The sequence below is a fragment of the Pangasianodon hypophthalmus genome, chromosome 11 (assembly GCF_027358585.1).
Source record: "Pangasianodon hypophthalmus isolate fPanHyp1 chromosome 11, fPanHyp1.pri, whole genome shotgun sequence".
NCBI lineage: Eukaryota > Metazoa > Chordata > Actinopteri > Siluriformes > Pangasiidae > Pangasianodon > Pangasianodon hypophthalmus.
Genome location: NC_069720.1, coordinates 23,072,644 through 23,144,732, shown reverse-complemented (window position 1 = coordinate 23,144,732; position 72,089 = coordinate 23,072,644). Strand labels below are relative to the sequence as shown.

Sequence of the window (72,089 nt, the reverse complement as noted above, 5' to 3'; positions counted from 1 at the left end):
ACGTGGTCCTGGACTACCCCCTGTCCATTTTAGTGTTTTTTCAGCTCCCAATACACCTGATTCAGCTAAATCAGTGGTTCCCAACCTTGTTTGTCAGTTGAACCCCTTCAGCTTAACTTATTTGCTCCCTGAGATTTCATGCAGGCTAAATTTAAGTGAAGCCTTTGCTTGTTGAAACCTTTCTTACTCATCAGCTTTTGCTGCTATTTAAAGCTACACATCCTTAGCTTGAAACATTTGACTAGTTTTGTAACAAGATTTTAATGTTTTGTTTAAAAAAAAAAAAAAAAAAAAAAAAAAAAGCTGGCTTCATGTTCTCACTAGAAAGTTTCTCCAAACAGTTCACACACTCTGGGAAAGGGTTTGACCTTGTTACTCTCTGTTGACATAAATCCAGATTTTAAATACTCCTCGCTGTACTTATACAATCTTTCCCGCTGTGGAACTATTGTTAACGGATTTGACCATGGATGTTCCTCCTCTTGTGATTTTCTTTTACCAACAACATATCCATACATAGAGGACTATGTATTCCAGCACCACGTCGGTTGTGCCTTTATCAGTGGATGTTCCTCCTCTTGTGATTTTCTTTTACCAACAACATATCTGTCCCTGTTAAGAGATTTTTAAGGAGTTGTAAAGATGACATTTTTAGCCACAAAGAATGAAATAGTTGGCTCACGTGTTAAGTTTAACTCTCACAAGTTTAACTGGTATCACTACAGGGTGTTCCAAAAGTCTCCATACATAGAGGACTATGTATTCCAGCACCACGTTGGTTGTGCCTTTGTCAGTGGATGTTCGTGGACGTCCTCTTCTCAGTTGGTCCGCAACACTTCCAGTCTTTTTGAATTTGATCATAAGTTTGACAACAGTATTGTGTGTGATGTGCTTGCTATGTTTCCTGTATGAAGTATGAAAAATGTTGAAAGATATTTTGCTAAAAAGTGTTAATTTGCCCTGTGTGTGGAGACTTTTGGACACCCTGTATTATCACATGACATGAGGTCAGGCACTGATGTTGGTGAGGAGGTCTGGGGTGCAGTCGGTGTTCCAGTTCATCCCAAAGGTGTTCAGTGGGGTTGAGGTCAGGGCTCTGTGCAGGACACTCGAGTTCTTCCACTCCAACCTTCACACACCATGTCTTCATGGAGCTCGCTTTGTGCACAGGGGCATTGTCATGCTGGAACAGGTTTGGGTCTGTAATTCTAATATTACAGCATACAAAGACATTCTATACAATTGTGTGTAATGGTCAGGTGTCCACATAGATTTAGCCATACACTAGTATATCAAATACCAAATGCTGTATTATAAAATAATTCCACCTGTGGTGAATTCTGAAGGTATACAGTGCATTATATCGAGCATAGAGGTAGTTATGCAGGGAATACAAGAAGCCATTTAGGTCCATCTAGACACAGCCCAAGTTAAAATAAGGCAAAGTACCGTACTACATGTCTGCATATCAGTACAGTATGAGAAGAGCCACATGGCTTCTTCTCAGACAGGGTGTAGAAGCATGATGTCCTGTGAGAAGAGAGAAAACAGAAGACGAAATGAAAACCACACACAGTTATTCATGTCAGTAGTGAAGGCAGAGGCCACGTCCATGTCCAAACTCAGACACTTAGCACTAAGCAGGCATGTCATAGGAGCACACTGTCTGGAGTTTTAAACAGTGTTTAAACAGAGTATGTAGCCTACATGAACACTTTCATGCATAGTGTCCACATTTACGTCTATTTTTAGGATAATATAAAATCACCTCCAACTTACTGGAGACCATTACTGTAATTTAACATAATGCATTATTCTGATTTCTGGTGCTGTCTGGGCTATTTGACATTCTCCTACAGCATGTCTCTGATACATCTGTCCAATCTTTCTACACAAAATCCTAAATTAAGGATTTGAAAAATGCTGTAGTTTTTTTAATCAGCTGCATGATGGAACAGGCCCAAACCTGCATCTAATTTTTTACCTGATGTCTTTGATGCATTGTATTCCTACACAGAGACAGTCCATTTAATATTTATTTAATATTTATTTATAGATTATAATATAAAAAAAAGTCAAAATTTATATTACATGCAATTTTGAGTTATAAAAATCTGGATGTTTTTTTTTTTTTATTTTAATTATGCATGAAAGGGTTAATGTTGTAAAATGTAAAATGTTGATCAGCATGTACATTCCGACTTGCTCGAGCCTCGTGTGATAAACTGCAGGGAAGTTAGTCTCACCTGAGAGCAGCTACACATCATTACACCTTATACAGGTAGCAGGTGTCCTGCACACACTGCACTGAGCAAGCCGGAGTGTGTGTGTGTGTGTGCGCGCGCGTGTGTGGGTATGCCACTGTGTGTGTGTGTGTGTGTGTGTGCGCGCGCGTGTGTGGGTATGCCACTGTGTGTGTGTGGGTATGCCTGTGTGTGTGTGTGTGTGTGTGTGCGCGCGCGTGTGTGGGTATACCACTGTGTGTGTGTGGGTATGCCTGTGTGTGTGTGTGTGTGTGCGCGCTTGTGTGTCTGTGCTTGTGTGTGTGTGTATGTGTGTGTGTGTGCGTGCGTGCGCGCGTGTGTGTGTGTGTGTGTGTGCGCGCGCGTGTGTGGGTATACCAGTGTGTGTGTGTGTGTGTGTGTGTGTGTGTGCGCGCTTGTGTGTCTGTGCTTGTGTGTGTGTGTATGCGTGTGTGTGTGTGCGTGCGTGCGCGCGTGTGTGTGTGGGTGTGTGTGCGCGCGCGCGCGCGTGCTTGTGTGTGTGTGTGTCTGGGTGGGTGTGTGTGTGTGTGTGTGGGTGTGTGCGCGCGCGCGCGTGCTTGTGTGTGCGTGTGTGTCTGGGTGGGTGTGTGTGTGTGCTGCTGTCAGTTGTGTAGTCGGTGCTTGACACCCCACACATCCCTAACCCACCTTACAGTGGTGCTGTTGTGGAAGAGAAGAGGATTGAAACAGATTTGTCCATGGCTTTTTCTCACTGGTGGAATGAACTTATGAGGTATTTTAACTCTGAGGTGAAAACCGCTGGCATTTCGGCTGCTGTCGGCTTCACGTCCGCGTTATTTCTAGTCATTTCCTATTTAATGTAAGTAATGGCTCTCTGATTTCCTGCTGTTAAGAAGGTGTGTATCCTGGTGTGAAGTTCTGGGGCCTTGCTTTGCAGGCTCACGTGCAGCAGGTCTCAGTTGAGAGATGCTGCTGCCTGTGTGTTGTACTCTCTGATTGGAGACCTGTGTCACCTTGCTGGAGCTTTTCTCTCTAATCAGACAGTTTTTCAGGTGAATCCAAACAAAACAAGCTTATTTAACTTTATTCATCTCCAAACCTGAATTCCTCTTGACTAACTTGAATTTCTCTTGTAGCGTATTATGGCTTCGATAATGGCAACCTTGGATGTTGTGCAGTTCATTTCAGTCACTTTGCCTCTTTGTTGGTGGTACCATTCCACCACTGGTAAGATGGATTCACTGCGTTCGTGTCATGTTCCTTTACTAATATGTGATGAATGAAAATAGCAGACTATATGCTATATGGCCAAAAGTATGTGGACACCTGAACATTGAATATCCCATTCTAAAACCAGGCATTAATATTGACTTGGTCCCCCAGACTTTGCTGTTATAGTAACCTCCACTCTTCTGCACAGGCTTTCCACTAGATTTTGGAGCGTGGCTGTGGGGATTTGTGTTCATTCAGCCACAAAAGTACAAGAGTTTGGGCAAGGTGACTGGTGCAATGTTGGTGTTCCAGTTCATTCCAAAGGTGTTCAGTGGGGTTGAGGTCAGGGCTCTGTGCAGGACACTCGAGTTCTTCTAACACAACACAATGTCTTCATGGAGCTCGCTTTGTGCTGGAACATATTCGGGCCTCTTAGTTCCATTGAAAGAAAATCTTAATGCCACAGCATACAAAGACATTCTAGGCAAAAATTTGCGTGCTTCCAGATTTGTGTCAGCAGTTTGGCAGAAGGTCCACATATGGTTGTGATGGTCAGGTGTCCACATACTTTTGGTCATATAGTGTTAGTCAGTCCTGCATTTGTGCTTCCTTCAAGGAAGGAGAGTGAGAATGTTAAGCAGAAGAAGGAGGCAGAACGTTCTTGTGGTTTGTCTGCTGTTTGGAACGGGAGGATGTGTTTACGCTGATATACATGTACGCTACATGCAAGCTGTCGCCTATGGCTCTCCGAATAGCAGGAAGCTTCTGAATGTCATTGTACATGTGAGTGACCTAATCCTCTCTTACCTGCACAACACCACATGTGGTTTCTAATAAAGCATGCCTTGGAGCAATATGTGCTCCGTAAGTATGTATGAATAAACATTTGAATGGATTTGCAAAACACTTAACGTTGTGACACAAGATTGTATTCAAGAAGTTGTGGTTTTTGTTGATTTCTGAGAATAGGATCAGACTGAACTGCTTGGTTATGCTCTCGGTCTTCTGTCCTTCGCCATTAGCTGGACCTCCAGGATTCCCTTCTTTCTGAAAGCTGTGAGTAACCTCCATGAGCACCTCCAGTCAATTTGGATTTGTTTGTTGAGAAAGTTTTAACAAATTAACACCACCTTTTGTTCAAATATCTTTTTGTCTTGTAATTTGCATCCTGCAGAACAGAGGAGAGATGAGTAATTCAACGCATGTTTTCTCAAGAGCTTTTAGTGCTTTGGCTGGAGCGCTTTATGCCTCTGCTATTCTGCTCTATGACCCGCGACTGGAGTCTGTTGTTAAAGCACTGCCGTGGATTCTCTCAGGAGCGTGCTGTGCAATTCTGGATTTCTGTGTATCCTTTTCCTACAGCACCTATAGGCACAGATCGTCCTTCTAACTCCTCCTGGTGTCATTTTAGTTCTTTAACTATCTGAACTTTCAGATTTTGCTCCTCTCATGTTATAGACTCTGCTATAAGTGGCAGTCTGTTGGAACGCTGGATTCGGATACAGAGTCCCTTTTGGGCAGATTCCACAGGGTTACGTCTGATCTGTATCACACCCCCAAAGACATAAATGCCAGAAAGCATATTTCATCCTGGAAGAGCAGCTCATCAAAAAAGCCTGAGATAAGACCTTATAGAAACACTAATGTTCAGCCTATTCGAAAGGTATGTATTTTTTTCTTTTGTAGGCTGTGATGATGATGATGATGATGATGAAATCTATGCTTTCCTCTAATGCTGTCGTGTCTAGTTCTTGTATCTTAAAGTACAATGATCATAGGTGTATAATTGAACAGGATGGATAGTGGCAGTGCTTTTGGAAAACACTATGATGCTTCTTACATTACCAGTCAAATGTTTTTTTGTTTTTTTTTGTTTTTTAACACCCTAGACCCTACTAGCATTATGAAAGCTCAATGAGCTCATTTCAAATAGTCTGAAATGGAAAAAAAAAAAAAAAAACTAAGACAGTAAGGAATGGCTATAGGTATTAGGTAGGTGAATTGAGAAATGTTTCTTTTTTTACTTAGATCTTGATCACTCTAATTACATGCTTGAAACACACATTAAAAAATACACAGAATGGCAATTAAATTCGAACAAACAATTAACAAGATTTTTTTTTTAAACCAAGGATAAAACTAGACCAAGCTAGCATCAAATACTGTATATTTTTCATACTTAGTGTTTGATGCTAGCTTGGTCTAGTTTTATCCTTGGTTAAAAAAAAAATCTTTATGTAATATCTGAGAAAATCCAGGGATTCCAAACCCTTTGACTGGCAGCGTATACTGATATACACTTAAACTATTTGATTATATAGTTCCTTGTTTTCTAGGTGTGTTTGAAGGAAGTTACCATCACTCAGGAGGACTCAGCAGAGAGCCAGCCTCTGAAGGGATCTGTGAAGGTGGTCAGGGTCGATGAGTGTTATTCCTCAGGCAGTGCTACAGATTCGTCTTCTCTCAGCTCTGAGCTAGAGGTTAGCAACCCCTTTTTCAATCAACAACACTCTGATCAATGCAGGAAATAGTGCTAATGAAAGTGTTTATATGTAGGGCAGGAGGACCATATGCAAGCTAGCAATTAAACATGATTTTAGGTTGTGTGTGACTTGGTTAATCTCTTATAAGGAAACTTCCCGCTAGTTACCTAGAAGTTTTAACAAACAATGTTATCCTCTTTAGGAAGAGTTAACGTTAGCTTTCTGAAGAGCAAGCTTAACATGTTTAGTATCTACAGTAATGTTTTTGCTACCTTCTCAGCTACCTTCAGTACTGCTGACCCACAAAGTTGGAAGTAAAATCCACAATATGTACAATGGACTATATATGATTTCTGAATTAGATTACAATAAAAATATAATCTTTTGGACCAGCTGTTACAGGAGCAGGTGAAGCTGAGGCAGATGGAGGGTAATAAGGGGCAGCTTTTGGAAGGGAATAATGCTGAAATCGTAACAGGCGCATCTGGATGACAGATAGAGCCACAGAGCCATTCAGTACAACAAAGGTTAAAAGTAAAAAAAAAAAAAAAAAAAAAAATCCAAATTGTAATATTTCCTATATTTGTGTGTCATTATAAGATCTAGATGCATTTTTTTTTGCATTTCTGGTTGAATTAGCAAACTGTATTTTGATGAATAGATGAATAACTTAGCTAATGCACCGTTTCCTATGGTATGATAGGTAGGTGCAGTAAAACAAATTCCTCTTTTTTTAAAAAAAAAAAAAAAATCATCTCTGGATGAAGGTGTTTTACTTTTTTTTTTTTTTTTTTTTTTTTTTGCTGTGAGCCAGTAGGTGGCAGTAAAGTGTTGTACAGGTGAGCGAAAGGTGTACCCTGTCTGTTCTGCTGTCCAGTGGTTTAATCATGGAAAGGAATTTCCCCATATTGAAAGCTGATTTCAACCTTTCCTGAATGATTCATAACACTTAACTACATTTTAAAAATATTCTCAAACACTAAACTTGTAGAACCCATGAGCAGTTCAAGACTTTGCAGTTCTTACTTTCATAACTTTCATAATAATAGTTATTAATAATATTCTTTAATACTCTGAATGCCTGAATAATAAGCCTGGAGTTTAAAGGTTAATTAATAAGTGTTTCCAAGTGTTGCCTCAAAAAGGAAGAGTCTGCTTATTTAGGCGTTAAAGCTGAAGGCTAATTATTTTTTCTTTCTGTCCTAGATGTTGTTCACATACGTGTTATTACTGATCTTGTAGCTTGATGCTCACCATGCTTTCTAAAGTGTAGACCTAACAAAAATGATTGCATCTCGTTATTAGGCAGGTCTGTGGTAAAACCGGCCACATTATGACCAATCAAATTTGCATGAAGGTAAATGATGACTATGCACCTTCATGGAAGATGATGGCTGTTCATGATTTCTGATACTGTTTGGCACTATAAAGTCACAAATCTACCACATAGGTGAGCCGTTTATTATAATGCTGCCCTGCGGTCAACAAATCTCAGTTGCAACAATGTACTACAGTAATGAAATATTCCTCCTCCATGGTTGTTTGCAGGAGGAACCTACTGAAAGTTTAGTCCAAATCCTACCCAGTGAACACTGGTGTTGCAAATGGGCTTAGCAAGGTTCTTGTCTCCAAATGTGTGCATTCAGAACTGACCACAGAACTGCTGTCCACTGCATGTGGACACCTACATAAAATTTGTATTGGAAATCTGCCTGTTGTAAGTGCTGTGCATGGGAAGGTTTATGATTAATATCTGTGTATCCATGTATGACTAACATGGGTACAAAAAGTAACCTGACAACAGTGCCACCCAAACAAAATGACCAAGAAGTTCTGAATACATTTTGCAGAATTTTCCATCTAACTATTTATCTGTTAATCTGAATCATAAGTGTAGTTTAGTAATTACCAGTTAAAACCAGGTTTTAATGAGTGAATACAAGGTCATTTTACATTCTCCTTGTTCAGTTGGTAAGTTGGTAATGATGATGAAACCCGTTCATTATGAGCTCTAAATTTTTCTCTGTAACCTTTGTTTAAAAAAAAAAAAAAAAATCCACAAAAATTTCTATTCTCTAGCTTATTGATTGGGTCCTGCCTGATGTGCATCTGAATTAGAGTACCGTGAAGATTCAGGCTGAGAGGATCCAGGCTGTGAAGAGAGCACTAGAGTGAATGCAGATGGAAACTCAGACATTAATACACAGATATTACTTCCTTTTCTTGTCCCAAGACACACAGCCAGACCCAGTATTGCTACAGCTATCTTTTGTCCTGTAGCACAAGATTGGGGATTTGACTCTCTCCCTCTTTCTCCTCCACCTCAATTTCAGGTGGAAATTTTTTTTTTTTAACAGTCATTGTTGTCTATTCAACTCATGCCTCATTTCTTATGGTGTGTATAGTCATCCGACCATTTCCTTTTTGGGGGTGGTGGAATTTTAAGCATCATACATGTGGTATGCACTATGAAGTTCTTTTACCAGAGAATATGGATTGATTTCCTAAGGAATAGCAGTAAACAGTCATTCCATCCATATCTCCTTTTCTTGCTCTCTCTTAAAAAAAAAATGCAGCTTATCACTTTGCTGAAAAACTGCAAAAATTGCTACTCTCCTGCTCCGAAAGGTATCGCTCCATCCTGAAGACTTTCCTGTGACTGTGACTGTTACAAAGTACTGACACCCGCGACTCCATTCATAAATGTTAAGTGTATACTTCCAAAAACTTCACCACATCAACAATTATGCATTTTACTTTGTTAAACATGTTTTTTTTTTAATTCGTTTATTAGTCTTAGATTTTGTGGAGATGTCTGTGCTTTGTAAAAGTCTATTTATATTTTCCGATATGAAGGTTGTTGCTTGTTATTCATTCAGCTTGTCATGTTGCTGACAAACCAGTAAGAATAAACTCCTGTGTCCCGAAGACTCGAATCTCGCAGACGTCCCATAACATTAAACAGTTAAAAATGTGTTGTTCATTGCTAAATTAAGAATTGTAATTGATGACAAATCCCTGTCGTATAAGAAAAATAGCATCTCTGAAATTTAAAAACTACTCAAAATAGTCCAATTTAAAGTTTTCTTTCATTATCATTATTATTATTATTTGCATTTGCAGTTAAAGGAGTCCTGAAAGTGATCTCAATATAAACACACCTGTTACTGGAAGGCCTCGATGTTAGTTAGAGAACATACCTTAAAAAAAAAAAAAAAAAAACAGCATCATGAAGACCAAGGAGTTATCAGAACAAGTCAGAAGTGACAAAGGGCTTTGAAAGGTATAGCTCAGAGTTTGGTTAGAATTAAAATTATCCCAGACTTTGAACATCCCATGGAGCACCATTAAATCCATTATTACACAATGGACCATTTTTCACCTCCTACAGTCTCAGAAGCACTTTGCTTGCACAATTGATGAAGGAAATTTTCCGAAAATTCTGTTTCTCTGGAATCTTTGTGTACTACACTTGACTTTTACTACATCCACTATACAGTATATACATACTGTATAACCTGTACCTTGTGCATGTATGTGTGATGCAGTTCAGTGAAAGCAATGGCTCATAACCCTGCATTTTAGTGCAACAGGAAATCCTTCTTGTGTGCCATGTTTTCTGGCACAGCCAAGCCGTTTCTTGGCCCTCACTGTTGCTCTTAAGAATGCCTGATTATTGAGGATGTCAAACAAAAGTGAATTGCTCAAGGTGAAAACAATCGAACTTTGTTTTATTCACTAAACAGGAAAACAGTAAACTATGTGAAACTTCTGAGAAGCACATGGACTATGGAGTAGGTTATAGTCCAGTGTTCGGCGCTCCTGCTGTATCTTTTGCAGCAGAGTTCTCAGTGTCTCCTCCTATAACAATAAACTCGAGGTTGACCTGATTGTCTTTTTGTTTTCCTATCAGACACAGCACTTGGGGAGAGCGTTGCCCCGTCCACTTTTTGTTCTCTGCTCTTTCATAACTCTGTTTGTCTGACATGTTTTATATGTTTTACATTTGTTAGATCACAGAAGGAGTCACTGTTAAATATTATCTTGGTCATTTGTACACAGTGTCTAAGTCACATGGTACTGTGAGAGAAATGGACTTTCCTTTAATTCTAGGTGTGATTTATTTATTTATTTTTTTTTACTCGTTCTTTGGACATCAAACCACAAAATAAAGTATAGAGTTTTTGCTAAAGTGCATCAGAAAGCAATCTCCATGCAACCCTTGATTTGTGAGTGATATAAACTCCCTGTATCATTAACTTATCTGTTGATGTTCTACTTGGTTATGTGAATCCTGGCCCAAAGCCATGCTTCCATGACCACCACACAGCATGAATCTCTCAAAATTCCCCACCATTGTGTCTGGATAACATTTGCACTAAGCACTCAGACAGGCTGGATTTGGAAGCTGTGAGAAACGGCTGTGAGGTCTATAGGGATTTGGCTCTCTTCTCAGCGATTTTGTGAGTGGCAGAGGTGCCAATATCATTTACATTCACATTTACATTTACTTCCTTTGGCTGAGGCCTTTATCCAAAGTGGCTTACAGCTGAAACAGGATACAACTGAGCAGTAGAGAGAGTTAAGGACCTTGCTCAAGGACCTAACAGTGGCAGCTTGGCAGTTGTGGGATTTAAACTCACAAGCTAACAATCAGTAGCACAGTAGCATTGTGGCTTAACCACTGAGTTACCACTGCACATCAGTGGTTTAGCCTTACCATTTACAATTTTACCACTGCCCCTGCCAGAAAAGGCAATTTACTGAAAGGGAAAGTTTGTAGACACCTGACCATCACACACAAACTGTATGTGGTTCTTCCCAAACTGTTGCCACAAAAAAAACAGAAGCACACAATTGTATAAAATGTCTTTGTATGCTGTAGCATTACAGTTTTCCTTCACTGGAACTAAGAGGCTCAAACCTGTTCCAGCATGACAATGCCCCTGTGCACAAAGTGAGCTCCATGAAGACATGGTGTGTGAAGGTTGGAGTGGAAGAACTCGAGTGTCCTGCACAGAGCCCTGACCTCAACCCCACTGAACACCTTTGGGATGAACTGGAACACCGACTGAACCCCAGACCTCCTCACCAACATCAGCGCCTGACCTCACTAATGCTCTTGTAGCTGAATGAACACAAATCCCCACAGCCACGCTCCAAACTCTAGTGGAAAGCCTTCGCAGAAGAGTGGAGCTTATTATAACAGCAAATCTGGAATGCGTATGTGTGTGATGATCAGGTGTCCACAAACTTTTAGCCATATAGTGTACTTTTGCTTCACACCATCTTTATCTACATAAACTTTGACTTGTGAACTGGTAAACCTCAGCCTTTATGAGCTTTCAGTTTTGCAGCATCTGACATGGATTGGATTGCAGACTGGACATGAGAGACTGAACTGATTTGCTTTGTGGGAACTACAAAATATTTCCATGCAAGTTAAGTCTTAACACTTATACTGTATGTATGACCAAAAAAAACAGGCCCAGGCCTTTGTTGTAGTTAGAGCTGCTGCTTCAGTGTCCTGGTGTGCCCACACAGCTCTATGTCCTTGGGAAAATGCCTTATATGCTGAACTTGATATGCCATTCCAGTAATGCCTCTTACCCTCCAGTGTTTTCTTCTCATTCATGAATTTATGCAGTGGGACTTTGAGGAGACTCCTCCACAATGGAGTTCACAGAATGGAGACAGGCAAAAGATGGATGCGTTCCCACTGCAGGAGTGGACGGTAGACCAGAGGTCAAAGTCGAACATGAGATCAAGCTCTACTGTCTGTTTCTGTAATGCTGCTGATCTGGGAGAGAGGATGGTTTCTGGATCACCTGGCACTAACTTTCAGAGCCTTTCAGATTCTGTGAAATGATTCTGGATTCACAGCAGATGCCTCACTGATTCAACATTGTGAATTTTCAGTACATTCATATTTAATGAGATATAAGCTATAATAAATGAGAGTAAACATAAAGCTGCTGATTTAATATTGTTTTTGAACATTTACAGTCATGTGTAGTGATATAAGATTTCCATATTTCCATATAGGACTTGTAAAGAGTCATGCCTTTGTCAGGTTAAAGAGACAATATATCTGCTGGCATGCATATTCTTTCCTCAGGGAACCATTTCATTTTTTCTGTTTGTCACACATGCCATCCTCCTACATGCCACAGCACTGATTAATGAGATGACACTAAAAGCTGAAACATAAGAAGACAGAGCCAAAACAGATAAATGTAGGGAGGTGTCTAATAAACAGCCATAATAAAAAACAACATTGCCCTTTCACAGGCCTAATAGTTCAGTGGGTTGTTTCCTGTATTTTGATAGTTGGACAGTTTTATCTAAGCTGGACTGCAAAAAGGTCCAGCAGCCGCTGATAAGACCCAGACCAGACGGCCAGGGATTTTAAGCTTTCTCTCTGGTCATCCGCCTTGGCCATTCTTGTTCTGTGACTTGGTGGCTTGGTTGTATTGTGCCCATGTCAGTCTTGTCTAACAGATGAGTACCAAGGAGACTTCCCAGAAAGTCTGATAATGGGACAATGTAGTGATTAGAGGTTGTTGAACACATTGTGGAAGTGGATCGGGGACGTATCAAATGACCGATAAGGTTCCAAGGTGCTGTAATTCAAACGCAGCAGATCCGTAAATCTTTTTACTTCCACTATTGTCCGTTTGGCTGAATATTTTTCATCATATGACATATTCAAGATATCTAACTTTTTTTCTTTTTTTGGCTCCTTCCGATCCCTTTTTGAAATGGAGTTATGGATGGTCTGTGGGGCCAAATCACAGGCTTTAGATCCCATTGATGTATATAATAAAGGAGTGCTGATCTGTCAGTCATTCAAAACTACTGAACCAAACACTCTGATATTAAAAGTCTGTCTATACTTGATGTTGTACTGAATATCGGGTGTGATTCGGCCATAGGCCAGGTGCTGCAGGTAATCGTCCCCGCTGAAGAAGGAAAAAAAAAAAAAAACAATAGAAACCATCACAGAATTTCTAATGGTTTCCACTACAAATACCATTACAATCCTTCAGCTAACCATTAAAACCAGTATTATTATCATTATTGGTCCTTAATGGTATCCACTAGACATAACATGCCACCAATAGAAGGCAACAAGTTACCAGTAGAGACCCACAGGACCATTACAGTTTCCATTAAAACCAATACAATTCCCATTATAGCCATTAAAACCATTACAAATTCTATGAGGGTTTCTATTGTTATTTTTTTTCAGCAGGGATTTCAATATCGCTGATATTCATTACAACAGCGCAACTGCGAGTGTGATATTGCTTTTACATGACAGTTCTATAAACAATACTGAGTAACTGAGATTTCAGACCCAGTATGAGCAAATATTTAGTTTATTTTCACTCTTTTCAACAAAAATAGTGCCCAAAGAAGCCACAGCTGGATAGTGTTGTGTGTTGCCATGGTAACGCACAGAATGATTGACAGCTCATAGTAAGTGTAGTAACGGTTTCAGTGTAACAAACTATTGCTAGAAGTGGAATTTCGTGTAGTGAACACAGACAAGTGCAGTGATACACACAGTGAAATGCCCCAGTGCAGTTAGTGTAAATATCAGCACACTTGGAACGCCGCTTGTCCTTTCAAATTAGACTGGAGCTAACTGTGGACTATAGGAATCTAATACAGACCCTTGTATGACCTTACTGACCACTGCCTGGGCTTTCCTTGACAACGTGATGTTAGGGCCAGAGCAACAGGTCTATTTATTTTCCCTTTAGAAACTTGGGGAAATAAAGCCACAGTCCGGTCCAAAGAAATAAGTGGAATTCAAACTGCAGCTGTGAATGGAGTTCTTGTTTTTCTTTTGGCAGAAGCCTCCAAGCTCAAACACTGGAGTCATTAATAGCTTTCAGTTCAGTTCTGTTTTGATATTTAATAACTGACACGGCATTACTGTAGCTTGTAGCATTAGTAGCAGTATTTCAGTTTCCATTCGACCAGATGATCTACACTATATGGCCAAAAGTTTGTGGACACCTGATCATCACATGCTTATGTGGTTCTTCCCCAAACTTTCGTCATAAAGTTGGAAGTACACAATTATATAGAATGTCTTTGTGTGCTGTAGCATTACAATTTCCCTTCACTGGAACTAAGAGGCTGAAACCTGTTCCAGCATGACAATGCCCCTGTGCACAAAGCGAGCTCCATGACGCTCCAAATGTTGATGTTGGCTTGACAAAGCCAGTCTGAAGGTTCAAAATAGTCGTCAGTTTGAAATCTGAAGGTAATGTGCAGTTTTAAGAAAGAAAGAAAGAGAAAAGAGAGATAGATAAATAGAGTGCCAATATTTGTAGAGTTGATTAGATAGATGGGGTGCCAATACTTATTAGATCAGATATCAGGTTCAGCATGGGAGATACAAATATTTAAACATCTTTACATATGTTGCTGTAGCATTACAATTTCCCTTCACTGGAACTAAGAGGCTGAAACCTGTTCCAGCATGACAATGCCCCTGTGCACAAAGCGAGCTCCATGAAGACATGGTGTGTGAAGGTTGGAGTGGAAGAACTCGAGTGTCCTGCACAGAGCCCTGACCTCAACCCCACTGAACACCTTTGGGATGAACTGGAACTGGAGACTCCTTACCCAACATCAGTGCCTGACCTCACTAATGCTCTTGTAGCTGAATGATCACAAATCCCCACAGCCACGCTCCAAACTCTAGTGGACAACCTTCCCAGAAGAAGAGTTATTATAATACGAAAGGGGGACTAAATCTGGAATGAGACGTTCATCAAATACTTGAGTGTGATGGTCAGGTGTCCACATACTTTTGACCTTATAGTGCAGTAGTGAATGAGAAGATGGCAAGCACTGAAATAAACATCTAATAGGAGTGAATTTCTCATAATTTAAATTAAACTTGGTCTGTCCAAGGTCAGAATTACATGTAACTGAGACACACACAAGAAGAAGAAGCAGCACATGTGGGTGTGATGGTCAGGTGTCCACATACTTTTGGCCCTGTAGCAGGAGATACACACACGTACAGAAATGTAAAAACGATGGACATTTATGAATGTTTTCAATAATCTTTTTCAATAACATGATCCGCCGTCTGATTACTACACTCCTTCATCACGACAGCAGACTGGCCTTACACACGACGCTCTCATTCCATGCGGTTGAGAATGAGCTCATTTCCTGTGCGTCACTTCCTGCACAGCGCTCGCGAAGCCAGTTTAGGGCAGTCAAAGCCACACGACTTGGTATCGCGTGCGCTGTCAACATCCAGCTACACACCGTTTACCGGACAATCCCGGCGAACCACGACTCGGTGTGAGCGCGCGCGCGCTGTGTGTGTGTGAGTGTGTGTGTGAGTGTGAGCGCGCGCGGTGTGTGTGAGAGTGTGTGTGTGAGCGCGCGGTGTTCTCTCCTGGAACAACAACTCGCTTCATCATGGCTTTAAGGTGATCTTCAGTCCAGGTGGTGCTGGGTATGTGTTTGACTGCTTCACACACACACACACACACTCACTCACTCACTCATACACACACAATCATATACACTCACACACGCGCACAGTGTCAGGAACGTGTGTGTGTGTGTGTGTGTGTGTGTGTGTGTGTGTGTGTGTGTGAGAGAGAGAGAGAGAGAGAGAGAGAGAGCGTGTGTTTGGCTGCTTTACTCACACACACACACACAGTCATATTCACAATCACACAGTCATACACTCATACACACTCTCTCACACTGTCAGGAACGTGTGTGTGTGTGTGTGTGTGTGAGTGAGTGAGTGTATGAGTGTGTTTGGCTGCTTTACTCTCTCTCTCTCTCTCTCTCTCTCTCTCTCTCTCTCTCTCACACACACACACACACACGCAGTCACACTCACTCATACTCACAAACTCATACACACTCTCTCTCAGTGTCAGGGACGTGTGTGTGTATGAGTGTGTGTATGAGTGTGTGTATGAGTGTGTGTATGAGTGTGTGTATGAGTGTGTGTATGAGTGTGTGTATGAGTGTGTGTGAGTTGCAGTATTACTGGGCTAAAGCGGCTTCCTGCATCTTTCTCGCTGGTGTCTGTAGTTCAGCTCAAGCTGGTTATAAACACCGACACACTCGCGCCTTGGGGCGTTTATTATCCTGCCGTGTGTGTGTGTGTGTGTGTGTGTGTGCGCGCGCGCGCTGATTTATCCTGCCGTGTGTGTTAGCAGTGTAAGCTAGCCTGTGTGTGTGTGTTAGCAGTGTAAGCTAGCCTGTCTATCTGTGTGTGTGTGTGTGTGTGTGTGTGTGTGTGTGTTAGCAGTGTAAGCTAGCCTGTCTATCTGTGTGTGTGTGTGTGTGTGTTAGCAGTGTAAGCTAGCCTGTCTATCTGTGTGTGTGTGTGTGTGTGTGTGTGTGTGTTAGCAGTGTAAGCTAGCCTGTCTATCTGTGTGTGTGTGTGTGTGTGTTAGCAGTGTAAGCTAGCCTGTCTCTGTGTGTGTGTGTGTTAGCACTGTAAGCTAGCCTGTCTATCTGTGTGTGTGTGTGTTTACATTTACATTTATGGCATTTGTAATTGTAAACACACACACACACACACACAACTTGTGTGTGTTAGCAGTGTAAGCTAGCCTGTCTGTGTGTGTGTGTGTGTGTGTGTGTGTGTGTTAGCAGTGTAAGCTAGCCTGTCTCTGTGTTTGTGTGTGTGTGTGTGTGTGTGTGTGTGTGTGTGTGAGCAGCTAATTCTTAGCCAGCTGTCTGATTTAGCTGGAGCAGGATTAAACCCTTAAACCCTCAGACCTGCCAGTGCGGATTCAGACTGCAGCTTTCCTCACTGTTATAAACACATTTATCTGTCTAGAGCCAGAAGACTGTTAACGAACAGGACTGTTGTAGTGGTGTGTTGTAGTGGTGTGTTGGTGTTGTAGTGGCATGTTGTATTGGTGTAGTGGTATGTTGGTAGTGGTGTGGTGTTGGTGTTGTAGTGGTGTGTTGGTGTTGTAGTGGCGTGTTGGTTTTGTAATGGTGTGTTGTAGTGGTATGTTGGTGTTGTAGTGGCGTGTTGGTTTTGTAATGGTGTGTTGTAGTGGTATGTTGGTGTTGTAGTGGCGTGTTGGCGTTGTAGTGGTGTGTTGGTTTTGTAATGGTGTGTTGTGGCGTTTTGGTGTTGTAATGGTGAGTTGTAGTGGTATGTTGTAGTGATGTGGTGTTGTTGTGGTGTTGGCGGTGTAGTGATGTGTTGTAGTGGTGTGTTGGTGTTGTAGTGGTGTGTTGGTGTTGTAATGGTGTGGTGTTGGTGTTGTAATGGTATGTTGTAGTGGTGTGTTGTGTTGGTGTTCTATTGGGGTGGTGTATTGGTGTTGTGCTGTTGGTTTTGTTGTGGTATGTTGGTAGTGTAGTGGTGTTGTAGTGGCGTGCTGGTGTTGTAGTGGCGTGCTGGCATTGTATGTTGGTAGTGTAGTGGTGATGTAGTGGTGTGGTGTTGGTGTTGTAGTGGCGTGCTGGTGTTGTAGTGGCGTGTTGTAGTGGCGTGTTGGTGTTGTGGTGGCGTGCTGGCGTTGTAGTGGTGTGTTGTATTGGTGTAGTGGTGTGTTGTAGTGGTATGTTGGTGTTGTAGTGGTGTGTTGGTTTTGTAATGGTGTGTTGTGGCGTTTTGGTGTTGTAGTGGTGTTATTGTGTTGGTGGTGTAGTGGTGTGGTGTTGGCGTTGTAGTGGTGTGTTGGTGTTGTAATGGTGTGGTGTTGGTGTTGTAGTGGCTTGTTGTAGTGGTGTGTTGGTGTTGTAATGGTGTGTTGGTGTTCTATTGGGGTGGTGTGTTGGTGTTGTGCTGTTGGTTTTGTTGTGGTGTTGGTGTTGATGCAGTGGTATGGTGTGGTGTTGGTGTTGTAGTGGTATCTTGTTGTATTGGTGTGTTGGTGTTGTATTGGTGTTGTACTGGTGTGTTGTGGTATTGATGTTGTAGTGGTGTGTTGGTGTTGTAGTGTTGGTGTTGATGTAGTGGTATGGTGTGGTGTTGGGGTTGTAATGGTGTGTTGGTGTTGTAATGGTGTGTTGTGGTGTTGGTGTTGTGGTATTGATGTTGTAATGGTGTGTTGGTGTTGTAATGGTGTGTTGTGGTGTTGGTGTTGATGTTGTGGTGTTGGTGTTGTAGTGGTGTGTTGTGGTGTTGGTGTTGTGGTATTGATGTTGTAGTGGTGTGTTGGTGTTGATGTAGTGGTGTGTTGTGGTGTTGGTGTTGTAATGGTGTGTTGGTGTTGTAATGGTGTGTTGGTGTTGTGGTATTGATGTTGTAATGGTGTGTTGGTGTTGTAGTGTTGATGTTGTGGTGTTGTGTGCTGTTGTGTCGTGTCATGTGGTGGTGTGATGTCGTTGTTGTGTCAGCGCTTTAGCTTAGTCACTTTAATGAACTTTACTCGAGTGCAGTGTTTCCTCAGTGCTCCCTCAGGACTCATTAAAAGAGGCTTGGAGACACTTTCTATCAGCAGCCTCCTGCAGCGATCGATGAGAAGCTCGTACACGTTATTACTGTTTGTGTTGTTTATTATTACAGCTTATGAAAGCTGCTGTACCTCGATACCCACCTTGACTTCTAACTGTAATTTCAGCCACACACTGCCAACCCTGAACAGCTGATAGGTTATAAAATTTGCCACGTGTGATACGCAACACCTGCTGGCTCTGAGCTGGCGGATCCAAAGTCCAAAACTTTATTGTGGCAGTAATTCAGCACGAATTAGCACCTTGGAGCCCAAAACCTGTCAGTGACTATCACCTGCTGTATAGAGTTTATATCTAGCCACAGAACGTTTGGTGTGTTAGAGTTTCACATACTCTGGACACCTGATCATCACACACACATATGCTTTCCAGATTTGCTGTTATAATAAGCTCCACTCTTCCACAAAGCCTTTCCACTAGATGTTGGAGCGTGGCTGTGGGGATTTGTGATCATTCAGCTACAAGAGCATTAGTGAGATCAGGCACTGATGTTGGTGAGGAGGTCTGGGGTTCAGTCGGTGTTCCAGTTCATCCCAAAGGTGTTCAGTGGGGTTGAGGTCAGGGCTCTGTTCAGGACACTCGAGTTCTTCCGCTCCAACCTTCACACACCATGTCTTCATGGAGCTCGCTTTGTGCACAGGGGCATCGTCATGCTGGAACAGGTTTCAGCCTCTTAGTTCCAGTGAAGGGAAATTGTAAAGCTACAGCAACATATGTAAAGATGTTTAAATATTTGTATCTCCCATGCTGAACCTGATATCTGATCTAATAAGTATTGGCACTCTATTTATCTGTTTCTCTTTCTTTCTTTCTTTCTTAGAACTGCATATTACCTTCAGATTTCAAACTGACAACTATTTTAAACCTTCAGACTGGCTTTGTCAAGCCAACATCAACGTTTGTATAGGTGTATTCCTCCCATTTTCTCTATCGTTTTATCTAGGCAGCTGTTCAGACTGTGTCAGATAGATAGATAGGTAGCTATAGGTATGTAATACTCCTTCTTTATATGGCATTTCATTTTTTTTAAAGTAATTTTTCTGCTGATTTTTGCATGAAGTTTGTATTCTTGTCTTGTCCTGACATACAACCACTTTTCATTACGTTCAGATTCATACATACAGCGACTGTTCATATACATTTTCAGCTCTTGAGATTGACTGGCTTTAGTCTTTTGCTCATTAAAACCGAAGCACCAGAGGGTAATATAAATATGTAAATTGTTTATACGAAGATAATAAAGATAAGGTAATAAGAAGATAATAAATAAATTTATAACATGTACCAGTGCAAGTTAGATAATGTTAAACAAGTCTACTGTATATTTACCATCAGTTAACTGTATTTATTAGGGTTATTCGAGGAAAGGACGAAGATTTTGAACCAAAAGGATTAAATAGGGCTACAATGAAATGTCAGATGTAACATTTTAAAAATACTGTTAATGTTGGTGAAAATTAGAACGTGAAAAATGAATAACACACAAGCCTAGCCTATATGCCAGTGTCACCTGAATGTGTGATTAGGAAGCTGACCATGATGGTAGAGTTTTTTTTTTTTCAACTTCCTGATATTTCTGGTGGCAGTTTGTTTAGATTAAAAGGATTATCAGTACTTCCATCTTATACTGATGTTCTACTGACTCATCTTTCCTTGGTAATCTCATGTCATGTCCTGTTGGACGAGGTGTCAGTCTCTGAGCTCTGCCTTTTCAAGTATTCTCTCCATTCACTCACCTGGTAAAAAAAAGTTTAATATTTTACAAACTACTTTTCTCTACTGTGGAACTGAGGAACCAGACATTAACCCTCGTTTATCAATGTTTTATTAAAGTCGTGTGTAAATGATAAACAAAACTGAACTAAAAATTTCTGCCAGATTTACCAAAGTTTTGGACAGGCTGATTTTCCTTGTACTCGCGTACGCATGTTACTCACCCGTTCCTGAAAAAAGCTCATTTGCATTTGGTGACTCCCACAAAACTCCATAAAAGGTAAAGTGCACAGACAGCTGAGGCACGAAATGAACAATCAAGATAAAGTCTGAAATACAGTAGCGGACGTTGTTTTGACTCACTTCTATGGCAGTTTAAAAAAAAAAGATGATGGTAATAAAAAGCAAGCATTAAATCTTTTGTCACCTGAGGCGTTCGTTTACGGTTTATGGCTGTGTGCAGACAGAACGGCCTGTCCTCTGTTTATAGAGCACCATTTCTTTTGTCATGATTAAATTATTAGTTTTATTTGTCTTTTATGGGTTGGTGTTGGCATGCTTTTTTTATTTTTCATACTCCAATAATATAAAAAGTCTGGTTTTTGTGAAATATTCTCGATGGTACTGTTAGTCCCTGACCTAGTGAACTAGCATGAGAAGGTGTTTTTGAGAGAAACTCCAAAGCTCTTGTATAAATCGCTCTGGATATGGGCGTCTGCTAAATGTTGTCAACATAATAAAATAAGCGATTTAAACTAGAGAGTATAATCCAGATATAAAAGTGCAGTAATCCATCAAATTATGATTTGAAGTTGATCAAGTCGAGGTTTACTTGGAGTTAGTCTTCTTATGTGTAAATTTACACACACTCAGAAGCATGAGAAGGATACGAATGTTTTTTTTTTTTCCTCAAAATTACAGGAGTTTTATAAATACCAGCTTGATAAATGATTGAGGCCCAATGTTTGCACAGCTTGCATATTAACTTCTTTTGCTTTTTTAATTCCAAACCACATCCCCACTGCCAAGGTAGATATAAGTAGTGATAAATACGACTATAAGAGAGTCAGCTAGAGCGTCATGAAATCTATAAAGGTCAAATGGAGCCAAGTACGCAAACGATCAGGTTAAAGTTCATCCTCCCGTCTGTCTGCCGTGAGACTTTATGATGTCTAGTTCTCTATGTGCGTGTCTATCTGCCTGCTCACTCAGTTCCACGATATGAAAAGTCATTTGTTCAAGTTTAAATCTGTTAAAGTTTGAAATCAGCCTTCCATATTAAACTACCAAGTTTCAAGTCCCACTCTCTCGTGCACTTAGTTCTGCCAAGCCTATTCAAAATCCTACCATTACTCTACAATACAAACAGATTTATACTGTTTCTACTTTAAATAACTTCTGTGACCAAATTCTCCAAACTTCTCCAATTCTGTTCAGTTTGATTATGTTTTGGACTCGTGGAAGAATCCATTACCGGACTTTGCCGTGCAGCCGCGTGTTCCTGTAAAATATTTCGACGTATTTGTAGACATGCTATCGTTCCTACCTTCCGTTTCGGTTACCTTGGATGAACATGGCTATACAATAATTTGAAAAAGTTATGGAGATATTTACGGACATAACGAATTCATTAGCAGGGTGTAGGAGAGCAAATAGTGTGCAGCCATCTTGTTCGACACTCCCTCGCGACTTCTCATTTAAAATAAATAGTAAACAGTCAATATTAAGCACACATGCTCCTCTTAAGCTCCTGTTAATCATCAAGTCATTGTGAGGGAAGAAATTTTTATTTTTTTAATAGACTTTAATGGCCAACCTGTTAACCACAGCTGCTTTAATAGAATACAAGTCTCCTGTAATTATTGAGGTTTATTTAATTAACTAAATAATCGACAAAAATAACGTCAGAGACACCTCGTTTCTCAAATGGAATATTTAGAGGTATATGATGTCTCAGTATTTTGTATTATTTTATGTATGTAATCATAAGATCATTGAATTTTTTTTTTTTGTTTTTTTTTCCTCAAGTATCTTGATTAAATAACTTCTCTTATACTAATAAGCATTATTGGTGTTATCCGAGTTATTTTTCGTAAAGTAACCTTCGTAAAGTAATGTAAAGCAGATTTGGTCTATTCATATTGATACCAAGTGTGCATTGGAAATTCCTTCATATTTTTTCAATAAGGAAGTTTAATATGTAACAAAAAACTGTAGGCCTACGTTTACAGGAATCGGTAACAATATACCTGAAGAGAGGTATACTGCCCCATCCTTAGGCTTGGCTTTATGAAGAATAATTATAGAAATGAATGTGTTTCATCGGCACAAACACCCCAGTTCAGTGCAGCTCACTGTTTGAAAGTGTGTGTGAGCACCTGCAATTTTCTCACAAAGCTCTGCGAGCATTCGGGCAGAAGGCATCTCTGATTCATCAACAAGCTCCAAACACTGTTCCCATAAATTCCTATAAGTTATTAGATTGTTTATGTGAGAATTAGAGCAAGAAGCTTAACTGTGATGTTGTGATTTACTGAACAGGATGCAATATTTTTGTAAATTAGTCTATATTTTAGTGTGACTGTTTTTTAAATTTACAATATTAGATGCACATTGGATTACACTATGATTGATTACAGTAACACAGACTGGATCAGTTTATCAGGAGGACGTCTGTAATAAATTTTTTCCACGTCTCTTCAGTGATAAAACTCTCGCATCTGGACAGCAATAAAATGACCACAAGAGAAGCGAGTTTCTCGTGGATTGCATTTTCTACGAACCGGGGTATTTGCGTCACATGGTCATACGATCACGCTCCAGTCAAGCGGTCGAAGAGGCTCTGGAGTAGAGACGAGATGAGCTTTTAGCACCCAGACCAAGTATACGGTAGAGCGCCTCTTCTAAAGCATCCGATTTTAATTTTGTGATTCGGGAAGTGTTTAATATCTGGGGGAGGGTCACTGATACGTGTGCTACAAGACTAAATATGGCACGTAGCAGCAGTCAGACATCTTTTTTTTGATTTTGGTGAAAAATGGTCAGTAATTCAGCCTGGAATTTTCTCAGAGGAGGACGGAGAAACACACCGACATGGCCGAGCCGGTCTAAAATAAAATCACAGAGTAGCACCTGCAAAATAGGAAATTACTCCAGGACCCTGTGTAGATTTAATCTCAGCCGAATAGGGCTGAAGATGGCAAAATCAAGAAACCTAGAGTGCTTTTGGGATACATTTGTCTAGACAAATTATGTTTCAACTGGAAAGGAATATTTAAATGCTCCTGGCTGAGGCTTCAAAAAAAATTCATTACAACACACAGATTGTTGTTAAACGATAGATCGTATTCAGGACTTTCTCTGTAAGATCAGATGATCTTCACAAGACTTAGAGAAACTAGGCACTACTTCTTTTCTTTTTCTCCGATCCTGACAGCTGAATGCTTCCCATGTTTGCTCTGTAATTTACACCGAACTTTCCGCACTCTTCTCTCAGAGTTTGGGTAACATGAGCAGCTTAAAGGAATCTTAAAGCTTTCCAGAGAAGCGCGCTTTGAGGTGATGCCGAGGTTACTTTTCACAGACCGGGTCTAAGACGTTAGCGTATGACAGAAAGTCTGCCAATGTTGACTCTTGACCGGGATGTGAAATGTCCTGACTTGGTGCAAGTCTCTCAAGCCACATCGGGAGTATTTGCCTGGAACAGCCAAGGTGGGAGTGCAAAAAAAAAAAAAGTGCCGTCTTTCTAGCCATCCGTACAGGGTTTACCTCCAACAAGTCCAAGATAAACCTGGGATCGTGCTGTGAAGTGCTTTGGATTAAAAATAGCAACAAATGTGAAATTTGGGATTGAAGTGAGAAGAGAAACTTCAGATTAAATCCTGACTCTGAACCGTTGAGTTCTTTAAGAAAGATGTCAGAAGATTTTATTAGAGTTGGATGATATAATGATATATCGGTATTTTGATAAATTATGTCACAAGATATCATGGTGTCTTTTTATTAAGTTTTAATAATTTTTTTTTAATTAAACGTACTAGAAGCAGGTGATTTGATGTTAATTTTATATTTAATTTGTAAATTTCATTTACATTTTTACAGAATTTATTATTATTATTATTATTTTTTTTTACATTTTTTCCCCATTTTCGATGAAAATTTTTTTAAATTAAATGTTTTTTTAAACAAACATTATTGTTTAAATGTAGACATTAAATAAAGTATCATCACACAGGGTTTTTTTTTTTTTTTTTTTTTTTGCTTTGGAGTCTCTATCAAAAACACATCCTCATGCTAGTTCACTGGGTCAGAGACTAAGAGCACCATCAAGAACAGCTTCATATTATTGGCATTTCTAAAGAATATTTAAAAAAAAAAAATATGTAGAAGCACAAACTCATAAATTAAGACAAATAAACAGAATCATTTAATCATGACAAAAGAAATGGCGCCGTGTAAACTGAGGACGAATCGATCTGTCTGCGAATAGCCATAAACTGTAAACCAACACCTCAGCTGATGGAAGATTTAGCGCCCACTTTTACTTATTGATATTATGTATTATACATTTTTATTGGCATAGAAGTGAGTCAAAATAACTTCCACCTCTGCTGTTCAAGCTTTACCCTGATGGTTCATTTCATGCTCCCACTGCCTGTGAGCTTTACCTTATATGGCGTTTTCTGGGTGTCACGAAATACAAAATCAACATTTTCTGAAACTTTTGTAAATCCAGCTGAAAATTTTAGTTTGGTTTGGCTTACACAAACATTTACACACAACTTTACTAAAAGATTGATAAATAACGCTCATTGTTTGTAGCTCATTGTTTACTGATATGGACCAGACTGCAGACTGGACGTGAACTTGCATAATTTCCAAACATTTCTGCAGATTGCAGTTAAATGTCAGTTCAGTCAATCCCAGTTTCTGCTGTTACCATGCAGCCGACTCGTCCACCAACACACACTAGGATTTTTCTGGTAAAGTTCTGTTTTTTTCTCCCTGCCTCCTAGGATTTTCTTGTTAGCAGTGCTGGCACCTCTGTGTTTATAGCACCTTAATTCGTTTTATTAAGCCATGTACTTTCCTGTTGTGGGGGTTTTTTTTTTCCCCCCCAGTAAATCAGCTTTTTTATAGCTGTGAAGAAAAACACCTTTGTAAACAGTCTTTTTGTTCTCAGTATATCGAGCAGAGAAAATCTTGAAACATGTTAGGGTTAAAAACCATCTCTTAGTGATTGATCGGCAGTGCTTTTTTTTCCCCTCTGTTGGCTTTAGCTTTCTTGCAGCTAGTCATCCAAGATCATGTGGCATGACTCAGGGCTAAATTTTGTTTTCGAACTTCCTGCTTTTCTTCACAACAGCTCACTCTCTCTGTAGCTTCGCTTCAGATCCCTTCAGATTCATGTGCCACCATCAAGCCCATCAGATATAAACTGTAACGTAAGCTGTTGTGAGTAAGTGGAAGATTTGGTCAGAGAAGGATAGGGGCTAAATACTTTGTAAGAAACCGAACACTCTGTTTAATGCTAGTTTCTTTTTTTTTCTTTTTACTGGTCTGAAAAAAGTCCTGTGGAATTTAATGCTATTTGGCTTAAACATAGATGTGTGAATAATTAGACTGTCCTGTAGTAATAAATCTAGTTGGATGGATATACAGTATAAGGCCAAAAGTTTGTGGACACCTGACCATCACACTCGTATGTGCTTGTTGAACATCTCATTCCAGATTTAGTCCCTTTTTGCTGTTATAATAAGCTCCACGCTTCTGGGAAGGCTTTAGATTTTGGAGCGTGGCTGTGGGGATTTGTGATCATTCAGCTACAAGAGCATTAGTGAGATCAGGCGCTGATGTTGGTGAGGAGGTCTGGGGTTCAGTCGGTGTTCCAGTTCATCTCAAAGGTGTTCAGTGGGGTTGAGGTCAGGGCTCTGTGCAGGACACTCGAGTTCTTCCACTCTAACAACAGTTTGTGGAAGGCGTCCACATGCTTTTGGCCAGGTTGTGTATAACACGAGTGTCCAGTCCTATCCACAAAGGGCCAGAGTGGCTGCTGGTTTTCTTTCCAACCGAGCACCTGATAGTCAGTTGAAGGTTAAGATCTACTGATTAAACAGGTGAATCCAGGTATAGCTCCGGATGAAAAGCTGCAGCCACACCGGCCCTGTGCAGGTCAGATTGGACACGCCTGACCTACAAGTACTAGTAATGCTTCTTGGCTAAGTGGCGAAATATCTTTAAGGTTGTAAAGCAAGTCCATTTGCCCAGAACTGCTGCAAAAAATACAAAATGCATATTGTCAGAGATTAATTCCATGAATATGCGTCACCCAAGCAGTAATGGAAGCACCTGAACTTGATATCAAGGGATTTTTTTTCCCCCAGAGTTTTCAGTAGTGAGTCTGTTACTTTGTGTCATAAAACAAAGTGGGGAAAATATTGACTGCAACCAACCAGCCACAGATTTTATCTGGAGTCTTTAAAAGATGCAACGCTGTGAAATTTCCAATCCAGTGACAATGCTGCGTAGAACTATACATCATAACTCGTAATTTCCCGTCCTAGGACCGGGAAAAACCAAAGAAAACACACCCTCAAGTCTTTATCAGTTTCGAGTCACTGTGGTCAAAAGTTTTTGTTTTTTGTAAACTGATTCTGAAGCTTGTGGTCAGAAGAGTGCACAATAAGTGTCGGAGTACTGCGGGTCAGTGGCGGAGTGAAAAGATGACTCTTTGATTTTCTTTTTAACCTGTTAGTGAGTACAATCTCATTTAAGAAGCGTTGTGTTTGTTGTGCTGCACCGCAGGAATGAGATAAACGAAAAAATGTAATAAACCTGCATCCATTTGTCACATCACAGAAAAAAAAAGATATGATCTTTATAAAGTTTAGAAGTTTTTGGCTTGATCAAAGTGACTGTTTTATCAGAATAATTCCACAGCCTTTTATTTGTATGTGTCAGTTTTGTAATATCTTTTGACCTCGCGGCTTTCTGACGTTGTGCCAATCTGTAAATGAGTGCACAGCTTTTAGTTATTTTCCGCAATTGTTATATGAGGCTGAGTCAAACGAAAACCTTAAAATTAGAGAAACAATCTGTACGCAGTTGTAAATTACGTGAGTCATCAGCAATCACACACAACAGACCACTAAAGGGGTCATTGGGTGGAAAGATCCTGGATCAGATTGTGTATCAGTGGCTGCACACGCAGCTGTAAGAATTTTATTTCTAGAAGAATCCGAACACTCGTTCAGCACTGAATGAAATGGAGATTATGTATAAAAAGCGCTAAATAACGTTAAGGGTTTTATTTTATTATTTATTTATTCTTTTGACTTACCCTCATACAAAAGACTGAATTCTCCCTGTTACATGTAATTGATTAAAATTGCCTCTTACAATTTTTCTCTTTTTGCCTGCATGTGAAAATCCAACAAGAAATCATGGGACACCGCATTCAACATTAAATAAACATTGATAATAGAATTATTGTTTAAATACGTGCATGTAAATAATAGTAGTGCTAAGTTCATTGAATTCTTAACATGAAAATATGGTTAGTTCTAAAATTTGATTATCTCAATTTATGAAAGCTATATGATCTTAGTGTACTTTTTTCAGGGTATCTGGTATATATTAGGTGCTGCAAAAAGTGAATTTTTAATAGGTAATTACAAATAATCAGCTTAAATGTAGCTTATAAATGAGAACGGCTGTAACAACAAATATTTGGCATTGTAGTTTATTGTTGTTGTTTTTTTTTTCCAATAATATAATGTAAATCACAACTGTGACGAATAACTTTCCACGTCTTGTAGCTCCACTGTTAACAAGGCAGAATTAAACAGGCAAAACATAACCGGCCTTATTAAACCGTGAGACTTGTACTCATTTTACTACTACGTCGAAAAAATATGAAATGTCATATGTCAGTAATAATGCACGCTTGGGGGTGGTGTAATGCAGCATGACGCGCAAGAAGAGTGAATATTACGTATTAGAGTGCATAAATATTAACGTATCGTTCATGTTACAGTTGGAACTACTGTCTGAGCCGTGCTGTTATACAAAAATAACGCATTCTGACCAATCAGATTCAAGAATTCAAGCATGCTGTGGCTGTACTATACACCGTTTCAATATATTTCACTCGTTAAGCAGGAGTTCTCAGGTGTTTTTTTTTTTTTTTTGATTTTTTGTTTGTGCATTGATGCGCTGTTATGAAAGCCATCTCTGCTTTGTGCAGACTGCATTGTATGATGCTTTAACTTTTCGTGTTTTAGATTTTATGTTTTTTTTACTTCCCTTTCGTTATCGCCGTCATTCAAATTTCTGTGAGAGAGAGAGAGGGACAGAAGCAGAGAGAGGGACAGACGCAGAGAGAGGGACAGACGCAGAGAGAGGGACAGACGCAGAGAGAGGGACAGACGCAGAGAGAGAGAGAGAGAGGGACATACACAGAGAGAGAGAGAGAGAGAGAGAGAGAGGGACAGACGCAGAGAGAGGGACAGACGCAGAGAGAGGGACAGACGCAGAGAGAGAGAGTGAGAGGGACATACACAGAGAGAGAGAGAGAGAGAGAGAGAGAGGGACAGACGCAGAGAGAGGGACAGACGCAGAGAGAGGGACAGACGCAGAGAGAGGGACAGACGCAGAGAGAGAGAGAGAGAGAGAGAGGGACATACGCAGAGAGAGAGAGAGAGAGAGAGGGACATACGCAGAGAGAGAGAGAGAGGGACATACGCAGAGAGAGAGATGGAGAGGGACGTACGCAGAGAGAGAGAGGGACGTACGCAGAGAGAGAGAGGGACATACGCAGAGAGAGAGAGAGAGAGCGAGAGAGAGGGACAGACGCAGAGAGAGAGAGAGGGACAGATGCAGAGAGAGAGAGTGTGTCTTGCCCTCATGTTTTCTGTCAGTTACGTTCACATGAACTAGGTGTGAAATCACAATAAACCTTTTTTCCTGGCTCTGTTCGGCTGCTTGTTATCTCGGCAGAAGCATGTATGTTGCAAGTGAAGTCCATATATCTGTGTTTTGTTTTGTATTGTTTTGTTTTTTGTTGTATTAAAACTGCCTCAACAGTGTTAAGCCTAATTATCTTACACTTACTGTACCTATCCAACATAGTAGAACCCTGAACAGAACTTGGAGAAAGAGCTAGCTTGTTCCGACAGGCTGAAGTGTTAGTCATGTTCCTAATAAACTGATTACGCTGAAAGGCAAAAAGTAGAGCCGAGTGCCATTTCTTATTCCTAACGCGCGCAGAAATGCGTGATAATAGAGAAGAACAGCCTGGAATGGTAGGTCATGTCCAGCAGTGAGGTCCAGTGTGAAACCCAGCTCCGTGTCACTGCTGCCATAAACAAAAGGCCTTGTTCTAATGTGCTCTGATTAGCAAAGGAAGTGATAAAGAAAGCTCATTGAGCTTAGAGCAGCCCTGCAACAAAACCCTCGCTCCTCCAAAAGCTTCCATGAATTATTACCGCCCGTCATTAGGTCATTGCTTATTATTAACAATGTGGTGCCGCTGTCTGCGGTGAGAGGTGGGGTGTCCTTTTACTGGAGCATGGAGCCTACTGCTTTCTGCTTAGATCTGCAGAACACACGTGTAGCCTGGGATCAAACAACCTCTTCAGCCTAGTACATTCTTTCTGCTGGATGTAGTTTCCTGAACTGATTAAGGCGTATTTTAAGCCTCTAATTTTTCTTTTTCTCTGGAAACTGAAAACAAGGCTGTCAAACTTGCCGAACGTCCTGGTGTTTAAACGTGCAGATGGACGTCGTATAGATGTGTAAGCGGTTTTGAAACTGCCTTGCGCAAGAGCTCTTGGACCGATGTCTTAACTTCCTAAACTGACCAAAATTTTACTGACACAGTCGCAGAGCCTTAAAAAAAGAACCGATTTTGCTCTAGGATTATGTGGTTTCACACAATAAAGTCCTATTATTACCAAAAAAGTACCAAAATTCCCCTCAGGATTAGGCATAATCACACACAATCGTATAATGTGGCAGTCACAGAATCTTATTTAATCCACAGGCCTAGTGGTTAGACTTGAACAGAGAGCATTCTCTTCGTGATGAGGAGTTTGGCTTGTTGTTGTTTACTTCAAGCCTCATGCCTTCGACACAAATGAATGGGGACAAATTTAGCTTTGGGTCACTGCCTGGCCAAACCCAGACGGCTAATAAGTTGAAGTCATACAATGTAGCGTCTCATGAAGGTGCTAGCATGTACTAGGAAGCATAGTGGCTTTTCATAACACACATTTACATCTTGCAAGTGAGTAACGCTTATTCATTTTTTCTGCAAGTTTCCTCGAAAATTTCATATTGTACCTCTGGTCTATTCCCAGTATTGTGATTTTGTTTATTATCACAGTGTTCTGGACGTTTGTTTTTTGTTTTATGTACAGCCGGTTCCCTCCCAGCTACTCCTTGGGGAGGGTGAAGGCTAACACGTGCTTAATTGCTTAATCTGAGACGTGTGAAGTCAGCCAAGTTCATCTTCTTTCGAGCTGCTGCTCATACACAAGGGCAGTGTAACACCCTCAGTAAGAGCTATCTGCCCTCTTCCTCATACATAGGCTTATCGACGAAGAGCTGGGGTCTCTGTGATTGACAGAGGAGTGAGAGTAATGCCTTTCCTTCGCACCCAGAGAGCACGGGCATTTTTTGCTCAAGGCCACGCACGGCTGTGTCATCATCGTGATTCGAGCTTGTGATCGCCTGACATTTGGGCCGGCGCTTTTCATTTTTGCGCCTCTCGAGAGCCATCTTCTAGTTTTTCTAAGTTTACTTCATTTGCTTAGTCACACAAACAAACGTCTCCCAAAAATGTGTCCAGTTAATCACCAGTCACTGCAACTTCACCTTTAATTCACTCTTCTCTGCTGAACACACAAATCTGTAAACCTCTTCACGGGTTACGCAAGAGCCCTGAAAGTGAGGGTGGATGTTTTCTAAGGCTTTAGAGCTTGTGATTTGTGGTTCCTAATTAAAGCATTGTTTTGTCTTGGTGATTTTGCAGGGTCCAGGTCTGCATCGTGAGAGAGACAGAGAGTGAGTGTGAGAGCAAGCTGTTCCAGAGGAACGGGCTGCCTTGGGCCCTGGTGCCCCACGTTTTAAGGTAAGACCAACTCTCACTCTTTATATATAAACCTGTAACCTACTACAATAATGATTAACCCTTACGACCTGAGAAACACAGGTTTTCTCATGCTTTTCTAGCACTAGCGCTGTTTGAAAGTTGTATATTGCCAGAGAGGCATGACTGTTGATCAGTATGTGATCTTTTGTATTATGATCTTATGCTTTCTGATGTAATTCGTAGTTAGGAATATACAGTTCTTGAATATTCCATTGGTAAATGTTTATTAAATGGCACGTCATAAGTCACAAAGATTTTTTTTCTTTTCTTCTTTTTTAAAACGTGTTGCCAGAGGCTTTAATAGCATGTGAAAAGATTGATCAGACAATTCAGTCTTTCGTTGCATATAACATTGGGCTCAGATGCAGATGCTTGAAAGTCTTACAGATGTCTTCTGCAAGTATCAGATGCTCACCTGCTTACACCTTTACGCCCATCTGCCAGTTCTGCTTAAACTGGCTTAGTTAGGACCAAACACATGTTTATGTGCGAATAAACTGATTGAATGTTTTTCAGGAAAGGATTTGGCAACTTGTGCCAAATACCATACAAAGGTATTATAACAGCTTGAGTATTGTAGTAAGATTGTGTACATCTGACACTTACTAGACAGTAACGAGCTAAGCATTATTTCATGCTAATAGCTACGGCTGGAATGACTTGTCAACAAATCAATTATGTCTATTGTGAAAATTCACCAATGTGGATTTGTACGGTTGATGTGTCGTTTACTTAATGTGCTATAATGTAAGACTGCACAGGCGTCTATTTCTGTATACACTGAATGCGCGAGACTGAGTAGTATGCTTGGGATGGTTGATGATAGTATCGGGAATTGCCGATAGATTCCGAGTGGCTGGCAAGTCGGACGATTTAAATGTTTGTCGGAAAACATGGTGTCTACAGCTTAAAGAGCAGCAAAAATAAATTGGGCTGTTTCTCATAATGTGTGTTTCCTTTTGGTCTATTTTGTATCCTGTACGAACCTTAATAACCTGCTGTCTGACTTGAGAGCAGTGCAACAAGACGTCTTTCTTTGATGCACCTTAGCTTCCCTTGGCAATGCTTGTGGAAAGCCGTGAATCTCTTTGCTCGCAGAACATGAAAATGTAACAGCGTGTTGTTTATCAGGGCGACTTCACTATACAGGAGTTAAATAAGTATCTCCGCTGCTGTTCAGCACAGAGCATGTGCACGTGTAGTTTATACAATGTCGAACCCTGGCGTGTGAGGGTGTGGAGGAAGACTCGAGAGACAGGCGGAGTCTTAACTGAGCTCCGGGCTCAAGTTTATCCAGACCGCACTTTTCAGCACACATTCAAAACTCAGCAGAAAACATTCACAGCTTTCGCTCTGTCAGGTTCACGTTCATGCTTCTTTGTGTGTGTGTGTGTGTGTGTGTGTGTGTGTGTGTGTCTCGCAAGCTCTGCCTAGCAGTCTCGCACTCTGTCTCTCTCTCTCGCTCATGGGTAACAGGAGTCACTGAAAGCACAGACAGACACAAATAAGTAGACTGCTGGTAATCAGACACAGGTGAGAATCATCACACGTTACCTGCTGGTTCGACCCGCCTCCTCTCCGTCCACAGCTGACGCTAAACCACGCCTCTTCTCCGTCCACAGCTGACGCTAAACCACGCCCCCCCGCCGACACGATATAATTTTATTTCAATTGTATAATGAACTTAGTGACAGGTAATAACTCGTTATGTTGATTTACAGTTCTGACTTTCTCAAGGTCAAGCATTCTTGACCTTGTTAATGACTAATTAATTAATTAAAAAAAAAAAAAGACTATATGCTAACACTAGCGACTAGAAGTTGCAGCCAACTCTTAACCAGCTTCCTGTGTTGTTTTTTTGCATAACATACACATAACACTGGGTACGTATATCTGGCCACGCCCCCTTCTTTTACTGTCTCAGAGCAACAGGCGATACTGTTGTCCATCTGCAATAGTTACTGCATTTCGTTGGCTCTGTACTCGTACTCTGCACAAAGACAGTAAAGTTGAATCTAATCTAATCTAATCTAGTTAAGGGGACATGTTACACACCATCTCGGAAGAGTACTGAAAAGCATTCGACCTGAGAGATGGCACATTCGCATCCGGACAATGCCATAGCCATCTCTGGCCAGGAGTCTATGTCAGGATGCATTAAAGCTGTTCTGGTGGCCCAGTGCCTGAATAAACCTTTTGGTTTTTCTTTCCATTTATCACCCGCCATAATGATCATGGAAAAGTGATCGGATTTTACAAAGAAAGGCTATTTGACTCCTTAATATTCTTCTCTTTCCAGTGCACTAAAGGTAAGATACTAGTAAGTAGTATCTGAGCATCATAAGCACTATTTGGATGATATTAGTTTTATATGGGGACCTGGAGTCATTTCAGCATTTGCAGGTGCTACTCTCTGATTTTATTTCCATCAAAATTGGCAGTTTTGGTGTTTTTTCTCTCTCTTCTCCTAGAAAATTGTCATAGCAGTCAGTTTATCTGCTGTCTTTACTGAATTTACCATGGCAGCTACAGCCAGTATAGCGTCTCAGTTTATAATAAAATATGGCACATTATCAAATGGATGTTTTTTTTTTTATCAGTAAATTCATGGCATAATAATGTGAATATTTTATAATCCCCTCAGGATAGGACTCTAGATGTCCAGCACTCTTTATAACTCAGTTTGAATCATTCAGCCTTTATTTCTTCATATTGGTTTGTTCAGCATTTCAGTCAGAGCTGCTGATGTGAAAACACTACACATTTTTCAGAAAAGTAGGAATTAAAATTATATTTCCAGTTGCTTAGACGTCAGTGTACTTTTAGTTACAATAAGTTCTAAAACTGTATTGCCAATAGCCGTTGTCGTTTTGGATTTGAGCTTGCATACTGAGCGTTGCGGTTAAGAGACAGACTGTCTTTTAAAATATCGATGTTATTTTTGTGCATTCACATGAACATGACCCATTTAGAGATGATTGTAGGTTTTATACGTCATCGTGTTATGCTTGGGGCACTGTAAGTTTGTGCAGAGTTGGTTTTATACCCAGTGTAAAATAGTCAGGTGTGTTATTTATGTAAAGGTTCAATAGTCAATATTTTCAAGTTCCTACTAGTAGAAATAATGTGGAAAATTATGTAGAAATTATTAAAAAATATATATATATATTAAGATATGGTCTCAGGTCAAGTGTATTACGTTCCAAAACACTTTGGAAACTTGCTTTCTGGTCTGGAATGTTGTTGTATTTGGATTGGCCTCTTGTCAATCATTCACAGACACTCCCCCAACGCCCATTCACATCCTCATTAATCATTATGACAGAAGTTGCATGTTTATAGAGCTGTAACTCGGCATTCAATCAGCTTAACGTCCCAGTGCACTTGAAAATGATGTCATGACAGTCTCTGTTCGTGCTAACTCTAGTTGAACCACCATAAGTTTTAGGGGCGGAGCTTTGTGTACATGGGTGGAAGTGGGGGTGGGCTCAATGAGTAAAAAAAAAAACATATATATAAAAAAATCCTTCAAATCTTATTAAGCTCCACCCATTTAACTATTAGAGACCTATTTTTCCACAAATCGTCCCTAATGCACCTTTAATAGTAATGTTTGTAGTAGTAGTAGTGGTTAGTGTTGGCACATGCATAAGTGCAGGTCTGAGATTAAGTATAGGCTCTGCTTTACCACTTTTAAATCCATTCTTGGTCGAGAAATCTGCTGTTTAATTATTAAGAAGGAAAATGACTACACTAATAGCAGATTACCTGATGGCTCTGGTATAGCGCATGAGGTCAGCGTTGACTTTGAGAAAATCCTTTAATAATGGCGTAACTGTAGATGAGTATATTTTCTTCAGTGTATGTAGAAAGAATTGTGGCCAAGAATTTAAGGACAAATGTGCTTGAGGTACACCACACAGTGCAAACCACTGATTCACCAGAACAGTACTGGGAGACGTCACTACTGAAAGTAAGTATAATGTCGCGGGAGTGGACGAGACGGCTTGTGTACCAGAGAAATGAAAAATAAACTGCATGAAAACTGCTTGCGATTTAAAAGTGCATTGGGTAAGATTAGGTCTCTATCAGTTAGATTTGACATTTGAAATGTTTTTAATTACTTTTTTAACACCTTGAAAACCACATATCCCTCTTATGTTTATGAAGCTCCGCCCCCAGGATCTATAGTGGCATGTAGCCCAGTGTTTCTGTGAAATGACTGACAGGAGGCACATCCAAACCCAAACCAGCATTCTGGACTGGAAATCAGTTTTCCGAACGGTTTTCTCAGCCACTTATCACTTGTGCTGAGGCCATGGCTTAAATCTTTATATTTTATCATGTTTTGCATATCTTCCAGGTCATTTTTTTGCAAGTAAGAAATTTTTAAAAATTGCCTATTGTACCTTTAAAGCAGACCACTTCACTAGTGAAACATGGAGGAGTTGTGTATGTACCACAGGAATTCAGCTCATTCATCTTTATCGATGATGCAGCTGAAGATGGTCATTTTGAGATCTACAGGACATCCTTATCTGTTTCGATTCAGCCAGATGTCTCAAAAGATTGCAGCACCGTCTAATGAAAAGCACCGGCTAATGAATCTTTTCATTAGACGGTGCTTTTCATTAGACGGTGCTGGACTATGAAGCAGGCCAGTGACCTGCAACACAGTGGCCTTGCAGCAGAGTTTTTTTTTGATCACAGCCAAAAAAATAAGTCCGGTCAGTCACCTGATTTAAATCCAGTACCCGAAATGACTGTATTGCAGAGCAAACCTGGGTATTACCATGGTAGATTCCCGGCATGTCTTTGAGCACAGACTTCACACAGTTATTAACTGAAGAGATATTTGAAGGTGCAAGGCTGTACTTCATCTCTATTAATCAGTCTTATGTTTTTCTAATGCGCTGGAGCACAAGAACAAAACACTAACCATTCTCTACTACTCTTTACTTTGGATGTGTTTGCATGTCACTGTTTATCCCTAGTTAGTAGACAACGTCTTTACAAATGTTGAATTTTATTCACTTGGGTTCATCTAGTGCTGTGTTAAACAGAAGGTTTAAAAAAAAAAAAAAAGATTAGTGCATGCTGGTCATCTCTTCTCTTCAATATTCACGTGAACAACACAACACAAACAAGTTCTTGTGCTTTTGGAAATCCGTGCTGTTCCTAGTTATCAGGCATGATCATGGAACTTCGTACCGAGTGGGGGGAAAAAAAAATAGATTTAGAGGGGTTCACATACACATAAGGAATGGTGGTGAGAACAAGTAGATAGAAGGCGTGCCTGTACTTTAGTCGAGAGAATTACGAAATAAAGCAGTGCAAGGAATGTGATCTGAATGCTTCTTTCAAATCTTCCTTACTGTCTCCTGCAGTTACGGTGTACAGAGTTTTTGATTAAGCTAATAAAATGATTTTCATAGCTGTTTCTTGTATATTTAATGATTTTTCTTCACGTTTAAAGGAGTAAAAGTTTGCATGGCAGATTACAGAAAAAGTCACAAATGGCTTGAGAATGCTGATCAGCTCTTCTCAGTACTTGGACATGGCTATGCAGTGCCTGGGCGGCTGGTGTAAAATAGTAGGAAGGGCAAGGTCCTAAGCTAAATTTCCCCTTTGTGTGACATGTCGGGCGGGTGCAGGGGCCCAGATAAGATCAGGCTCAGTGGCAGGGTCCAGGGAGCAGCACCGCCATGCTGCCTCCCTGCTGCTGTATTGTTGAGGAGGCCGGGTGCCGTGCTCTGCACCAGCAGTCTGAATTGCTTTCTTTTGTTCTATTTTCTTTCTCTCTCTTTTTTTTTTTTTTTTCCCCCGCTCTCTCAACATATTCACAATCCTTATGTGCTACCGCTCGCCACTCGTGCAGTGACAACACCGCAGTTACATTGTGAATTTCAATTAATTTCCATTAGAGAGGTCATTTGTAGCAGGCAATGAAATACTAACAAAATACTAACAAGTGAGTAGATTTGTCTGGGTGTTTTTGTGTGCCTGTGTTAGCATGTGAAGATACACTATATGGCCAAAAGTTTGTGGACACCTGACCATCACATCCATATGTGCTGTTGAACATCTCGTTCCAGATTTAGTCCCCTTTTGCTGTTATAATTACCTCCACTCTTCTGGGAAGGCTTTCCACTAGATTTTGGAGCGTGGCTGTGGGGATTTGTGTTCATTCAGCTACAAGAGCATTAGTGAGATCAGGCACTGATGTTGGTGAGGAGGTCTGGGGTTCAGACGGTGTTCCAGTTCATCACAAAGGTGTTCAGTGGGGTTGAGGTCAGGGCTCTGTGCAGGACACTCGAGTTCTTCCACTCCAACCTTCACACACCATGTCTTCATGGAGCTCGCTTTGTGCACAGGGGCATTGTCATGCTGGAACAGGTTTGGGCCTCTTAGTTCCAGTGAAAGGAAATCTTAATATTACAGCACATAAAGACATTTCAGACAATCATGTGACTCTACATTTGTGGCAACAGTTTGGGGAAGAACCACATATGTGCGTGATGGTCAGGTGTCATGTTGGCCATACAGATTTTTGGCGATATAGTAGTATTTTGCTTTCTCTTGGAATGAGAAACACCTACTGCACTCTAATGGCTGCATGATAAACTGTCATGGATTGTTTCTAATGAAACATTTAGACATCTTGTCTAATCTGTGAGCCCTTTGTCCTTTTCTGTTCATGGGGAAGTTGGCTTAGTCAGGAGGATCAGCACACAATAGCTGCTGAGGTTACATTTCCATCAAGAAGTACTAAATCATCATTTATCTGGCATTTGAACTTTGCTGTATCACCAACCTCAACTGTAATAGCAGTGATAATGTTTCGTAGATGTATTGCTGTTTAACATTTCATTAGGGATGTACAGAGGCAAACTTTTCAATTTTTCTGATACAGTACTGATATCAAAGCTCTGTACATCGGCCAGTACCAAATATCCATCTAATATGGACATTCCCCTAGTGACTGTGCTTTCTCTGCAGGCTTCTGTTACCAAATTAGAGGTGAGATATCAGGATGCTTTAAGACAAGGTCACTCGTCTCAGTCAACAACCCAAAAAAAAAAAAAGTCAGTTGATCCAAAAGCAAAACAGGTTGACTCTGGTCTGATACTGATCCAGGATGATAACCTAGTTGTAAAATATCCCGGGATGGCTTTCGGCCTGCACTGCGAAAAATGACATCTTGGCAAATATAAATATCTTGAACATATATATTATAGAATACAGTAGTAACAATGCCGTTATAGAAACACCCGACCGAACAGATTTGAGACTTCAACAGCTCTGTGGTTTATTATGAATAAAATATGCAAAAGCCAAATAAAAGAAACAGCGTAAACAGTTTTTGGCTTCATATCAGTCATTTAACTGGGACCATCTTTTTAACAGCTAACAAACTTTAAGTCAGGAATCCAAAATTTTTTGGGCAAACGATCCCAAATGGACATTAATCATTTTCTGTGACCCCTAAGCCTTGCCCACCCTACATTTTTAAAATCCCAGATTTGTAATTCAGGACTACTGCAGTATTTGAACCTTTTATTATGTCAGTAGCTTACGTACGTGTAAGATAAGTGACTAAAAACCACAGGAATATTCCTTGCACTGATTTACCAGTCCAGTGGGAAGTGTTGGGTTGTGTTAAAGGAAACGTACGTCCCCATGCAAAGCAGAGAGGTCTGGTTTATTCTTGGAGCATGATTTGCATGCGCTTGCAGAAGCTGTCGCAGTGGCATAGGTCACACTCGCTGTGTATCTTGCGTACATCCAGAAGATTTAAAAACAACATTCTCTAGATGGCACGTCAGAGCTGAAACAGCCCTGTCTTTCAGGTTCCCCAGTCGAGCTGTCAAATTGTACGACTGTATGGACAGGGTCGCTTGTCACACTGACAAGCTACGTCTGTCTTAAAACTTTACGCCGTCTTCATGATTGTTGTCGTGGGCTGTGTCTCAAATCGAAAAACCTGAAAATCTGAACTTAGATTTAAAAGTACTTAATAATCCAGAAGACTGGTACTCAAAACAGACCTTTCAATGGGTTCGAAGGTGACATAAATGGTGTTTAAAATTCAAACACACACTGTAATAGGAAACCCGGTTAGTGTTAGTACCCAGTAATAGTCTAGAATAGTATGTAAGTATGCGATTCGTATGTGACACAACGCTAGTTTGTGTAGCAGAGGTAGATGGATGGGGAATTCCGTCCTTTTTTAGTGCCGAACTACATCAGCGCAGCTTGTCAGAATAGTGAAAAAAGACTAAAATAAACATGTACACTATTAAATTAAACTTGGCTTGTCTGAATGTGACCAGCAGTAACAATTTAAAAATATTGGCACACAATCTTTCTTCAATATTTCTAATATTAATTTGTGAAATAAATGAATGAAACAGAAGAGGATGTTGTGAGTTTCTCTCGCACCCCCATCTGTAAATAAAGCGACCCCCCCACATGGGGTCGCGACCCCTACTTTGGGAACTCGTTTTTATACTCATTTATTTGCTTCACTTTCTTCTTTTTGAACAGGCTATTTTTTTTTTTTTTTTTTTTGCTCACTTATCGTGCTTCTGCATCTGTGTCTTGCAGGACTTCTGGCATGCCATGTGTGTTCAGCTTTGCACATGTTAGAGCTAAGAACTTATTTGAGGAGTGTAATATAAAGTGTTCCTGAAGCCGGAAGTGCAGTCGGCGTATAAGACTAAAGCAATATGCTGAGTTTAGTGAAAAAAGTGTCTGTGTGGTGGGAATGAATGGATAAAGTGTGTTTGTATTTTTGTATAATGCAGCTGGAGAGGTCAGGGTCATGACTGGAGTGTGTGTGTGTGTGTGTGTGTGTGTGTGTGTGTGTGTGTGTGTGTGTGTGGCATCTCGTATATCTTGAACTCTTTGAGACACTGTGTGATATTTCCAGGTAACTAGCAGTACTCTTTGGAGAGGCGGTGGAACAGGAGCACAGGATGGAGAAGGAAGACCTGAAGATTGTTAACAAGGGGCTGGAGGATGAAATGGTAAGCTCTCTGCCTGCACTTTCAGATCGATTAGATGTGCATTGTAGTTGTGAATACTAACTAATTTAAGATCATCACTTGGCAGATTAGCCAGACTGTACACATGTAGCTGTAACTGAACCGTTAGTGCTGCAGCTGTATCCTTGCTTAATGACCTAGTGTCCTGGCTCCCTACATGCTGCTGTTTGGGAAAGTTAGCACATCAATTTCGCTGAGTCTCAGTATCACGCGGAGAGGGTTACATAATGTGTTCACGTGACCGTACGATAGTGAAGGGGATGTAGCTCTTCTCTTATCACCTTGCTTGTTTGAGGCAAGCATGATGGTGCATAATTGCACTAATAAATAAAGAGTACTACCCTGACCTCACTCCTACCATAACTGTAATATATGTGGTGTTACCATGGACAGGAGTTTTACTCATAACACACTTATAATGAAAGACTAAGGGCAGGTTTTGGGGCAGTTAATAAAATTTTAAACATGTGACTATATAACCAATTCGCACTCTAAAGTCCATGATACATGGTGGTGGTGCAGCTTCCAAAACACCCCCATTGTTTATGAATGTGGGAAATTGGTGATGTGTTTGATTTATTTTTGCAATGTGAAGGGCTGTCATGAATTCTAGCTCGAAAAAATACAAAATCTAAAATATCTTCCTGTATTATACAGTGGATGCCTAAAATATAAACAACTATATTTCAGCCTGTAGCCCTGCGATAGCAGTGCAGACTCTGATAATTCAAATTTCTTGAGATTTCTAACTGAAACAGAGAAAAATCTTATTAGAGTAACAAACTTTGTGATCATATACAATGGCTAATGCAAATATTTACATCGTATATTTATTAACCCATTGCAAGAAAGCACAGAAATGAATGCTCCGCTCCGTGCTCATGTCAAGTACTTGCACTGTATGACCCAAAGTATCTGGACACCTGATCATTACACCCATATGTGGTTCTTCCCCAAACTGTTGCCACAAAGTTGAAAGCACACAATTGTATAGAAAGTCTTTGTACACTGTAGCATTACAATTTCCCTTCACTGGAACTAAGAGGCTGAAACCTGTTCCAGCATGACGATGCCCCTGTGCACAAAGCGAGCTCCATGAAGACATGGTGTGTGAAGGTTGGAGTGGAAGAACTCGAGTGTCCTGCACAGAGCCCTGACCTCAACCCCACTGAACACCTTTGGGACGAACTGGAACACCGACTGAACCCCAGACCTCCTCACCAACATCAGGGTCTGATCTCACTAATGCTCTTGTAGCTGAATGAACACAAATCCCCACAGCCACACTCCAAACTCTAGTTCAGATCTTTACCAGAAGAGTGGAGGCTGTTAAAATGCGATGGTTTTGGAATAGGCACATAGGTGTGATGGTCAGGTGTCCACATACTTTTGGCCATATAGAATTTTCTGCTCTTTGCTCACTACAGGGAAATGTGTCACAGTTATTGTCCATGATAATCACCCATAGTGCTACAGATAGGTTGTAACTGTTCTGGAGCACCCCTTTAAGCACCCTCCTTTTGTCCTGAATTCAACATTTTATTTGATGGCAAACCCTGGTGTAAGAGCCGTGTCCATGTCGCAGGAGCTGAGCGGGTACAGGCTGTGCCGCTGGAAGCTGGCCTTGGTGGCAGTGGGTGTGCTGTGTACAGGCGGCTTTCTGCTGCTGCTGCTTTACTGGTTACCTGAGTGGTGTGTCAAGGCCACATGCACCCGCACAACCATCCGCGACGCCCAGGTGGTACTGCTCCAGAGCACTGTACGTACTGCTTCTTCTTCTTCTTCTTCTTCCTTATTTATTGTCTTTATCTTGTTTTTATTTGTCCCCTTTTTCCCTATCTTGTTATTTTTCTTCATCCTCATCCTTTTTCATGCTCTTCTCATAATATTCTACTTCTGCTTCTTCTTTGTATTATTATTATTATTCCTGTGCTTCATCCTCTCCTTCTTACTGTTATTTTTTTGTGCTCCTTCTTTCTCTTCCTTGTCAGACTTGTATATCTGCAAGTCTGTGTGGTAACAGTTTCTAGAACCAAGTAGCAGTTTCATAGGAAAGTGCATGAATAAACTGCCATTTTCAACTCCCTGTTATCATGTAAAATGATTTGTTTAGGATTTAATACTCACCAATTGCTCATGTGACAGAATCTATGCAAATAACTTTTGAACACTGCAGTTATGATTTGTATATGGAAATATGGGGTTTATCGTGCAATAAGCGGCACGAGTCAATGTGTGTGCGTGTGTGTGTGTGCGTGTGTCCTCCAGGATGAGTTTAAGCGCTGGTTCCTGGCTAAGGTGCGTGTGATGCTGTCCCCGGGAAAGGATCCTTACAGCAGCCTGGACTCGCAGAGCACCACCCACATGGCCAATGGCCACACCCCCCACCCCTCTGACACCCCAGCTGAAGGCTTCATCAGGAAATACGCAGAGTACCAGCCTGTACAGGTGTTCACAATCCTCCCACATTTTGTACATAGATATATGCGTAATTGACATACCATTGTGAAACATGAAGGCCAGAACAACTCACCCCACCCCTGTGCACTAGTGAGTATTAGTGAAAGCGCATAAGGTACTCATGGAGTCTGACTAAGGCATACCAATAGCATAATACCAGCCTGTGTCCGTACCAGATTTTTGCTAATGACTAATATCTGTAAGGGCTGCAGGATCCATTTTGCTGTAGTGCATTGCTGAGTCACTGCTGAATTTGGGATTCCTGGGCTTTATTTGTTTTATTTTTTCCCCTCAGATCCGCTATTTTACACTCCATAGCACAAAGTACTACTGGAACGACGCTGTCCAAAACTATGAAGTGTTAACGTAAGCAGCCTCTCTTTTTTTTATTTGTTTTTTTGTTTTTATTTTTTTTATGTGTGATTCTTCATTTGGTGACCTGAAACAGGGTGAAAAATAGCTGTGAATATTCAGCTGTTTGGCTTTTGTTAATGCTGGTGCGTTGTATGCAGGGGTCTCGAGGATTTGGAGCCTAGGTGTTCCAGCATCCACTCGGAGCATAGCGGCGGCCTCAGCCAGAACCAACAGGAGTACAGGTACTGGCCAAATGCTCACAACAATAACTATTTAACAATACATACTCATACTGCAACACATCCGATTAGTGGGAACGATACAGACGTTCCCAGTCAAAGAAAGAACTGGACTGATTATATAGGGCAGGGTTTCTCAAGTCTAGTCCTGCACAGTTTTCAGTTATTATTGCTGTAAATACACCTGATACTGATAATGGACTTATTCTCCTCAGGTTGGCAGACCAGTTTTTATAGATTTGTTTTTATAATGTGTGGAAGACAGCATTCTGCTTATAACAGACTATAAAAATGTTAACTTCTTTGGCAATGTGGAAAGGAAAAAAAACCCAGGCATACTCAGTAAAGTCTGCAGGATCATGTGTCCTCTGTGAGCATATCAGAATTAGTGTTGGTGCACACATTTCAGCTCTATCAGAGACTTTTTTTAATGAAATTTTGGCAGACATGAGTAGATCACTCAGTATAAACATTCTTCAGCAGCCCGCCTTAACCTGTTAAAAACTGGACCAGCCTCAAACCAACAAAAATATGTGTGCCCTCAGGTGGTCACAAGAATACTGAGGTTTTATAAATAGTATATAAATTGCTGGGGTTTTTTTGTTTTTTTTTTCCTTTAGGAGACTATTTTTTGGAGTGAATGAAATTGCTGTGAAAGTGCCTTCCCTTTTCAAGCTGCTAATCAAGGAGGTAAGACCTTCAGCTTCTGTTCCAAAAGTTTACACTCCTGGGGAAAAAAGAAAAAAAAAAGGGGGGGGGGGCCAAAAATGGCAAAATATTAAGCTTTTAGTGTCTTAACAATAAATCATTGGTCAGGAAATTAGCAAGAATTAAACAAATAGATAAAGGAAGTTAGTATGGAAAGCTTTTCCCTTTGAGTTCTTTAAAAGTTTAAGCCTCGTGGCTCCTAATGGGTTGCATCAGGTGTGGCAGATGACCAAATAATGACTAATCTTTTAAGGAATAAAAAAATTCCAGAAGATATTTTTGGAAAATTTTGCACACCCAGTCATGTGTTAGTTTGAATTTTACATCAAACATTTTAATCATTATCATGCTTTTACCTTTGCGTACAAAGAAGACTCTGTAAGTGAATTTCCCTGTTTCTAGCTTTTCCCAAAACAGTTCAGCAAATGGAGGCACAGGAGCTCTCAGGAGTGCGTCTGTTTCATTGTTGCTCATTTTCTGACCAATGACTTGTTGTTAAGACCATTAAAAGCTTAATATTTGCATTTTGGGCTTGGCCCTCTTTTTGCCCAGGAGTGTGGTTCAATATTTGATCTAATCCAGCTCATATATCTGTCAATTTAATGACTTGCATCAACCTTTCTTGTTTAAGAGTTTAAACCACAGAAATGGTTCTGTAAAGTAAACACTCAGAGTGACGTCAGTCGCTTTAACACTGATTGGAAGAGGAGCGTATAGTGCTGGTTGGAATGCTTGTTATCTAAGCACAGCCTTCTGGCTGTTTAAATCTAGTAACATTGCATGATGCATCTATTAAACACAGCAATATTAAAACCTAAGGGCAGTGGTTAAGGCTTTATACTAGTGATCCATCATAAGGTAGTGAGTTTAAATCCCAGCACCACCTAATGAATAAATTTCCTAATGTCAAAATCTTAAAATGGTGGTGTTATTATATACATTGTCATAAGAATACATCAGTTCACTGATGAACAAGGACATTCACAGAGTAAAAGTTGTCTACTATTTAATACATTTACGTTAATGACAATTTATCATTTCTACTGATGAGCCATTTCACTAGTCGAAAAGGGAAAACCCAGGTGGCATGCTTATTTGGCTTGTAAAACAGTGATATAATTAATCTAACTTATGCAAAAATCCCCCCTGCATCATGTAGCTTAATTCTGCAGGAAAACCACCAACCTGGCCACAGAGTTAGTTAGTATCTTGTTGTTCCAGTGCACAGTTTCTGCATGGTTTTCTAGCGAGTAGTGCTGTGGTTTCAGTGTGTGTTGTATAAACAGATTCGTTTATATTACACACTCTCTCTCTCTTTCTCTCTCTCTCTCTCTCTCGTCTGTCACACGTCTCTCTGTCTGGCTCTTAGGTTCTCAACCCCTTTTACATCTTCCAACTCTTCAGTGTTATCCTGTGGTGTGCCGATGAATACTACTACTACGCTATGGCTATAATGTTAATGTCAATCATATCAGTAGCTACCTCTCTCTACACCATCAGAAAGGTGAGTCGGCCATTTGAGTCTCTCTTGCCTAGTACCATCCATTACTGTACATTCTATAAGGACAAAATGTCCAGTCAGACAATGAGAGTCTCCAGTTCCAATCCCAAGAGATGTTCAAGAGCTGTTGGAAATTTTGGAAATGCCAGTCACATTAGGAGAACCCGATCATGTATGCTATATAATACAAATGTTATTTGTGTGTTTGTGTTTGTTTTTCTGTTGCCTGAATAGTATAGGAAGTTTATAATTGTTCATTTTTTTTTTTTTTTATAGCAATATATCACGTTACATGACATGGTGGCTGCGCACAGTATTGTTCGTGTATCAGTCTGCAGAGCCAATAATGGTAAGATTCAAGTTCCTTTCGGTTCCTTCAGCCCTGTATAAAATATGGTTATGGTGAAGCCACTGTAGTATTTAAAGCTTGTGTGTGTGTGTGTGTGTGTGTGTGTTTGGTGGCCAGTGGGCAGGGCTGTAAGGCTCGATCACCCGCCTTCATCTACATGTCCACTTGCACATTTTGTGGCTGAAAATGCACAGTGTTTCTCTTCTCAACGCTGGTGGACTTTTCTGACATTTACTTGGATGTGTTTATGAAAAATTAAAGTCTTCCCCCTTTAGTGAAGCCCTCACCTGATTGGCTAGCAACCTCACTCATTTGCATAAACATGAGCTCTTCTAAACATTTGCAGCTCTGCGGTGAGCCACACTCTGACACATTCTTCTTTCCCCTGCTTTCCTGCTTGTTTTTTCTATCTGCCCTTAATACAGAGATTGAAGAAGCTTTGTCTACAGACCTTGTCCCAGGTGACGTCATGGTCATCCCGAGCAACGGGACCATCATGCCCTGTGATGCGGTGCTGATTAGTGGAACCTGCATCGTCAACGAGAGCATGCTTACAGGTTACTGGCCACATTTTTTCATATCAGCTTCTTTGATGCTACTTGAGTCAATAAATGAATCGTACTGTGTATGTACTGTAGATCATCAGTGCTAAACCACATCTGTCAGAATCCATCAAATGTTATATTCATCTTTGCTCTTACCTGGCCAGAGTATTTAGACAAACCTCAGACCACAGTGTTGCAACAGGCAAAAAGGCATTTAACTCTATGAATGTAATTTCATCCAAATGTAATTTCATTGAGACTGACTTATCCCTTTGAGTCGTTTTTCACTGGTACTGTCACTGAGATTTAGACTGCAAATTTACAGTATTGTTCATAGGAACAATACCTACATACAACAAAGTCCAGAAATGTTGGGACTCTTCTAGAAAATGAGCGAAAATACTCATTCATCATCATCTTATTAGAAGACTCCTGATTGTGCTTACATATTTTTAATTGCTTGTGTACTTTTTTCTATTCATTATCTGAGTTATCTGAAAGTTAGATATGGTTTCAAAGTAGAATTGCTGGAGTCAGAGAGTAAAACCAAATTTTTAAGCTTACTTCAATGATGAATTGAGATTGATATTATTGATCATTTGAGATTGAGTTCAGTGGTCCAGTGGGCACAGAGGGCCACTGAGTTCAAGCCCCAGCACTGCCTAGCTGCCAGTATTGGACGAGGCCCTTTGTTACACTGCAAACACTTCATATTGCGACACTGTATCTTGGCCCCCTGCACTCTATCCCAAGCTTCCTAACAATTTGGGAGGTGCAAAAAAAAAAAAAAAAGAGTTTCACTGCATTCAACTTGTACGTGACTGTAAATGATTCTTCATGCTCTCTCTCGCTCTGTCTCTTTTGTTGGCCAGGCGAAAGTGTTCCTGTCACTAAGACTAACCTGCCCAACCCACAACAGGGAGACAAGGGGTCTGAGGGAGACAAGGTGTACAATATGGAGGAGCATAAGAGACACACACTGTTCTGCGGCACCAACGTCATCCAGACCCGCTTTTACTCAGGAGAACTGGTTAAAGCTGTGGTGGTAAGGACTGGTAAGTGGCCACAACAAACATGTCACTTTTTTCAGATTAAGGAGCATGTCTCTCTTACAACTGATAAGGTGTTTCGTTAAGCTTCTGATGGTGGATTTCACCCATGTTAGTTCCCTCAATATACTACTTATTTTGTCTCTTACATTAGCTGTAACGTTTATGTTTGATAATGTTCATCTTCCATAATCAGGGTGAAACTGATAAAGCCCCAAAAATGCCACTCATTATTATAGTACAAGTCATGATGCCCTTATTACTAAAAGTTTAGTGATTCTGAAGGCAAGTAACACATTTATGTTTGTTCATGTGGCAAAGTGACTTTGACCTGAGGAAGAAAACAATCCTAAGAATATAATTATTTAATACAATAATAACTCGAGCGGCTTTTTGTGCATAGGTACATGTGTGTATTTCTGTATGCGTGCTCACTCTCGCTACTTTGCTCTAGGGTTCAGTACAGCCAAGGGACAGCTGATTCGGTGCATCTTGTACCCTAAACCCACAGACTTTAAGCTGTACAGAGATGCCTACCTGTTCCTGCTTTGTCTCGTTGGAGTGGCTGGCATTGGCTTTGTCTACTCGATCGTGCTGAGCATAATGAATGAGGTAGTATCCTCCTCCAAATATGTTTTTCTGGTCCTTGTAACTTTGTTTTTTTTTTTTCTTTTGTTTATATAGCTATTGTTATCACCGTTATCACCCCCACCCCCCTTCCCGTGATAGTATCGCTGTAGGGGTTTCAGCACCACTGTAGCCTGACCATTACATAAAAACAATGACTCCATATCTGTATTGTCTTTTAAGTTATTATAAATAGGTACTGTCACTATATACAGAAGTTTATTAGTTAAATAAGAATTTCACTCCTATGCTCAGTGCAAGCTTGAGTTAAATTAGTTAGGGTCTGAATTTCACAGGTCTTAACTGAATTCTTTTTGTTGACTGGACTTGGAGATATAATGCCTAATACAGCTATTATTATTGCTTTAAAATCCATCTGGAAGGGAAAATGGTACATTTTATAAGCTGATGTGATTTTTCTGAGCTGTATATATACAAAACAGCAAAATACTTTAACTTAAGATTCCTGTACTCGCAGGTTCCTGCTAGAACCATCATCATCGAGTCTCTGGACATCATCACCATCACTGTGCCACCCGCACTGCCTGCGGCGATGACGGCGGGTATCGTGTATGCACAGCGACGTCTCAAAAACCTTGGTATCTTCTGCATCAGCCCACAGAGGATTAACATCTGTGGCCAACTCAACCTTATCTGCTTTGACAAGGTAGGCTTAACAAAGTGCAGCGTTGTTTGCAAAGTATTCTTGTAGAACACCGTGCATTCAGAATGGACATGTAATGTTACTGGTAAATTATTTTATGACATTGTGTGTTGTTTTTTCCGTCAGAAAACAAGAGTACGATTATAATGTGAAATATGACTCTCGCTTCATGTTATACAACATACACAAAGCGCTGACCCCATTAAGCTATTTTTTTTTTTTTTTTTTTAAAAACCAATTGTGTTAATTTCTTTTATTACTCCCCTATAACTTTCCTCGCCTGTCCCATTATGCTGTATACTTGATTCACTTTAGTACATCCCGAGATCAGTAATCAGGACTATGATATTAAACAGCCCTCTCTTGTATAGTCTCACTTTCATAGCCTAGCGTGCCTGCGTAACTTCTCTTGGTCTTCCTCCTACAGACAGGCACACTCACTGAGGACGGCTTGGATCTGTGGGGTGTGCAGAGAGTAGAGAACAGCAGGTACGCAATATGATTCTCATCAAATAATCGCAGGCTTTAATAACAATATCATGTAGGTTCAGGTGCAAGCATGTACTCTATTGTGTTCATGGTCATCTGTTTGGATGGTTGTAGTATTGCTGTTCTCGCTCTCACCCTCTAGGTTCCACCACTCAGAGGAGAACGCCTATAAAGAAAGTCTGGTGAAGTCTCACTTTGTAGCCTGCATGGCCACGTGTCACTCTCTCACCAAGATCGAGGGCCAACTCTCAGGAGATCCTCTGGACCTAAAGATGTTTGAGGCCACTGGCTGGGTTTGTTCTTCATTTGTGTTGTTTATTCCACCACATCAAGTGAAGAGCTTGCATCATCTAAGATTACGCTAACTTCAGTCCTGCTCGTAACTGTGAAACTTGTTTGGCAATGCTTTGTTACAAACGCACAGTGTTTGGGGAAACTAATCCAGTTACAAGCTACGCATGATTTAAAATAGCCAAGCAACAGCTAAACTACCCTTTTGGTAAAGTAACTAGCTACACCACAAGCTACCAAGAAAACGTAGCTAACTACACTGAAGCTACTTTGTGAGATAACTGTAAGAAGCAATTAACATTTACTTAACTGTAAAACAGCAGTTGTCAAAAAAGCAGCAGATACAGAGAGAACTCGATCCACTGATCTCAGTTCAGTTTGTAGCCAGTCAGTATTAATGGGCATGGCTCTAATCTTCAGCAGTTACCTATTTTGATACTTCACTGCTTCTGTGTCCTTGGATTTCCAGTACAGTATTTCCAGTATTTCCATTCCTGTTTGCATAGCTTAGAAACAAACCTGCATCTTTTGCCATGTGAAGCTTTCATAACGTAGTTTGTTCATAAATAACCTTGAACTGTTATGTTAAAAGTAAAGAGGTTGTGTAGTATTTTGTTGTACAGCACCGCTACATGGTGAATAAAAGCAGCTTGTTACAGGAAAACCTACATTCCTTTAATACAGTACATTAAATGTGGCTTTGTTGCCTTAAAATACACAGATAATATAATAACTTGAATACCATTCAAACAGTGAAATTTGTTCACTGTCTTTAACCTGTGAAATATTTATAATGTAACAAATGACTTCTGTTAAAAGACACAAGTATTTCCAAACACTTTTTATCAGAGTATAATGCTAAAATACACTTTGTGTGTGTCACAGATCCTGGAGGAGGCCACCGAAGAGGAGACTTCTCTTCATGACCGCATCATGCCCACTGTGGTGCGCCCACCCAAGCAGCTCCTTCCTGAACCTGTGATGTCAAGTGAGCAGGATATGGTGTGTTTACCCTCTCTGCATACTAGATGAGAAAGTATCAGCATGTTCTGGCAGAAATCATGTTAACGTTTTGGCAAATAGTAACATTGCTTTGTGTTTTTTTTTTTTTTTTTTTTTTTTTTTTTACAGGAGCTGTACGAGCTGTCGGTAAGTAGTTGACTTTTTGTGTAAATTCTATTTAAAAAAAAAAAAACAGAAAAGCAAAGGCGATCAGGAGATTGCAGGTTTGAATCCTGACAGTTCCACAGCCAAGAGCCATGGGAGCCAAATTGGCCATGCTCTCTGGATGAGAAGGCTGGCATGCTCTCTGTCCCTTGTCAATCACAGCAACATTAGGTAATCATGGATATCTGTGAGCTCATGTATGCAGAAGAGGGTAGATAGTAATTTCCTGACTGGGGAGAGCTGGCTGGCTGGTGGGTGGGAATTGGCACGTGACCAAATTGTGGGGAAAAAAGTGAAGCATCTTGTATTGAATGTGTCCCTTACAGACGTCTTACGAGATCGGAATCGTGCGGCAGTTCCCCTTCTCCTCAGCATTGCAGAGGATGAGCGTGGTGGCTCGGCTGCTCGGAGAAAAACGAATGGATGCCTACCTCAAGGGGGCGCCCGAGGTGGTGGCAGGTCTATGCAAGAAAGAGACTGGTTGGTTGAATTTGAATAGAATTTGAATAGAATTTTTGTTAACGATTGCAGCGCCATTTACCGTATCAAACTCTTTCTCTCGCTGTGCTCTGCAGTGCCACAGGACTTTGCAGAGGTACTGGAAGACTACACTAAACAGGGTTTCCGCGTCATCGCTCTGGCACACAGACGCTTGGAGTCCAAACTGACCTGGCATAAAGTACAGAACATTAACAGGTACTGGAGATCTCACAGTCCTTCCTCTGAGTATCCAGAGAGGACTCGGTGCCAGCTGGCTCTCAGACCCACCTGTCTCTCTGTCCTGGTCTTGCTTGTGCTTATTCAGGTTCAGCAGTTCATGGATTTCTTTACTGTAGTTGTAAAGAAAGAAGCTCTATCACGGACTGTAATTAAAGTATTACATGAAGGAGGAAGTCTTTAAATGGAAAAATGCTGCTTTTGCTCTCTGTTAAGAAATTTTACCCCATGTGTATAATCAGCACTAGCCCTCTAAGACAAGTTAACCAGTTATATATTACATTTTAGAGTTTAAAAATGTACTTTAAAATATGCAGTATACTAAACATGGATGTACTATGCATGGTTTGCTCATGTTAACATGCGGTAATCTGCATCTCCAGGAACCACATAGAGACCAACATGGAGTTCTTGGGGCTGATCATTATGCAGAACAAGCTGAAGCCCGAGACTCCCGGAGTGCTGGAGGTCCTCAGACAGGCAAACATCCGCACAGTCATGGTCACAGGTACAGAAAAATCTCTGGCAGATTCTGTCTGAACACACCTCTAACTACACTGACGCAGAGCTGATGGCTATTTCGAGTGTGTAGTCTTTCAGCTTAATGCCGCTTGTTCTGGTACGTTAGGAATTCCTGTAATCCCAACCTGTAAAGCTTTCAGCTCTCTGGCTAACTCACAAAGAGCTTCTGCCAGGGAGGAGCAACAGGAAGACCATTCCTGAAGAAACATAATCTTGATCTATCTAGCAAAAATTAGACTTTCTCTAACCTACCGTTTTTTTTTTTTTTTTTAGTAAAATACTTGAGTGGTCTTCTCACAACTAAATGATTTCTTAAATGAAAATAACACACAGTACAGAAACAGCACTACTGAAAGTGATAAATATCTGAGAGTTAATGCTGATGAAACGTTATCTGTATATTTACCAGGAAGACAGTATTTTAATTTAGTTTAGGAGAAATTGTTTCAGATAAATATCTCTTATATTTCTATTTTGTACCTCAAGGCTTGGTATTTGGTTCGCTTTTTTTTTTTTTCACTATTAGGTCCGACTATTAAGCAGCACAGAGTTGGTTTTTATAGCTATAAAGATGATGCAGAGCTTTGCATATCTGTAGTATCAGATAATATCTTAAAAGATAAAACGGTAACCTGTCTACCCAGCATCCTTTGATGTTTGGATAGCAATTTTTTTTTAACTAAATGAAAAATAAGACAGAAATTCTTGCACCTAGTAGTGAAGCAAAGAGAGAGAAAAAAGGTGTTGAATACACTTGGAAATCTGGCTCTTCATGGAAAGTTTGTAGCGAAAAAATCTAAAATAGCGTGAGTTAGACCCTGCCTTCAGATGATGACTCAAAAATTTCATGTCTTAGTTTTTTCTCGTCCAATCTACTGTAATAACAGGATTACCTGAAACCACAAGAAATAAATTAGAGCTTGCAAAAAATGCAGCACATTTGTATATACCAGGAACAGAGATATTATTAGTTTTTGCATCACTGCACTGGCTTCCTGTTTCCTGTGGAACCAACCAACCATACGGTTTTACTACTAGTTTTTAAATCTCCTAATATATACATATATATAATGTGTGTATATGTGTGTGTGTATATGTGTGTGTGTATATGTGTGTGTGTATATGTGTGTGTGTATATGTGTGTGTGTATATGTGTGTGTGTCTGTGTGTGTGTGTCTGTGTGTGTGTGTATATGTGTGTGTGTATATGTGTGTGTGTATATGTGTGTGTGTGTATATGTGTGTGTATATGTGTGTGTATATATAATATAGGTTTTTATTCTACACTCTTCTAGTTTCTCTATATGACATCTCTCTCAGCTCTTGATTGTTAAGCCCTATGAGTTATCTTTCAAATGTATGAAATGTGCCATATAAATAAAGTTTATTTTTATTGTATTATAATTAATGTTTTATGTACTCATTTCTGTCCAGGTGACAATATACTGACAGCTATCTCCGTGGCACGGGACTGCGGAATGATCCTGCCCCAGGACCGAGTCATTATTGCTGATGCCCTGCCCCCTAGAGACGGCCAGGTGGCCAGGATCAACTGGCGCTATGCAGACAACCCCAGCAAGCACTCCAGCAAGCCTGTTTCACTGGAGGTCAGACTGCTCCCTCTGCAGTACAGACACTGACACTGCAAGTGCAGAAAGTTAGCAGGCCAGTTAGTGTGAACAGCAACTTTAAGGAGCCTTTATATAGTCATGTATAACTTGGAATGAGACTGTGCTTACATACATTACAGGAATGCTTGAATTTAAAAATGATTCTGTATTAAAGCAATTTTGTCCGGGCTAGAGTGCACTTGTACTGAATATCGGCACGGCTGTGTAGCATGAAGCCGTAGGTAATCACATTCATCATGATCGCTTTTATACAACAGTTCTATAAACAAGAAATTAATATCATAGTGACATTTCAGACACAGTATGGCCAAATGTTCTGTTTATTTTTGCTCCACTAGATCCCGAGGAAGCCACACAGACTTTTATCTAGCTCACATTTCCGATTTGTACATTCCTGTTAAAGGTGCTTCTGGTGAAATTAGCTTCCCTTCTTCCTTTTCATCTTCATCTGACGAGCTTTCATGTTTTAGATCAAAAGTTATATTCATGAAACGTATATCATTTGCCGTGTCCTCTGACGATGTCACTAACACTACTGTAGTAACTGTATTAACGAAGTAGGAAGTGGAATTTTACGTGGAGAGCACACACAAGCGGAGTGATACACACAGTGTATTGTTTCAGTGCAGTCTATAGGATGTATAGTTGGGGTCATGAGTTTACATATGCCTTGCAGAATCTGCAGAATGTTCATTATTTTAAAAACAAATAAGAGGGATCATATAAATTGCATTTGGTTTTTTATTTAGTACTTCTTTGAATAAGATATTTAACATAACACGTGTTTACATAATAGATCATCCACGCTACACAATAATAACTGAATTTACACAAATGAACCAGTTCAGAAGTTTACACACACTTGAGTCTTAATACTGTGTGTGTTTCCTGGATGATCAACGACTGTTTTTATGTTTTGTGATAGTTGTTCATGAGTCGCTTGTTTGTCCTGAGCAGTTAAACTGCCTGCTGTTCTTCAGAAAAATCCTCCAGCTCCTGCACATTCTCTCCTTTTCCAGCATCTTCTGCATATTTGGCCCCTTTCCAGCAGCGGCTATATGATGCTGAGGTCCATCTTTTCACACTGAGGACAACTGAGGGTCTCGTACACAACTATTACAAAAGGCCCAAACATTCACTGATTCTCAAGAAGGCAACACGATACATTAAGAGCCAGGGGAGTGTAAACTTTTGAACAGGATGATCAGTGTAAATTGTTATTTTGTTTAAAGATCTTATTTTTTTCATTTAGTACTGCCTTTCAAAAGCTCCATAAGACATTTTTATGTTTCCCAGAAGACAAAATAATAACAATTTACACCGATCATCCTGTTCAAAAGTTTACACCCCCCCTGGCTCTTAATGTATCATGTTTTTTTTGTTAAATTATTTTGTTTTCAGTTAAGAGATTTCTCAGATTCTAGTGCCAGTTAAGATTATCCATCTCCTTATGCCAGTGCTTATTTTATCCCAAACACAGAAATTAAGTGACGTCTTCCTGTTCACGCAGGCTCTTCATCAATCCGTGATGATTAAGATGGGCGCGTTGAAAAGCCAAGTCAGTCTTTTTTGCTTTTGTATAATAAAATCTCATGACGTTACAAACAAATTTGAAAATGTTAACCTGACCGCTCAGTAAAGAGAGGCTTGTGAAGCTCATTTTAAACCATTTAATTAAACCAGACGTGGTATGTGCGCTGCTTCTAGCACTGAAGTGCACACACACTGCAATTTTATCTGATTTTGCTGCTTACTGCAAATAATGTGCTGCTAGAAATTAAGTACAAAATGCACCAACACGCCACACAACATTAATGACTCACGTGTTAAAAACAAAAGCTCCATTGTGTCATTCCTACACACTTTTCTATTCCTAGCACTTTGAATTGTTTAAATTTCCAGGGAAACAGCACTCAGACGACAATCAGTATACGATTTGACATGCTTACACACTTCGGATCAGGCAGAACGTAGCTTTCAGTTATAATTAAATTGTAGCTGAATATATATCATGAATCTGTCTTGAATCTACTATTGATAATTGCTTATTTAATGAGAGATCTCACAGATTTTTTTTTGAACATTTAAAACGGTGTTGCCTGGAGCTTTAAAGTACAAATGCAAAGGATGCATTTGTATCCCAAAGAAAATGGCGAATTTTTTATCAAATAAATTCATCTTTGATGCAAAGCCTTTGCCAAGTCGTCTTATGTAGGAGAGATGCTCGTTTCTAATGGATGTTTTTGTATATGCTGATGCAGGAGGTGGAGATTGGTGTTGAGGACGGGCCTGAAGAACAGAGGTCTGTGGAGAAGTACCACTTTGCCATGAGTGGCAAATCATTTGCTGTCATTACTGAACACTTCCAGGATCTGCTCCAGAAGGTCAGGAACAACACGCATTTGTTATTCATTTGTTTAGCAGTCGTTCTCAGAGTGGGGTCCAAGGACATTTATTTTTTTTTTCTTTTCTAAAACAAAGTTCTTCTTCTAGTTATTAGCCTGTTTGACTGGTCACTTGGTTAATTTAAACCACCAAATCACAATAACTCAAGCAGGCCTTGCTTAGATATAATGTGTGTAATGTGGATATTCTGTGTTCGGTCAGTGGAAAATTCAGAAATAAAAAGCTCTGTGGCTCCAATAAATCACCAGAATATTATTATACATGTTTAAAAAGCCAACCTATTATATTATTAACCTATTATTGTATGGTTGGATTGTGTTCCTTTAAAATAAATCTGGAGTGATTGGGTCAGTGGAATTTATTTTTTTACTGTTAAAGGGGTGCAAAAACTTTTAGAACTGCTCCTTTATAGCATAATTATTGAGCTAATTATGTGTTAAGAAGATAAATTGTGTGTTTTGAGAGTTGAGCATTTTTATTAGAAGGCTAACTGTTTGTTGGTGTGATGGTTTAGCTGGTCCTGCATGGAACAGTTTTTGCAAGAATGTCTCCTGACCAGAAAACCCAGCTAGTGGAGGCTCTACAGAGCGTCGAGTGGGTCTCTCTCTCTCTCTCACACACACACACACACACACACACACACACACATTATTGGTTATAAATGTACTCATGTAAAATGCAAGCTTTTTTTAATATAATATTGCTCATGTATATTTTTCTTGTCTAGTTACTATGTTGGAATGTGTGGAGATGGTGCCAATGACTGTGGGGTAAGTACACCTTTGGTCTGTCTGTGTGTGTGTGTGTGTGTGTGTGTGTGTTTGTGCATGTGTGTATGTTTATTTGTGTATTTGTTTCCTGTCCCCACTCAGGCCCTGAAAAGAGCTCATGCGGGTATCTCTCTCTCTGAGCTGGAGGCTTCAGTGGCGTCCCCTTTCACTTCCAGAACTCCCAACATCTCCTGTGTGCCCAACCTAATCAGGTACAACACACACACACACACCCACCCACACACACACACACACACACACACACCACAGTCTCAAGCCCAGAGCTTTTAAACCTAACCAGACACTGCCCTCTCCCAGTCAGCAGTTATGTGTACATCTTAATGTAGTTAAGTTTACATCTACTATTTCAGTAAAACATGTTCCTTTTGTGAACAGCAGTTGTGTTATACAGTGTTGTCCAGAAATATTGGCACCCTTCATGAAAACAAGCAAGTACTCATCTATGTTTAAAAAAAAAAAAAAGCACATGCAATATACAGAGACAAATAATGTTTAAATAAACTACAATTTTTTATGTTTTAAGCCTCATTTCTACTTTGGTTTCAAAATTATTGACAACGTTACAGTTAAAACTTGCAATGCCTTCCCTAGAGAGAAAAACACTGATTTGGAAGTATATTTGGCTGATCATCTTGTTGATCTATGGCAAAGTCTGTACCTCCTGGTGGAGGGAACCAGGTTTTGGGCTGAAATATCCAATTCATGTTGCCATAAATCTACACAAGAGCCCGTGAACCACCAGACACAATCCTGCCTCGAATCGCCAATAATCCACCGCCGTATTTTACACCTGATAGCAGTTCCTTTTGCTTGTTTGCAGTCCTCTGTTGCTGTCAGACATACTGCTGTGTCCAGTTTGATTTTGGTCTCATCTGACCACATCCTCAACTGTCTTTCTAACGAAGCTTGGTGACGTTCAGGATCTGTATTTTGTCAGGAAGGGTTTCTTTCTTGCAATGCTTCCAAACAGCAAGATGTTAAGGAAGCAGTGTTTAACAATTGGTTTTGAAATTTAAAACAAAAGGACTTTACACTCACTGGTCACTTTATAAGGACACTCCTGTACACCTGTACATTCATGCTGTTATCCAATCAGCCAGTCATGTGGCAGCAGCGCAATGCAAAAAAAATCATGCAGATGCAGGTCAAGAGTTTCAGTTAATGTTCACATCTAACATCAGAATGAAGAAAAAGTGCGATCTCTGTGACTTTAAACTGTAGCATGGTAGTTGGTGCCAGATGGGCTAGTTTGAGTATTTCAGAAACTGCTGATCTCTGGAAATTTCACACACAGCAGTCTCTAGAGTTTACACAGAATGGTGCAATAACAAAAAAAACCTTGCATGGGCATTGAGTGAGCCACAGTTCCTAATAAAATGTGCGAAGGATCTCCTGTGTGCGAAGGATCTCCTGTGTGCGAAGGGTCTGCACGCCGAAACACCTCGTTGTTGAGAGAGATCAGAGGAGAATGACCAGACTCGTCTGAGCCAACAGGAAGTCCGTAAGACTGTAAGTAACTCAAGTTCGCACTCTTTACAACCGTGGTAAGCAGAAAAGCATCTCAGAACACACAACACATCAAACCTTGAGGTGGATGAGCTACAACATCAGATGACCAAATCAGGTTCCACTCCTGTCAGCCAAGAACAGGAATCCGAGGCTATCATGGGCACAGACTCACCCAAACTGACTCCCCCCAATCTTCAGCGCTCCAGTTTGGGTGAGTCTTTGCCCATGATATCCTCAGATTCTTGTTCTTGGCTGACAGGAACCTGATCTTCTGCTGTTGGATTTTGTTCACCACAGCTGTACGGAGTGGTTATTTGAGTTACTGTAACCTTTCTGTCAGCTCAAACCAATCTGGCCATTTTTTTTTTCACACAATTCTGTGTAAACTCTAGAGACTGTTGTGTGTGAAAATTCCAGGAGATCAGCAGTTTCTGAAAGACTCAAACCAGCCCGTCTAGCACCAGCAATGCCACGGTTAAAGTCACAGAGATCACACTTTTTCTTCATTCTGATGTTTGTTGTGAACATTAACTGAAGCTCTTGACCTGGATCTGCATGATTTTCTGCATTGTGCTGCTGCCGCATGATTAGCTGACTGGATAACTGCATAAATGAGCAAGTGTACAGGTGTTCCTATTAAAATGGACGTTGAATGTATGTGTGCTGCTTTATATATATATATATATATATATATATATATATATATATATATATATATATATATATATATATATATATATATTGAAATAATGCTTTTCAGGAGTGGCAGTTTGTTTGCATTTGTTTAAGATTTTCCTTGTTTTGACAGAAAATACTACTTTTTAAAAAAAGTATGTGTTTTAAGATTTACAAAATGTTTTGTTAGGAAAAAAAATAAATTCTCCTATTTTCTGAGTGGATATTTTGTATAAAATTAATAGTACACACAGTAATTCAGTCACTTTTGCTTATTTTTATGAAGGGTGGAAAATATCGAGGGCACTGTATTGTTTATGAAAATGTTCTGGTGAAGAGTCCTGATTTCCTGTAAATAGTGGAAACCCTGCAGAGAGTACCCTAATTTATTTGACTGATTTATTCTTTGCTCACCAACAGTAGCAATTCTTTCCTCAGTTTCTGTGGTCAGACATGTTTTGTAACATAAGTCAATGCGGGCCGGGTGTCAGATTTAAATTTTCTTCAAGTGCCCTCTGGCTGTAATGGACTGGCTGTAATGGCTGACAACTTTCAAGTTGGAAATCCCAGAATACACTGAATACCAGTTTAAACAGTACTTTGTGCATTGCAGGGAAGGCAGAGCAGCTCTCATTACGTCTTTCTGCGTGTTCAAGTTCATGGCTCTTTACAGCATCATCCAGTACATCAGTGTCACGCTGCTCTACTATGTAAGTATCGTACATTAAAAAGCACTTCTTATAACCATTACGATTTAAAACCTTTAAAGTACTTTATTCTTAATTCATTTCATTTAATTTAACAATGGACATTGTCACAAAGCAGCTTTACAGAAATAAGTACAATTCAAATATAAATTCAAATGAAATTAAATCAAAATAAATTGTAAATATGTGACTTTATCCCTTAAAATGCTGTTGTCTGTAGGTACGTGCTGTTTTGACCTAGTAATTTTGGCACTATTTCATATAATCAGACTGAATGTTTGCCATGATTTGCTCACTGAAAATGCCCTTTTCAGATCCTCAGCAACCTGGGGGACTTCCAGTTCCTGTTTATTGACATTGCCATCATCCTTGTTATTGTATTTACCAGTGAGTAGATGTCTCAGATCTTTTACTTAATACAGAGCATTGATATTGTCCTACACTGTGTGCACATAGCCATTTTTCTTCTCTGTTTTTGTAGCCTGGCAACGTTGTAAATAAGATGTATATACACTCACCACCCACTTTATTAGGAACACCTGCACATTCATGCAGTTATCCAATCAGCCAATCATGTCGCAGCAGCACAATGCAAAGAAATCATGCAGATACAAGTCAAGAGCTTCAGTTACTGTTCACATCAAACATCAGAATGGGGAAAAAGTGTGATCTCTGTGACTTTGATCGTGGCATGGATGGGGTGGTTTGAGTATTTCAGAAACTGCTGATCTCCTGGGATTTTCACACACAGCAGTCTCTAGAGTTTACACAGAACGGTGCAAAAAACAAAAAAAACATTGCATGGGCATTGAGTGAGCCACAGTTCCTAATAAAATGGACAGTGAGTTTATATGGATTGGAGTGGATATGTATATACGTAAATATACACAAACTTGTCTAAAAAGTGTCTGCTCTCATTAGATTGGATGCCCTCAGTGCTTCATGTCATGGATTTGCAGTGATTTTTGCTTATTGTTTGTTTTTCTCACTCTCAGTGAGTCTGAATCCGGCGTGGAACGTACTGGTTTCTCAGCGACCCCCCTCAGGTCTGATCTCAGGGCCTCTGCTCTTCTCCGTACTCACTCAAATCCTCATCTGCCTGGGCTTCCAGACCTTCACGTTCCTGCTGGTGCGTAACCAGGACTGGTACGAGCCCTGGACTCCCCAGTCAGAGTGAGTAAACCATGCCCTTTATCCAGACGTCAGAATAGTATGAGATAATATGAGCTGCCTTCATGGCAGAAAGCATGTGTGATCTTCTGACTTGTGGTTCAATTCATTACCTTCAGCAGCTTCTTTTTTCCCCCCTCTCTGTTTTTCAGTGCCTGCAATACACCCTCCCACAGCAATCTCTCGGATAACTCCACAGAGACTGATGACCACAACATCCAAAACTACGAGAACACTTCCCTGTTCTACATCTCCTCCTTTCAGTACCTCATTGTTGCCATTGTTTTTTCCAAAGGCAAACCATTCCGTCAGCCCAGTTATAAAAACTGTAAGTCCTTGTATGTTGCTACACAAAAGACCTTTTCTACACTGCTCACAATACTGGCACCGTAAAGCTGGAACTGTGGTTATGTTTCAGATTGGGTACTTGCCCTTTGTCAGTCTCTGTCCATTTATTTTAGCCATGTGCAGTTGGTTGAAAAGACAAAGGTACAAGGTCAAGCCAAGCCCTGCTTGTTGAACTTAATGGTGTCATTGCACTCTGAAGTGCAATGGCATTTCTTGTCAACACTATATGTTCTGGTTGTCTTGTATTATAAAATAAACAGGTACTGTAGGTTCTGTTTGTTGCTGTTGGGCCAGTTCTTGTTTTTAAATGTGCAGTGGAAAAAAAATCCTTGTAGGGAATAGTCAGTAGGCATCATTTCTCGATCTTTTATTAAAGTTGTGTGTAAACGTTTGCGTAAGCCAAACCGAAGTTAAATTTTCTGCCGCATTTACAAACGTTTTGTAAAGGCTGATTTTCTTCGTGCTCGTGTTCTTTTGTTGATCGCATTCCTGACACTGCTCATTTTCTTTTACTGACACCCACAAAACTCCATAACAGTTCAAGTGCAAAGAAAACTGGGTGCACGAAATGAGGGTAAAGGCTAAAAGACGGAAGTGGAAGTTATTTTGACTCACTTGCCTCATATAATATTAATAATAAAAAGTGTGCACTAAATCATCTGTCAGCTGAGGCATTTGTTTATGGCTTACGGCTATGCGCAGATAGACCGGCCCGTACGGCGCCATTTCTTTTGGCATAATTGAAAGACTAGTTTTATTCATCTTAATTTATGGGTTTGTTTTGACTCACTTTCTACATATTTTTAATATTCTTTATAAGTGCTAATAATATAAAAATGTTTATATTACTGTGAACTAGCATGAGGAAGTGTTTTTGACAGAGACCCCAAAGCACTTCTAAATTATAAGTCGCTCTGGGCAAGGACGTCTACTAAATGCTGTAAATGTAATAAAAATAATCAATTTAACCTAAATCTTGTAATCCATACATAAAAGCGTAGTAATCCGTGCAGATTCCGTGTTTTGAAATTAAGGTTTACTTTAGTTAGTCTTATGCGTAAATTCGTACATACTCAGGAGCACGAGTAGGAGACGAACGTTTTTCCGAATTCACAGAATTGTCACAAAAACCAAATTTCTTGTTTTATATAATAAATAAATCACTAATCCACATTGATAAAGGAGGCCGAGTGTCTGTTATTCAGTGCAGATGTATGGCTCACTGACAATTTCTATATTCTGTGCACTAACAGCCCTAATTAATTTATATTCCTATTGCAGTGTGAGCGGCTTTTCTCTAGTGGAATGTGATTATATTTGTGTAATGTGTAACGTCTGTGCGTTTGCAGGGCCCTTTATGGTGTCTGTGCTCAGCCTCTACGTGTTCCTGTTAGTCATCATGCTCTTCCCTGTCTCTGACATCGATCATGCTTTAGAGGTACGTCTTGCCGTTTCTTTCTTTCTTAATTACAATGCTGACGCTCAGCATGGAGGATTTAAAAAAAAATTTTTTTTTAAATGCGGCTGTCCAATTAATTACACTTTCATTGGTGTCTTCAATTAATCATAATCTACTCTGATGTATTTGGTGTTACTGGCTGAAGTCAGTTAATTAATTGGCTAATGCAGGGTTGGATAGTACACGTAGGTAAGCTATAACTACATTTTACAGGACTACATTTAACTACATTGTATTTTTTGATCCAAGTCATGTTAAAACGAGCGCCGTTTCCAGCCCGGATTATCACAGAGCGAGCTCTATACACCCTTTGTAGCACTTGTATATTAGCTAACCGCACATTTTTAAAGTAGTTTGCCCAGCGCTGGGGTAACGCTGGGTTACATTTTTGTAAACCACATCATATGATGGCATCTGACTATGATAAAAGTACAGGATTTCATTAGTGTTCTGAAATTTCCTCTTGCAGATTGTGTGTGTTCCTTTCAACTGGCGTATCACTATCTTGATTATAGTGCTGATTAATGCTGCTGTGTCTGTCTTTGTGGAGGTAAGTGGAGAAAGTTCTGTCAGTTATTTATTTTATGGTTATGTATTTTGCAAGTAGCCTGTTTAGTCAGCAAGGTAGCAAGACTCCAGTTCATACAGGACATTACATACATAATTAGGCTAATTAGGCACTTTTTTTAATTGCTAATGTATTTGCAAATGTGAAATATGTGGCTTGATGTCCTCCTTGAGTGGGCCAAGTGAACTGTAAACCTTGTGACCCATTACCTACTGAGTCCTAACCTGTTCTGTATAGATGTTCAGACTGTAGCCCAATGGAAACATCTCAGTTGTCTGGCTCAGTGCAGATGTATACATATGTATCATAAATCTCATGCAAACAATGAAAGGTAAAACAATTTTACAGTTGCAACAGAGGTATTTAGCATGTCATATAATCATGTCCACTTCCAGGTCCCTTTGATTGCCTTTGAGTCTCGAGTTCTTGAGATTCATTACCTCCCTCTCAATCAAAACTCTTAGGAAACGTTACTCTAAGCTTTAGACTCTCCTAAGGCACTGAGTTGCCTCTTAATCACTGCAGGTGACGCCGTCTCATTCTCCCACACCTCAAACTGTTTTAGCTAATTATCATGTTGTCCAATCATGTAATTAGAGACTTCATTTGTAGATAAAGACCTCACAATTTTACCATTTTCCTCCTTGAAGAACTCCTTGACTCTCTTTCTCTCATCACTAACTCACAGCCTGAAATCACTCCCTTCTCAATAAGTGTTATCTACTTTGCTACTGTTGCTGTAGCAGTTGAAATCTTATGAAACGATGTGATCAGTAGCTCTCTTAATTCTTTCCGCCCCACTACAATATTCCATAGACCTTCGTCCTTGACGTCGTCTTATGGAAGCTTGTGTTCAGCCGAGACAAGCAGGGCAGCTATGGTGTCCCCCCTGCCGCCCCGCCACCACAGGTTGGGAAATCACACTTCTGTTCACCGTTACTTCTTCACTTACTACTATAACACCCCCTCCCGTCTCTGTTTCCCTCTATCTATCTATCTATCTATCTATCTATCTATCTATCTATCTATCAGTCTGTTTATCTGTCTGTCTGTTTATCTATCTATCTATCTGTCTGTTTGTCTATCTATCTATCTATCTGTCTGTCTGTCTGTCTGTCTGTCTATCTATCTATTTTTACAGTAGTTTCTGACTCTCCCTTCTCTTTCTCTCCCTTTCTGTCTCTTCTTGTCTGTTGCTGTCTCTATCTTGCTCTCCCTCTCTGTCTTTCTGGCTCTTTTTGTCTGTTTATCTCTTTCTGTCTTTGTCTGTTCGTGTCTGTGTATTTATTTCTGTCTCTTTCTCTCTCTGTCTCCTTGTCTGTTTCTCTCCCTGTCTTTTTGTCTCTTTCTCTTTCTCTCTCTTTCTCTCTCTCTCTCACCCCCACCCCCAACCCTTTCTTTTTTTAACCACCCTCTACTCACTTTTCCGCCCTGTCTATGTGGCCTTGTTGTATTGTTTGACTTGTGCATGTTCCAATATGATTTCTTTGAATGCTGCTCGGCTGCCACCTAGTGGGGCCTGTCCTGATGTCGATGTTACGATTATCCCAGTGTTCCTGCTCTCTTTAATACTTCTAATACACCTCTTTAGTTCAGTTGTGCAATAAACAACCTCTGCAACCGTCTTAACACCTGAGATCACTTAGAAATCCATGTGTGATGGATCATGGTATAGATACATTTCCCACAGAAATTACAGGATTCTTGTATTAAAAAGATTTTCTGATGTTTTGTCCCGGGACAATATTGGCTTTTACTGAGTAACATTGGTTTAAAATGGTACTTTTTTTTGTTGAAACATGACCCATGGTCAGTATTACTGTCCAGTCAAATTAAATATGTCCATTTATTTATTTATTTGTTTGTTTGTTTGTCACCTTTAGCATCTGACAGTCCTGTCTTAAGCTTGAAAGATGTGTTTAAATGAAGAGCATATGAAAATGTATTTTCTCTTCCTTCCCCTTCTTCTTGTTTTTGTTTTTTTTTTTTTTCTTCTTCTTCCTGTTTGTGGTGTGCATGTGTTTGTTTACAGGCAGGAATAGACTTGTGTACATCAAAGTTCCTGTCGTGTCTGTGTTGCCGGCGTAGGAAGGTGCCCAAAGCACGTTACATGCATCTAGCCCAGGAACTCAGTGTGGATCCGGACTGGCCCCCCAAACCCAAAACCACCACAGAAGCCAAACCTCTGCCTCAGTCAGAAAATGGCTCTTACCAAATCATGGCTGCTTCCTAGCACCCCCCCAAGAAACCCCACCCCTTTCAGTGGATCATAACAGGATCACCATTAGAGAGAAAAATGCATTCTGTCACCATGAAGACTTTTTTTTGTTGCAAGAACTATGAAACAGACAGCATTCTCTCTACAGGCGCATCGTAAGCAAGGTTTATTATTATTCATATTTTTGCCGCTGTGTCATCTTTTTACACCACAGGCTGGGAACTGTGGATGCTCCATGTAAGGAGTTGTGACATATGACTGCACCAGGACCACGCTGTCTACAATAATTATTTTTATTGTCACATTTGGTTTGTACTTGGACTTAATTCAAGGAGCGTAGCTGTGGACTCCTGACCGAAATTACATGGACTGTGCTGTTAGCCTAGCCACAAGTATCCTATTGAATGGGCTGCATGCTAAAGTCTTGGACATCAGCAATCTGCATGTGGAGCCAATCAAACTGTAACAGCTTCAGCAGACAGTATTTACAACCAGTCTTTTTTGTTTAAAAAAAAAAGAAAAAAGAAAGAAAAAAAACATATATAACGTTCTTTTCATATTTCTTCCCATGGAAGAATAGTCATGATTAAGCAGTGGTGGGCCAAAGGAGTGGTGCGTACCTTTACCTGGGCTGTAACTGAGCAACGCCAGTTATGGAAGACCACTCTTATGAGCAGAAATCGCAGTCGTGTGATTTTTATTCAAATTCGCCGAACAGTGCAGCAGCCAGCCAATCAGCCAGCCAGTAGACACTGATGAATGATTATTCCTGTGTAGTGTTCAGGGGGCCTTCGTGAAGAAACACACTCGATGGTTTTCCATTTCCATGAAGCAAAAATATCAAGGCTATAAAACTGTTTACGCATTAGCAACCATCAACTGAATATTAGCCTCTGGTGATATCTGAGCTTGTCATACCTACCCTTAAAGAAGCAGAGCAATTTATCCAAAAAAAAACAAAAAAACAACTCGAGTCAGTCATTTGTTGTCCAACAGTATGGCTGGAAAGAGGTGAAAATGGTTATACTTGTATTGAAGTTAGTCATATCCAATCCAGTAGGGGACCTAACTGTATTTCAGTCAAAATGACAACTATGCCACATTTCATCTTATGCAAACGTTTTCTTTTTTCACTTGCATACTGTGAGCCGTTAAATCTACCATCTGAGTCTCCATTTCAGCAAATATTTCCTTACAATGGTTCAGAAATATCAAATATGAATTTTACATCTTGTATGCTTTGCATGTCCGTCCTGCGGGAGCAGATTCAGATTAAAACTTTTAATGTTTTCATTGTTATTCGAAATGAAATGCTGCTTTTAACATTCAGTGCTTAATGATATAACTTAGTGATGATGAGCTGTGTTTGGGATGTGTTTCTGTTGAGGGACAGCATTCTCTCTCTTTTTTTTTTTTTTTTTTCCCTTTTCTTCTTCTTTTCTTTCTTTCAGTATACACACCAACACCCCGAGTATGACACATACCAGCAGTTTCTATTTTGTAGATGAACTAAAACATCTGAACTTAGAGGAGATTGTATTAGGATTTTGAGACTCAGTTGGACACTAATACAGGTCAGAAAGCACAGTATAAACTAAGTTCAGCCATTTTAATTACTCTGATATTTTAATATTGAATACTGTTTGTAGGCTTTGTCTCGAGTATACATGTCTAAACATATGTACATTTATTTATGCTTGCTCAAACTCCGCTTCAGAAACGACTTTTTGTTTGTTTGTGTGTGGTTTTTTTTTTTTTCTCCTCGATTGTGGATTATTTTTCTTCTTTCAGCATAAGGGCTATAGCTTTACAAATTCTGTTCATTCCTATTTTTGGTACTGTTTTGAATCATCAATGATTGTGCGTGACTGCCTTTATGTGATTGTAATGTCTGCATTGTTGTTACACAATTGTCCGTCTTGTCGTTCTTGGTGTAAACGTGCTCTTGGTCATTTCTGCAAAGAAGGATTGATATTTATTGTATTGTAATGTTTTGAGGTTGTAAGGATGAATGATCAGCCTTAAGCAATGTGCAAAATCTAGATGCATCCATGTTCTTGCATTACATTAGTCCATGTGACGCTAAAAATAAGATGCATAAGATATGTAGTTCCTAAAAATATATATATATATCCAACTTGGATCGTCCCACACTGGATTTGGCCAACAGGACAAGACAATCGCTTGTGTGCAGTGCTATTGGTATTAGAGGAAATGTTAAATTATTTTTTTGATTTTATTATTTGTCATTTCTATTTAAATCAATTTATGTATAAGGCTGTTTTTGTATATGTGTGTGTGTGTGTGTGTGTGTGTGTGTGTGGAGCACTTCTTTTCTTTTTCTTCTAGGATAGTTAGCAGACATGATGACACGGATGTCATATTTATAAGCCTGCACCTTATTACACAACTCAGATATTACGAGTGTCATAACCGCTCAAAAGTTAATATAGTATGTCCTTCCTTTAAACGTTGTGTGCTGACGTGCACCGTTTTCTGAAAAAGGTACATAAAATTGACCATGGATGAATCTTGGACAGCGAAGAGTGTTTCCTCTAGCCAGGTTTGCAAGTAACATGCATATGTAAATGGAGGCCATGATTTTTTTTTGTTTGTTTGTTTTGTTTTGTTTTGTTTTTTTAAACATATAAAGTGCACAGCCACAATCGACTGTTTATAATGCTTTACTGCAGATCCTAAACGCTGCCCATTGTCAACATGCAGAATTCTTTTAATAGCTTACAATGATTTTGAAAATCAGTAAATCTGCACATGTCTATGATGTATGCTTTACTCCAAACACATCTTTTTTTTTTTTTTTTCTTTACATGTGGATGTGCTTACAGGAAAAATTGTTATTATTGATGGTTTAATTTCCTCAGGGAAATATGTTCCGATTGTTATGAATAAAAGATTGACACTGACACTGAATAAATGAGTGCAAAAATAGTGAGCCAGTATCCTGAGTATCTTCTGTGTCCATAAACAGTGATTATTTTTTTAACTAATTTTTGGAAATCCTCTCTTGTAGAAAATTGTAAACACACTCAGTTCAGTGTTTTTTTTGTTTGTTTTTTTTTTTTCTTTTTTCCCCCCTTCCTTCTTCTAAATATGTGCTCCTTGTTTTGCGCTTGATTGTTTTTGGAATCGATTAAAGAGCATCCATTTTGCTAATTCACGTTCTTTTGTAAGGTTTTTTGTTTGTTTGTTTGTTTGTTTGTTTGTTTTTAACTGTGATGGTACGAAGGATGCTCTGAGATGGATAATAAGGGTAGTGTTTGGTTATTGTTATTTACCATAAAATGTTAGACTGAATTTTGAATTCGGCTTGTCTGTTTACTCTGAAGTGATCATATGACTTATCAGCAAATGCCAGCCTCCAGAAATGGGTTATCCCAGGAATTTTACATGTATTTATTCATATTTTTTAAAGACACGTTTTAAAATCACTGTAGTCGCTTGCCATACTTGTAGGTTGGAGATGGTGAAAGAATTCATTTGACTATAGCTGAATGATTTTTGCCATTACTCCTCATGTCTTGTGGTTTAAATGGTTATGGCCTACTGCTGGTATTAAAGCTGGTAATGACAATGTGTGTGATCTGCTTGTGCTTTCTGATAATGTATGACACGCTGCTAAGTATTAAAATAGACAGATGAGCGTTATATTGCTAATACAGTAGTGGCAGCCCTCTAAAGGCTAAATATCAATTCAGTCCAATTGTATTTGTATAGCGGTTTTAACAATGAACATTGTCACGAAGCAGCTTTACAGAAATAACTACATTCAGGATCTAAATTTTAAATGTATGAATTTATTCCTAATGAGCAAGCCAGAGGCTAGAGTGGCAAGGAAAAACTCCCTGAGACGATATGAGGAAGAAACCTTGAGAGGTTTCTTGATGAGAAACCCTCATCTGAGTGACAACGGATAGTGCGATTCTAAGTAAATCCCTTCTGTAACTGTGTGCTACATGGACAAATAGTGCAATTGTGTAACCAGGAAATTCACATGAAGTCTGTTTTGTTGAACCTATCCACTGTCCACTGCTGGAGACCTGAGTAAATAACTGCTTGCGACAACCGCAGCCCCAAAGCCACCACAGCAATCGCGGTCCCAAGCCATCACAGTACAGAACTGCCTATATGAACCACAGTCCAAAGCCATCTACACGGTCCCAAAGAGGCACCATCCCCAGCAATCTCAATGATCTTCAGGCTGTCCATGTGAGGCCACCCCCAGCAGCAATGAGCGATCTCCAACCAGAAGTAGGACATCAGGATGGATCAGGCAGGTCTGGAGAGCAGAAGGGGTCAGGATCACTGGTATCTCAGTAGCTCAACAGAGAGCGAGGGAGAGATTGTTGGGTAAGTTTTTGTCCCATAATGGTTAAAGACAATGCACATTGTGTGGAGAGTGCAAGCAGGGACTCCGGCAAGACTAGCTGACAGTATAACTAAAAGGCAGAGCCAGAAGGTAACATGGATATGAGGGCTTCCTGGGACATAAAGCAGCCAGCCACTCCACCATCAACAAAGCTGAGTGAATGCGTGAGAGTGGGGGGACGACAGCATCCAAACATTCCAGTTCACCAACACTCTATGCCAGTGAACCCTCCAGATCTGCTTCTTTACCTAAGAAAAAAACTATTCACAAAAGGCTTGACTAAACAAATATATTTTCAGCCTAGACTTCAATACTGAGACTTCAACACTGTGTCTGAGTCCCAAACACTAACTGGAAGGCTGTTCCATAACCATGCGGCTTTGTAAGAGAAAGCTCTACCCCCAGCTGTAGCCTTCACTATTCAAGGTACCAACAAAGAGCCTGCACCTTTTGATCAAAATAGGGGTGTGTGGTCATATCTTCTGGTTCTAGTAAGGACTCCTGCTGCTGCATTCTGGACTAACTGGAGCTTGTTTATGCATCTACTGGAGCATCCAGACAGTAAGGCATTTTAGTAATCCAACTTAGAATTAACAAAAGCATGAACTAGTTTTTCAGTTTTAGTGACATATTATCTTAGCAATATTTCTGAGATGAAAGAAGGCTATCCTGGTAATCTTATCTACATGAGCTTCAGATGAAAGACTGGAGTCTATAATCACACCAAGATCTTTTACTGCTGCACATGATGAAACAGAAAGGCCATCTAGAGTTATTACGCAATCAGAAAGCTAACTTCTAGCTGCATGTGGTCCTAGTACAAGTACTTCAGAATAAGTACTGGGACCACATGCAAGTAATATACTTGTCCGAATAAAGTATTGTCATCTGTCCTGTCATCTGGCTTTCCTGAAACATACAAGTCTGTGTCATCAGCATAACAGTGGAAGCTAATACCATGTTAACAAATAATTTTGCCCAGAGGTAGCATATATATATAAAAAAGAGCAGTGGGCCTAAAACAGAGCTTTAGTATGCGTAGAGAAGTCACCATTTACATCGACAAACTGACACTGATCAGTCAAATAAGACCTGAGCCTGGAGAGGGCTGTTCCCTTAACGCCAACAACATTTTCTAGTCCAGTCCATAAATTAAATGTCGCATTTGTACGTTTCACTATATATTCGAGTTAACATTTCGTTTTTTAAATTCTGATAGATACTTATTCCTCTATTTTATAAGGACGTTCTTCTGTTACATTCTACAGTGATGAATCTCTGTCCCTGCATTTTTAATGATTAAAACCAATTAAAACAACCATAACACTGAAAATACTGAAAAACTGATTAAGTGAATTTATATTAATTTAAAATGAGATAAAAACAAGGTGGTTTATGCACCTTTCTATTGTTTCTTTGTTGTTTTTCTTTTTCTTAATTTATGCATAAATTCATTAAACTATGTTAATGTAGTCTTTTAGCAATGCAGGCTTCATTTCATTTTATAAGCAAATTGTTTAGAGTTTTATGGGAAACTAATTGTTTTTTTCAACCGCTTCCTGTAGAAACGTCAACTTGAGAAGAACCTTGACCAGTGCATGGAAAGTCAAATCTGTATCTTTTTTCTTAAATTTCCAACTTAAATTTGTCATGTTATAAATCTCAGTGGTGTTTGCACAATTAAAAAAGACAAATAATTTATTTCTTTTCAGATAATGCCATATTTAAAATATTAGTTTTATTTATTAAGTCTTCTGTTACCCTGAAATTAAAACAGCTGCCACTTGTGCTTCTAAAATTGCCACATTTGTGCAATATTACCAGTGGTGTTATTTTCAGATCATTAGCGTAATGGTAGCATAGGATGCATAATGGAAAAAAGGGGGTTGTTTAAAAAAAATGAATCAAATCACATATTTGCACTGAACTCCACAAATTATATAGATAATATAATGATGCTTAAGTAAAATCACAATGTAGAAGAAACTAAACTGAGACAATATTTCATTTGAAATACTGGTAATATCACTGACAAATGGGAGTGTATTAACCTTTAAATGCAAAATATGTAAAAATCATAAAGTCATTAAGCTTTGTTTTTTCTCCATCTAGAAAAATCTGACCTTGTTGAATATACCACAATACATTTTGAAAGTGAGTTATGAAATACAATTTTGAAAAAGTTGGTCAGCTTTACCACTGTAACTGTACAGTAACCCATACA

At 39.9% G+C, this 72,089-nt stretch overlaps 2 protein-coding genes across 4 annotated transcripts; both read left to right on the top strand.

The window, feature by feature from the left end:
* The first annotated feature begins 2,653 nt into the window (after positions 1-2,653).
* On the top strand, positions 2,654-11,891 carry tmem44 (transmembrane protein 44). The gene is made up of 9 exons (XM_034308462.2): positions 2,654-3,084; positions 3,163-3,277; positions 3,362-3,452; positions 4,054-4,220; positions 4,407-4,493; positions 4,612-4,782; positions 4,873-5,100; positions 5,774-5,917; positions 11,568-11,891. Exons 1-9 carry the CDS (start codon positions 2,963-2,965, stop codon positions 11,787-11,789), a joined length of 1,347 nt encoding a protein of 448 aa, XP_034164353.1. The 5' UTR covers positions 2,654-2,962; the 3' UTR covers positions 11,790-11,891.
* A 3,231-nt stretch (positions 11,892-15,122) lies between these two features.
* On the top strand, positions 15,123-69,070 carry atp13a3 (ATPase 13A3). Of its 3 annotated transcripts, XM_053238047.1 has the most exons (35): positions 15,123-15,413; positions 31,149-31,247; positions 40,201-40,297; positions 41,901-42,074; positions 42,584-42,763; positions 43,071-43,141; positions 43,288-43,371; positions 43,989-44,058; positions 45,446-45,580; positions 45,854-45,926; positions 46,352-46,483; positions 47,344-47,526; positions 47,975-48,132; positions 48,626-48,814; positions 49,239-49,300; positions 49,443-49,593; positions 50,477-50,593; positions 50,723-50,740; positions 51,085-51,238; positions 51,334-51,454; positions 51,859-51,983; positions 53,431-53,603; positions 55,138-55,185; positions 55,889-56,011; positions 56,548-56,627; positions 56,761-56,803; positions 56,906-57,015; positions 59,622-59,718; positions 60,030-60,102; positions 60,711-60,888; positions 61,038-61,213; positions 62,583-62,671; positions 63,162-63,242; positions 64,077-64,169; positions 65,293-69,070. In XM_053238047.1, exons 3-35 carry the CDS (start codon positions 40,247-40,249, stop codon positions 65,491-65,493), a joined length of 3,813 nt encoding a protein of 1,270 aa, XP_053094022.1. In that variant the 5' UTR covers positions 15,123-15,413; positions 31,149-31,247; positions 40,201-40,246; the 3' UTR covers positions 65,494-69,070. The 3 variants fall into 3 exon arrangements, with proteins under 3 accessions (XP_053094022.1, XP_026770900.1, XP_053094023.1); XM_026915099.3 differs by lacking the exon at positions 55,138-55,185; XM_053238048.1 differs by lacking the exon at positions 64,077-64,169.
* The last annotated feature ends 3,019 nt before the right edge of the window (positions 69,071-72,089 follow it).

Coding starts and splice junctions, on each gene's coding strand:
- tmem44 (XM_034308462.2), top strand. CDS start 2,963: ATGGCTTTTTCTCACTGGTGGAATGAACTTATGAGGTATTTTAACTCT. Junction 3,453..4,053: donor GTGGTACCATTCCACCACTG/GTAAGATGGATT, acceptor GCTTCCTTCAAG/GAAGGAGAGTGAGAATGTTA. Junction 4,783..4,872: donor GTGCAATTCTGGATTTCTGT/GTATCCTTTTCC, acceptor CTGAACTTTCAG/ATTTTGCTCCTCTCATGTTA.
- atp13a3 (XM_053238047.1), top strand. CDS start 40,247: ATGGAGAAGGAAGACCTGAAGATTGTTAACAAGGGGCTGGAGGATGAA. Junction 42,075..42,583: donor TGGTACTGCTCCAGAGCACT/GTACGTACTGCT, acceptor TGTGTCCTCCAG/GATGAGTTTAAGCGCTGGTT. Junction 64,170..65,292: donor CTGCCGCCCCGCCACCACAG/GTTGGGAAATCA, acceptor GTTTGTTTACAG/GCAGGAATAGACTTGTGTAC.